At 44.3% G+C, this 60948-nt stretch overlaps 1 protein-coding gene across 7 annotated transcripts; it reads left to right on the forward strand.

The window, feature by feature from the left end:
* The first annotated feature begins 6031 nt into the window (after positions 1 to 6031).
* On the forward strand, positions 6032 to 56248 carry APLP2 (amyloid beta precursor like protein 2). Of its 7 annotated transcripts, XM_075280135.1 has the most exons (18): positions 6032 to 6166; positions 33804 to 33977; positions 34071 to 34200; positions 35314 to 35426; positions 35735 to 35931; positions 36012 to 36226; positions 38696 to 38863; positions 40889 to 41019; positions 41109 to 41183; positions 41527 to 41685; positions 41883 to 42011; positions 45562 to 45661; positions 45739 to 45912; positions 47443 to 47475; positions 50391 to 50467; positions 50704 to 50778; positions 54087 to 54242; positions 54724 to 56248. In XM_075280135.1, the coding sequence occupies exons 1-18, from the start codon at positions 6095 to 6097 to the stop codon at positions 54823 to 54825; spliced, it is 2280 nt and encodes a 759-aa protein (XP_075136236.1). In that variant the 5' UTR covers positions 6032 to 6094; the 3' UTR covers positions 54826 to 56248. The 7 variants fall into 7 exon arrangements, with proteins under 7 accessions (XP_075136236.1, XP_075136238.1, XP_075136237.1 ...); XM_075280137.1 differs by lacking the exon at positions 50704 to 50778; XM_075280136.1 differs by lacking the exon at positions 47443 to 47475.
* Positions 56249 to 60948: the final 4700 nt, after the last annotated feature.

A 60948-nucleotide genomic window follows, 5' to 3' on the forward strand; every position in this document is an offset into this window, starting at 1 on the left:
TGTCTTAAAACAATTTTGAATGTGCTATTTCCTCAGTCTTAAAATACTAGTACCGGTCCTTATCATCTCCCACTTAGACTACTGGAAAGTGCTACAAACCCAACTTTTTCGTTATTTCAGATTAAAAGGAAACCTGAAAAATCCCATTATAATCAATGGGCCCCAGGCACTGTTTTTGTCTGCTGTTTTATCGGTCTGCCTGTCCGTTGTCCGGTCCTTCTATGGACCAGAACAATCAACTACACAACGCTGATGTGAATATAGTGTAACCTGTGATAATACACCACAACCAGTGCCTAAACATGGATGAATATACCATCATCCAGTGCCTAACTTGCAATCACATATCACTATCTATTGCCTTTCATCCATTTAGGCAGTGGATGACGTGATGGTATATACAGGATAGGCACTAGAGGATGATGTATCACCACAGGTTAGACACTGGATGGTTAAATATTATTACAGGTAAAGCACTGGATGGCGTGATGGTATATTACTACAAGATAGGAACTAGAGGTGGATATATCACCACAAGTTAGACACTGCATGATGAAATATTATTACAAGTTGGGTACTGGATGTTGACTTGTATATTCATACAGATTTAGGCTAGAGATGAGAGAACCTCTGAAGATTTGTTTAGTTTCGGGTTTGGCCCAAAGATTGTTTCTGGTTGAATAAGTTCATCACAAACTGAAGGTGAAACTATTTAACACTGGGGTCTCTTCAGACACAGAGTATAATAACTGGAGGCTCAGGGTTGGTGTGGAAACCTAACAAACAGTTAACCTCACCATCTCTCACCTCTCCTGGGCATTTTTTGGCACCTGGCACTCCCTTCGAGTTCTCTTCCAGCCACCTTGGTGATGTCATGTGCCCTGAGGTCACTGCTGAGGCCTGTGATTGGACTTCAGTGGTTATATGGGGCATGCTGACATCATGACAAAGTTGATGAACCCCCAAAGTTTCGGGTCTGGACTGAACCCGAAACTTTCGGAAAATTCAGGACGAATCTGGTTTGTTACAAACCATTTTGCTCATCTCTAGTTTGGGCGTGGGCTGATGATGCATTATTACAGGTTAGGCACCAGATGATAATATTTTATTACATGTTAGTAGTTGATGTGATGATATGTTTTTCACAGGTTTAGGTTCTGCATACCTCCCAACTGTCCCGTATTTAACTGGACAGTCCCAGATTCTGGATTCCATTATAAACTGGGGGGGGGCAGATGAAAATGGACATTAAACTGAGGACAGCTAGAGGATATTAATGTCCCCCTGTAGTTGCTCCCAGTTTAAACAGGGGCACCAGGAGAGTAACTTTATACTGTGAGAGCAATTGGAGGGGAACGTTATAATGTGGGATCATATAGTGTTAGGATCACTGTAGGAGCATTGTACTATGTGGGGGCACAAAGAGACAACGATGGGAATGGGTGGAGTCAACATAAAAGGTGGGAGAAGCTAAATTAGCAGCAGCACGATATGCACGCCACACATTCTGTCCCTATTTCTAGCCTTTGAAAGTTGGGAGGTATGGGTACTGGATGACGAACTATTATGACAGTTTTAGTTTTCATGCATACAACTAGGTCCATTCATTTACTCCAGTGAGTCCAAGTCGCAAAATGGACAGGAATAGAAAGTGTCCTGAGATTTGCCCCAGATTTACGGCACCATGAAAATACATGGTTTAGTGTATGTGACCATAGAAATTAATGGGTCAGTGTACTAGCCAATAAAAATCGTGGCTAGCATACTGACAATACACATGGTTGTGTGCAGGAGGTCTTAGGGTGCAGTCACACAGAGTTTTGTGGCGTTGATTTTGTCACAAAATTCGTGTGAAATATCAGCGCTGAAAAAACAGAATACCATTGAATTCAATGGGTTCCGTCTTACGCGCGATACACATTGAACTCAATGGGAGGCTTTTTTACCCATTGATTTCAATGTGTTACATGCGACATATTGAAATCAATGGGTAAAAAAGCCTCCCTTTGATTTCATTGTGTAGCGCAGGTAAGACGGAACCCATTGAACTCAATGGGATTCTGTTTTTACAGCGCTGATACTTATACACACTGGGTTGGTTGTACCATGAATAAACTGAAATCAAAAAGGGTACCCCTTTGTCAAAGTGATAACGCTAAAACATGACTTTTACTTCTTTCTATTAAAATTTTTTATTCCTTTCGTGTCCCCACCATAAAAACCAAGCAATAGGACTCTATAAATACAACTAGACCTATTATAATGTTTGTAACTGATGTAGTGGGTGGAGAGCCCCTAATACACAGCTGGGTTGACACCCCACATAAATAACTACATAGGCCAATTTCAGCTGGAGAGGGCTACAACCTCCATTCCCCCACCTTTGATATTTCACACACTATAAATAGTATAACTAGGTGAGTCCACGGGTAGATACAATAAAACACCAATGTGAATAGACTGCTGCCTTAGTGAAACTGATTAGGAAGCCGAACCCAATAGTGACACCTGTGACACAGGTCCTTTTATATTCACCAGGGCTGATAGATTCAGTTCGCAGCAACTAAACTGCATATAAACCCGTGATAAACTCATTCCTATGTAAGAGTACCCTATGGATACCCATACCCCTATATTATGGTCTCTCACTGGATGATGTGACGGTATACAGGTTAGGCACTGGCTGATGTGACGGTATACAGGTTAGGCACCGGCTGATGTGACGGTATACAGGTTTAGGCACTGGATGATGTGACGGTATACAGGTTTAAGCATTGGATGATGTGACGGTATACAGGTTTAGGCACTGGATGATGTGACGGTATACAGGTTTAAGCATTGGATGATGTGACGGTATACAGGTTTAGGCACTGGCTGATGTGACGGTATACAGGTTTAGGCACTGGCTGATGTGACGGTATACAGGTTTAGGCACTGGCTGATGTGACGGTATACAGGTTTAGGCACTGGCTGATGTGATGGTATACAGGTTTAGGCACTGGCTGATGTGACGGTATACAGGTTTAGGCACTGGCTGATGTGACGGTATGCAGGTTTAGGCACTGGCTGATGTGACGGTATACAGGTTAGGCACTGCCTGATGTGACGGTATACAGGTTTAGGCACTGGATGATGTGACGGTATACAGGTTTAGGCACTGGATGATGTGACGGTATACAGGTTTAAGCATTGGATGATGTGACGGTATACAGGTTTAGGCACTGGCTGATGTGACGGTATACAGGTTTAGGCACTGGATGATGTGACGGTATACAGGTTTAAGCATTGGATGATGTGACGGTATACAGGTTTAGGCACTGGCTGATGTGACGGTATACAGGTTTAGGCACTGGCTGATGTGACGGTATACAGGTTTAGGCACTGGCTGATGTGACGGTATACAGGTTTATGCATTGGATGATGTGACGGTATACAGGTTTATGCATTGGATGATGTGACGGTATACAGGTTTATGCACTGGATGATGTGACGGTATACAGGTTAGGCACTGGCTGATGTGACGGTATACAGGTTAGGCACCGGCTGATGTGACGGTATACAGGTTTAGGCACTGGATGATGTGACGGTATACAGGTTTAAGCATTGGATGATGTGACGGTATACAGGTTTAGGCACTGGATGATGTGACGGTATACAGGTTTAAGCATTGGATGATGTGACGGTATACAGGTTTAGGCACTGGCTGATGTGACGGTATACAGGTTTAGGCACTGGCTGATGTGACGGTATACAGGTTTAGGCACTGGCTGATGTGACGGTATACAGGTTTAGGCACTGGCTGATGTGACGGTATACAGGTTTAGGCACTGGCTGATGTGACGGTATACAGGTTTAGGCACTGGCTGATGTGACGGTATGCAGGTTTAGGCACTGGCTGATGTGACGGTATACAGGTTAGGCACTGCCTGATGTGACGGTATACAGGTTTAGGCATTGGATGATGTGACGGTATACAGGTTTAGGCATTGGATGATGTGACGTTATACAAGTTTAGGCATTGGATGATGTGACGGTATACAGGTTTAGGCACTGGATGATGTGACGGTATACAGGTTTAAGCATTGGATGATGTGACGGTATACAGGTTTAGGCACTGGCTGATGTGACGGTATACAGGTTTAGGCACTGGCTGATGTGACGGTATACAGGTTTAGGCACTGGCTGATGTGACGGTATACAGGTTTAGGCACTGGCTGATGTGACGGTATACAGGTTTAGGCACTGGCTGATGTGACAGTATACAGGTTTAGGCACTGGCTGATGTGACGGTATACAGGTTTAGGCACTGGCTGATGTGACGGTATGCAGGTTTAGGCACTGGCTGATGTGACGGTATACAGGTTAGGCACTGCCTGATGTGACGGTATACAGGTTTAGGCATTGGATGATGTGACGGTATACAGGTTTAGGCATTGGATGATGTGACGGTATACAGGTTTAAGCATTGGATGATGTGACGGTATATAGGTTAGGCATTGGATGATGTGACGGTATACAGGTTAGGCACTGCCTGATGTGACGGTATACAGGTTTAGGCATTGGATGATGTGACGGTATACAGAGTTAGGCAGTGGATGATGTGACGGTATACAGGTTTAGGCATTGGATGATGTGACGGTATACAGGTTTAGGCATTGGATGATGTGACGGTATACAGGTTTAAGCATTGGATGATGTGACGGTATACAGGTTTAGGCATTGGATGATGTGACGGTATACAGGTTTATGCATTGGATGATGTGACGGTATACAGGTTTATGCATTGGATGATGTGACGGTATACAGGTTTATGCATTGGATGATGTGACGGTATACAGGTTTATGCATTGGATGATGTGACGGTATACAGGTTTAAGCATTGGATGATGTGACGGTATACAGGTTTAGGCATTGGATGATGTGACGGTATACAGGTTTAAGCATTGGATGATGTGACGGTATACAGGTTTAGGCATTGGATGATGTGACGGTATACAGGTTTAAGCATTGGATGATGTGACGGTATATAGGTTAGGCATTGGATGATGTGACGGTATACAGGTTAGGCACTGCCTGATGTGACGGTATACAGGTTAGGCATTGGATGATGTGACGGTATACAGAGTTAGGCAGTGGATGATGTGACGGTATACAGGTTTAGGCATTGGATGATGTGACGGTATACAGGTTTATGCATTGGATGATGTGACGGTATACAGGTTTAAGCATTGGATGATGTAACGGTATACAGGTTTATGCATTGGATGATGTGACGGTATACAGGTTTATGCATTGGATGATGTGACGGTATACAGGTTTATGCATTGGATGATGTGACGGTATACAGGTTTATGCATTGGATGATGTGACGGTATAAAGGTTTAAGCATTGGATGATGTGACGGTATACAGGTTTAGGCATTGGATGATGTGACGGTATACAGGTTTAAGCATTGGATGATGTGACGGTATACAGGTTTAGGCATTGGATGATGTGACGGTATACAGGTTTAAGCATTGGATGATGTGACGGTATATAGGTTAGGCATTGGATGATGTGACGGTATACAGGTTAGGCACTGCCTGATGTGACGGTATACAGGTTAGGCATTGAATGATGTGGCGGTATACAGAGTTAGGCAGTGGATGATGTGACGGTATACAGGTTTAGGCATTGGATGATGTGACGGTATACAGGTTTAGGCATTGGATGATGTGACGGTATACAGGTTTAGGCATTGGATGATGTCAGGTTAGGCACGGCTATTTATCCCTTCATATACACTGGATGCAGCATCTTCTGCAGTGAATCCTTGGTGGGCGTGGTCACTGCTCTTTGAGGGGCGTTGTTTTAGCAGGTCTAATGGAGAGCCGCAGCTGAAGGGGTGGGACTAAGCAGCCCTGTTACCTGTACGGGGCGGGGAGCGACTGGGGCTTACTACTTTTGGAGGGCTCTCATTGGATAGTACAGCCAGTGGGTGGACACCATGAGGGCGGAGTGTTGTGACGTCAGATCCGGTTGGGCTGGCTCCTGAGCTGCAGTTTCACATCTCGCCAGTCAGGAGCTGGAGGTTGCGTGGAGAAGAGCTGCGATCATGGCCCCATTCCCTGCGCTTTGCGCTGTGTTGGCCGCGATCATTGTCCCCAGTCTGGCCGGATACATCGAGGTAAGAGCTCTTTGTCACCATCACCCGGGGCAGGGGACGTTCTCAGGGGACATCGCCACATACAGCACTGCCCTCTCTCCCAGGAGCTGAGGAGACGTTGTGCTGTAGCCATGGATCTGTGATTTCCCCCTCCCCTCCAGCGCTGCTTTGGTATCTTGTAGCCGCTGTTATTGTGCAGTTATATAATGCGGTGTAGTAATGTGAGGTGAGGGGTCTGTGCACCGGTGGGTACTGCGTGGGGGAGGGGGCCTCTGTGCGGCGGATGCTGGGAGTATTAGTTCTGTAAACAAGGGAGATATTTGATCAGTAGGGGGCAGGTGCTCTCCAGCGCTATAGGTAGTGTGTATGGGGAGGGGGCAGGTGCTCTCCAGCACTGTAGGTAGTGTGTATGGGGAGGGGGCAGGTGCCCTCCAGCACTATAGGTAGTGTGTATGGGGAGGGGGCAGGTGCTCTCCAGCACTGTAGGTAGTGTGTATGGGGTGGGGGCAGGTGCTCTCCAGCACTATAGGTAGTGTGTATGGGGAGGGGGCAGGTGCTCTCCATCACTATAGGTAGTGCGTATGGGGAGGGGGCAGGTGCCCTCCAGCACTATAGGTAGTGTGTATGGGGAGGGGGCAGGTGCTCTCTAGCACTATAGGTAGTGTGTATGGGGAGGGGGCAGGTGCTCTCCAGCACTATAGGTAGTGTGTGTGTGGGGAGGGGGAAGGTGCTCTCCAGCACTATAGGTAGTGTGTATGGGGAGGGGGAAGGTGCTCTCCAGCACTATAGGTAGTGTGAATGGGGAGGGGGAAGGTGCTCTCCAGCACTATAGGTAGTGTGAATGGGGAGGGGGAAGGCGCTCTCCAGCACTATAGGTAGTGTGTATGGGGAGGGGGAAGGCGCTCTCCAGCACTATAGGTAGTGTGTATGGGGAGGGGGGCAGGTGCTCTCCAGCACTATAGGTAGTGTGTATGGGGAGGGGGAAGGTGCTCTCCAGCACTATAGGTAGTGTGTATGGGGAGGGGGAAGGTGCTCTCCAGCACTATAGGTAGTGTGTATGGGGAGGGGGAAGGTGCTCTCCAGCACTGTAGGTAGTGCGTATGGGGAGGGGGCAGGTGCTCTCCAGCACTATAGGTAGTGTGTGTGTGGGGAGGGGGAAGGTGCTCTCCAGCACTATAGGTAGTGTGTATGGGGAGGGGGCAGGTGCTCTCCAGCACTATAGGTAGTGTGTATGGGGAGGGGGAAGGTGCTCTCCAGCACTATAGGTAGTGTGTATGGGGAGGGGGAAGGTGCTCTCCAGCACTGTAGGTAGTGTGTATGGGGTGGGGGCAGGTGCTCTCCATCACTATAGGTAGTGCGTATGGGGAGGGGGCAGGTGCTCTCCAGCACTATAGGTAGTGTGTGTGTGGGGAGGGGGAAGGTGCTCTCCAGCACTATAGGTAGTGTGTATGGGGAGGGGGCAGGTGCTCTCCAGCACTATAGGTAGTGTGTATGGGGAGGGGGAAGGTGCTCTCCAGCACTATAGGTAGTGTGTATGGGGAGGGGGAAGGTGCTCTCCAGCACTGTAGGTAGTGTGTATGGGGTGGGGGCAGGTGCTCTCCATCACTATAGGTAGTGCGTATGGGGAGGGGGCAGGTGCTCTCCAGCACTATAGGTAGTGTGTGTGTGGGGAGGGGGAAGGTGCTCTCCAGCACTATAGGTAGTGTGTATGGGGAGGGGGCAGGTGCTCTCCAGCACTATAGGTAGTGTGTATGGGGAGGGGGAAGGTGCTCTCCAGCACTATAGGTAGTGTGTATGGGGAGGGGGAAGGTGCTCTCCAGCACTATAGGTAGTGTGTATGGGGAGGGGGAAGGCGCTCTCCAGCACTATAGGTAGTGTGTATGGGGAGGGGGGCAGGTGCTCTCCAGCACTATAGGTAGTGTGTATGGGGAGGGGGAAGGCGCTCTCCAGCACTATAGGTAGTGTGTATGGGGAGGGGGGCAGGTGCTTTACAGCACTGTAGTGTGTACTGGTATGTATGGGGAGGGGGGCAGGTGCTCTCCAGCACTATAGGTAGTGTGTATGGGGAGGGGGGCAGGTGCTTTACAGCACTGTAGTGTGTACTGGTATGTATGGGGAGGGGGGCAGGTGCTCTCCAGCACTATAGGTAGTGTGTATGGGGAGGGGGAAGGTGCTCTCCAGCACTATAGGTAGTGTGTATGGGGAGGGGGCAGGTGCTTTACAGCACTGTAGTGTGTACTTGTATGTATGGGGAGGGGGGCAGGTGCTCTCCAGCACTATAGGTAGTGTGTATTGGGAGGGGGGCAGGTGCTTTACAGCTCTGTAGTGTGTACTGGTATGTATGGGGAGGGGGGGCAGGTGCTCTCCAGCACTATAGGTTGTGTGTATAGGGAAGGGGCAGGTGCTCTCCAGCACTATAGGTTGTGTGTATAGGGAAGGGGCAGGTGCTCTCCAACACTACAGGTAGTGTGTACTGGTGTATGTAGGCAAGGGGCAGGTAACTTATCCTGGTGTATATGGGTTAGTAGGCACTCTCCAACAATACACGTAGAGTATACTGCATATCAGTGGGGGAGGTGCTCTCTATCAGTGCAGGTAATATATACTGGAGTGTATAAGGCAGGTGCCCCCTAGCACTTAATTTTGTTGGTTCTTCTACAAAGTATTCAACTATATGTATTGCTGGTGATAAGTTTAGTATAGTGAAGGTGCTCTCCAGCATTCGGTGTAATATAATAATGTGTATTATACTGGTATCTCTGGTGCAGGTGCTCTCCAGCATTAGGTGTATTATACTGGTATCTGATGTGCAGGTACTCTCCAGCATTCGGTGTATTATAATAGTGTGTATTATACTGGTATCTCTGGTGCAGGTGCTCTCCAGCATTACAGACAGTATTCTAGTTATAGTGTGTGGCTTCAGACTGCCCCCTTCTGGATACACGTACTGTAATTCTGGAAACTAGCCTTGGTTCTTTATTGTTACCCTGTAGTAGCAGTACCTGGTATGGATGAGAACAGATGGGGTTAATCTAGCAGATCTCCACCCTCCTGTGTCAGAATATCCTTAGGATACTGCTCTGCTCCACCCGGCTGCTGGGAGGGGGATGTGACTAGAAGCCTGTGTGGGATTATACGTGAGCAGCCTGGGTATGGGGTGAAGAAGGTAGTATTGTAGGTTTGCCCCTATATGGTTTAGGGTGATGGAATCCTGGTATTTGCAGTTGTGCCAGGTACAGCCACTCTTATAGCAGCAGCTTTATCTGGATCGGAATGACTCATTTACCTCTGATAGCAGAATCATGGCTCAGTCTGCATGTGGCGGCTGGGGGAAATTGTTTGGTGCTGCTCCCTCACATCTTACTGTGACATCTTTCCTCCGGTTTGCTGCTCTGTCATTCTGCTTCTGCAGACAGAATCTTTCCTCCCTGCCCATCCCATTGAAATTGGTTTTAATAATTAATATTCTCCCATGGAAAAGCGCCCAAGGTCGTCTGTCAAGCAAGTGACACATCAGAGGCCGCACCACATGCTATCCTGTATGCCACAGAGCCCAGGAGCCTGGGCCTAGCAGGGAGTCCCTGTGATGTGTGTGGTCTGGCCCTGTGTTTCCTCCACCTGCGCTGCCCTGGCTGGATGTGGGGAGGGGGACAGGTCCTGGCAGAGCTCTTTACAGTATTTGTTTTTCCTTTTCCTTTTTGAAGCAGTGACCTCTCCATACTTGGTGTGCCTCCAGCCGACTCTCAAACATTTGGCCTCAAGGACCAGTGGGCACCTGGGTACACTATGGGCAGGGGCTGAAGCTGCACACCAAGTACTGTTGGAGGAGGTGCATTGCTGGAATTCCTGCTCATGTTGCTGGATATTCCAAGTGTTAAAGGTAGATTGCCCCGGGGGTACTGTCTGCACCTGGACAGGGCTTCTGCTCTCTCCCTTTGATAGTGTCACAGGCTGGGGAAACCACTGGAGGTGGGGGAAGTAGAAAAGGCCAAGGAATTCCCCAGTAATGCAAATTCTCAGTAGCTTACAAATCCCTATCATCTGTTTCCTATTTCTGTTTAAGGCCATCAGAGCAGATCTACAGCTAGGATGACATCTTACTTTTTCAGAACCCCCAAATCTGGCAAATCATGCTGAACAAAGTGGCCTGTGCTGTTCAGGACTCTGAGAAAGCTTGGTCTTTACATCTATATGAGCTGGTGATTGATCACAAGATCACATACAATTTGTGTGCATAGTTTACACAGACATGTAAGATACAAGCCAGGACATGTGACGGGAGAACATATTGCAGATATGACACAACACTTGGCATGTCATAGTGTGTTCCTGGAGAGATGTCACACATGCCAGAATTTATACTTCAGCTTTAAGACCCCAGTCACATCTGGTGAAGATGGAACAACCCTGTGGGACTTATTTTTGTAGCCATACTGGTTGTCACTCTGCTTTACTAGGCGATGGTGATCAATTCCATTTCTGCTTAGAGCATATTTGCCACTCAGGAGTGTGGAACAGCTGGGTAATGAGCAGTACAGACTCCTAGAGGCTTGATCTGTTACGCTGTGGTCAGATTGTTCACACTAGATAAAACTCATCCTCTAATGTACTGTCAGTGACACTGTATAATCCTCCACCTGCGTCCTGAGATGATACTGTCTTCTGCTGTGCTCTGGTTATGGGAAGTATCCCGTGTCTAGGTGTGACTGGTGATACTGGAGCTGAATGAGAGGTTTGGATACAGGAGTATATGTAACTGAGCTGCCACCACCACTTGGCAGAATTTACTTTCAACCCCTAGATCTAGCGACATAATTCCTGCCACACTTCAGATCCAAATTGTGGGTGACAGCTGCAGTCAGGGAAAAGTTGCCCTGAACATCCGTTGCGGTGACTTCAGCACTTTGTCTCCCTTGTTAGAATCATTGTTTAAAAATAAACGTTTCCTTGTCATTTGGAAATGTCCTCGAAAGTAGACCGGAACCTCGTGCTGTGTCTCCAGCGAGAGAGGAAGCTTTGCAGTCTTTTGGGCTGAGGGTCCAGGAGTGGCGTTAACCCTTTTGGTAATAACTTTGCAGCCTAGGGAATTATTGTGGTTCATTGTGATTCCCTTGGTCTGCCAAAGATGGTGGAAAGGTCTTGTAGATAATTTAATCATAGGTAAGCCACAGTTGCGACTCTGACTCCTGGATTTTATCAGGTTCCGGCTCCGACACCGACTCCTTCATAAATGGCCAATTCGTAACAATAAACTTACTGTTGTAAACTATTAACATCGTGCTTATTCAGTTTCTCACCATCTTATAAGTAATCACTGTTGTTCATAGTTTGATAGAACATATTTATTTGAGTAACATTTATAAAATACATATGAAAATTCAATTATGAAATATTAATTTGTTGTTTTAAAGCTGGAGTCGGTACATTTCTACCGACTCTGACTCCGACTCCAACCAAAACTAACTCCGACTCTGACTCCACAGCCCTGGTTTCAGCAACACAGAGGGTTTTTGCGGTTTTCTGATTGTGTGGTTACAATGGCAGTCATGAAAATGTGTCCGTGTTACTGGTAGTTCCCAAGATTATACTAGGGTGTTGCAAATATGTAATATGCAGTGTAGCGGATCCTCTCAGGTAGATGCTGATCTTGTTGTGGGATTCGTAGATTGGTATGTCTGATGTCTGCGCCTGATCTCCCTGCAGGTGGATGGGCCATCTGTAGCCCACGGTGGGGTGGAGTGATGACCCACAGGATGACTACATTAACACTAGGTGGCCTATTGTCTTATGATAATGAATGTAGACTTGAGGTGAGAAAAGTGGCGAGGGGATGGCTCAGAATTTTAAGAATCTCCTTCTTGTGGGTTCTTTCATAAGAATATTTATGTGTGGACTTTATATGGACCCATTGTAGTCAATGTTGCTTTTCACTCGTTTTGTTTCCTTTTGATGCAAAATGGATGACCCATGGAAGTGCAAAAAAACATACAGATCTTCAGTTGGAAATATCAGTCTATTTTTCTTATGATCCGCAACACAGATGGTTTAATTGAAACCAGAATTAAACAATTACCATACAAAGCCAAAAAATCACCAGTGTTTTCTTTGGCGTCGACACCATCCTTGTTTAGGTGACAGCCAAAATGGCCCCCCTTATAGCTGCCAGCAGACCCTTGATCCTTAGGGTAAGTCCATACAGAGTTTTTTGGTCAGGGTTGAGGCCATATTTGCTCAGGTCTTTTTTTCCCAGGATCCGTTTCTTCCGGCTCCCGGAAAAAAAGAAGCAAGGTGCTCGTTTTTCAGGCTGTCGCCTCGCATTTTGGCCTGAAGACACTCTCCTTCCGACTAGGTCCATTCATTGGGCCTAATCCGGAGCAGAGTGCGCAGCTGGATGCCGATGCAGTGCAGCAGCTCTCAGTCGCGGCTACCCGATTTATTTGATCCAAAAAGCCCAGTGTGAACTTACCCTTAAATTTATGTACTGTGCCTGAGTTGGGTGAGGCTCATATTCTGTGCAGTAATCTTCTCATTGTGTGTCTGAGTGTGAAACGTGTAGGTTTGTGCGTGAGTCTAACATGACCAAGTCTCAGCTCAGCAGTTACACAATTCTGAGACTCTTCTTCTGTTACTGAATCTGTAGGTGTATTTATAAAATAGGAACCAGAGTGACCTATGGAAGCTGTGCATCTGATGACGTAGGGTTCCCTCACATATATGCTGCACTCCAGGATGGGGGGGGGGCTGATTATGATTATGGGGATTCTTTTATTACTGGCCATGTAACTTGCAAATCTAGAACGCTCACTAATGAGGAAAAGCCACTTTCATTTACTTAGGTGGAAGTACTGGCGGGCCCGTCATAAATGACCAGAAAGTTCTAGAACACTTCTACCCAGATGACTAGACCTTCCTTGTAAAGTAGCTGACAGTTGCAGTGTTCTGTAGTGAAACATTCTGCAATCAGTGTCCTCCTCTCAGGAATGTGATCTTTGTCCTTCCCCTTGTCGGCTGATGTCATTGTCTCCTCTGACCCGTATCCTGGTGTTTACCTGGTCGCAGTGATTATGGTGCTTTCCTCAGTTCTCTGGCAGTTTTATTTGCCGATGCCCCAGTCACAATGGGGGGATTCCATCATTGCAGCTACTACAGTTTTGTGCGCTGAGTTATACAGAAATTCTGCTCCAGTTCCTGACTAGTATAGATATCCATCATGGCGCAAGGGCGTACGCCCTATTTATTAAGAAGCCGGAGCCTCTTGATAATTCGGACGTGCCTTGTGTCTGTCATGGCCTTTATTAAAACTGATGTAGGAAGTGTAATTTTAATGTTCCTCAATATCTGTCTAATAAATGCCTATTCCGTCCAATTGGTGGAAACAAATGCGAATAGCCTTACAACATGGCTTTCCGAGGCCCGGAGTTGAGCAAAACATAAATATATAGTTATATATTCCACAGTCATTGGAAGGTGGGTGCTTGGAAAAGACGTTTGACAGCATACATGGCCCCCTGCTGAACTTCCTATTAGCTTACTTGTGTAGCAATATGGGGCAGGGAAAGATCACAGAATATTGAAACAGTTTTACAAAGCTGGGTGACTGTGAAGAATAGATGTTGACATGCATGTCATAGGGCTGGGCGTTTGCAGCTAGTATTTTTGCACTGGCTGCTTATGGCATCTGTTTACTTTTCGGATACTCGCTCTATTTGTCACAAAATGAGCCGGCTCAGCGTTTCTTTTCATGAACAGGAGTTGGAATGTACTGTGGCCTGCCCCCCTTCCTTTCCCAAATGGACCCTACAGACACAGCTACGCTGCTCATTTTGTCCAAGGCTTGAGCCACTTTCACTGGTGGGGTCAACACTGTTGTCCGTGTTTGCTTAGTCTGACCTTCTACTGGGTGATCACACAGTCCGGGTGACTAGCATTGAAGCTTTAAACATCTCTGACTACCATCCCCTGTGTTGGATCACAGGCGTATTAGACACTGGAGTCTGCATTTTAATTCCCTTCTTTGCAGGACTCCTATAGATATATGTTCCTGTGCCTCCAGATTCATAAATGGAGTGCAAGCGCTACGGAGAAGACTGACATGTGTAACTATAGCTATGGCAACTGCTAAGGGCCTCTGAGTTTGAGGGGGCGCACTTAGGTGTGGATGTTCATTTTTATAGGGAATAACAAGTGGCTTGGTTTTGCTGTCTGGCGATACGACGTGAGTTCTTGAATACATATGCCACTATTATCCATATAGCCTATCACTTTGCTCTGAGGCCACTGTAATGACACCCAGTATCTGTTACCTTTGTCTTGTGGAGGATAGTGACCCTTGCTGACTGAGAACAAACTGGTGGTTACTTTTGCAGCCCCTTACCTGGTCACTTTAAGAACACTTCATTCTGGCTGTCACGCTTCTAGGGCTTAGCTGCTAATGAATCTTTGTTATTAATAAGTGTTGTCTGAATGTGTAATGGAGGTGAGCGCACTATGAGTCGCTATCTCGTGCTCGCACTTGTCATAGACAGTCATTCTGATGACATTGGATTGATTGTTATTTCTGGTTTCACTGATTTGTCGCTGGATATCGTGATGGCCAAGAAGTCACCTTGGAGACTCGGTATAATCTGTGGCGGTCACCTGCACGCCCCAAGTGATGATCATAAGCAGATTACATTTTCTACATCGAGCCTTGACTGTCAGGGAGGTGGCAGTGACAGGTAGTGGATGGTCAGCCACATTTTAGTGTAAGCTGAGTTGTGGGGGATGGAGTACATAACCTATAATTTCCTTATTTCTACAATCTACCCTCAAACTGATGAATTGTACAATATGAATAAAACCCGTCTGCCCTCAGTACAGCACCTGGGGTGTTGCTGTTGTACCTGTTCAGCGTTTGTGCAGAATGTGCGTCACTGTAGTGCATTGTGCAGCATGTTGGTGCGAAGTATAGTTAGAAGATGCTTTAATGGCTTATCTTGATGAGTATATAGATTGACATACAGACGCTGAACTTATACGTATATAAGGTCTTGTGAAGCCGCCTTCTACATTTCCCTTCACCTGCGGCTGTGGGGGCGATAGGTACCTTACAGCAATTTTCCTGATCAGCGATTAGTAACGCCCCCTTTGCCAGGTTTCTTTGTGGTATAATTGTAGAGTCGGGTTCACTAAGTATTTTATGCATCACACTTTTTCCTTTGCATGGAATGTGTGGGGAACTAATAAGAATTACCGAGCAATTACAGATATTCCTCTAATGGGACTGTTAAAAGCAACACCTTTCATTTTATATCCTCTACTAAAGATGCAGTGACGGTGAGAAAAAACATGCACGTTTCATGATGCTGTGACAAAAGCCGGGGAGGTGTCTGGTCACCTCTTAACAGTGGGATCATGAGGTTCCCAACTAAAGGGAGTCTGTCACCAGAGTGAAGCATATTAAACCTCAGCACAGTTGGATAAGTCACAGCTCCTCTCTGCTAATGAAAATGTACATCTCCCTTGCTGCGATACCTTTATATCATGATATACAAATGAGCAGTCTGGAGCACCGAGGGCAGCTCCATTGCTCCAAACTGCTACATAACAAATGTGAGAACACAAGGCCACGTGAGATTTCAGCATGGTTCCCTGACCCTGTCACTCCAAGAAGTGAGGGTGTAAGGAGAGCGTGTTAGGGCATTGTAGAATGTAGCAATTTGGAGCAACGGAGTCACCTGTTTTTTTTTTTCCAGATTGCTCATTTGCCTATTGTGAAATGAATGTGTTGGCAACAGAGGCATACATTTTCATGGAGGGGGAGTTGTTACAATGAGGTGAGCCTGACCTATCTGTGTTACTGGTTTAATATGCTTCACATTAGTGATGCAAATCCATAGGCTGGATCCCCACCGATCCAGAGAACGAAGGGTGAGGGGATCCATTCCCTCCTCTGCACATTCAGCCTAACCACAGGCTGAATGTAGGTGTTTCTGATGATGACAGGGCTCCTGTTCACTTCAGTGGGAGGGTCTGAGATAGCAGAGCACTTCAGCTATCTAGCACTCAGGAATGGGAGCACTGTCCACCAACAGATGACTACATTTAGCCTAGCTTTTTTTGGGGATCAGTGGGAGTCCCAGCAGTCAGACCACCATTGATCAGGAATTTATTCTCTGTCCTATGGCTAGATAAATACTTTTTATGGCCTAATCCCCCTTTAAAATGCTAAAAATAAAGCTGCATAGTGATTTCCATCGTTAATGGAGGCTATGGAGCAGTACGGGATCTATCGTGCAATGGATGTCTGCAGCATCATGTGTTATTTTGGAATCCGTTGGGATCCTACTGCAGTGTCTGTTTTTTGGTGGGAACAAATCGTTTTGCATACAGCACTATTACTATCAAAATTTGATGGAATCTGTGACATAAGCGCAGAGCCTTTGGAAGAATACATCTTCTGCGCTCACTAAACTTTCCGGTTCAAGAATAGAATAGAATTGAAGTACTACACTAAAGACTGACACAAGTGCTGAGCACCAGAAAAGAGGAAGGAAGGTAATGCTGCATAGCCAAATTGTAAATATGTCTCAGGGTCTATGGGAAGCTGCATGCCAACGATTATGGGCACTGCAATGGCTGCCATTAGTGGTTGTCGCCCAGCAGGCACAGTGCAGTTGGTGCATTGATCACCCTCCTATGATTGGGGCTTTGGAGCCCAGCCGAGCTGGTTTATATAAGTGTAGGAAAACAAGGAAGCGTCTGTTCCCAGAGCTCTTCCTGAGTCTGACCTCGTAGAAATACTGAACATCTCATCCTGCTCCTGCTGCTTCCTGTGGTGCACTATATTCTGTTGTTACGTTCTGTCTGCTTTAGGCTAGGGCTACCCATGATCAGTCTTTATGACTTCACATGTAATTGATTGTGAATGTCTTTGTGTTATTATGTGTATTGTGATACATCTTGTAGCTAAATAATACCCAAGAATATCCATTCAACTTCAGTGCATAAAACAAGTTGCAGAAAAATTGCACTTGGCTTTTGGTAATGTGACCGGAGTCCACAGGTTGTTGGAGTTTAAAGTGAACCTTTAAGGTGGGGATTGTTACATACCATAGTAAACAGTGGAGAACATGCAAACTACATACAGATGTTGCTCTTGATTTGGATTCGAACCCAGAACTACAAGGTAACAGTGCTAACCACTAAGCCACCAGAAGTGCGGTGAATTCAGTGCGTCTTCAGCTTCGCTACGTTATATAACACTCCCCTTTATTCCCCTTTAAACATCTTAATCACTGTTGGTTGCCCTTGTATCATAGTGCATTGTTATGAGGGTCTTTTAAAGGGCCGGCTCTTTTGTCCCAGTAATACCCCCACCCTCTTCTATTTATTTCAGGTCAATAGGTTAAAGGCTCCTGAAGGAGCCATAAAACTTGGCAGTCTTAGTCATTGAGCAGTAAAGAATGGTAGAGGCTGTAGGTCACGTCTCTTACAGGGAGATTTGGTAAATTGAAAGGGGGTGTTATTCTGCACCTTACAGACGTTGGCATAGCTCATTATTCCGAATAATGCTCATTATCTAATTTTCCTATTAATACACTGTCTATCAATAAGTATTTGTACACCCATGCAAATGAAGATATCTGCATGATGTATGTCACACCTTACGCCGTTAAAGGGGTTGTCCCATCACAAGGATCCTATCTATACTGCTTGTTAATGTGAATGTAAGACTTTTCCTAAATACACTGCTTCAGCAAAACTGCTTTGTTTGTCCACTATCTTACTTTATTTTTTTTTTTTTTTTTTTGACACATCCCTTGACTTATCTGGTCATAAGTCAAGTGATGTATCTGCTGCTCTGAGGGGGGAGGGAGTAGGGGCTAAGTGCACGGGAGCGAGCCTGGAAGGGGGGGGGGGGGTGTAGTTTACCCTTTGGGGGGAAGGGGCCGCCAATACAGACCCGGCATCCGCTGTAATAGAGAGGTGGATGCCAGGGAGGGTTAGATGCCGGCACGGGTTAGATGCCGGCACAGGTGCTTGCAACATCGCTATGCTCCTGCCCTGCATGAAGCCAGCAGTGGCAGGAGCGATGCTACTATTCTGGAGGGCGGGGCGGAGGAGCGGAATAACAGCATCGCTCCTGCCACTGCTGGCTTCATGCAGGGCAGGAGCATAGTGAGGATGCAGGCATCTGTGCCGGAGTCTAACCGTCCCCGGCATCCGCCTCTCTATTACAGCGGATGCCGGGTCTGTATTCACATATGCAAAGCCAGCGGCGAAATGCCGATGGCCCTGCATGCACGCTCATAGATGGTGAGACCAGTCTAGCCTTCACAATGCGAATACAGACCTGGTGAATAATAGAGGCGGATGCCGGGTCTGTATTTGCTTTGTGAAGGCTAGACTGGTCTATGAGCGGGCACGCAGGGCCAGCGGCATCTCGCCGCTGGCTTTGCATATGTAACCCCGCCCACCAATGACGCAACAAAGCAGGAAGACAGAAGATTTTACAGCAACGAAGACTGGTGAGTATGCGACGTGGGAATACCCCTTTAAATAGGAAATAGCATTGGCATTAGTCGCCTGCAAGATGCCACAAAGTGCAGAGACACTGCACCAAATACTCTGCTGTGAGGGTCGCCTACTTCCAAAGACTCTCTGATCACATACCAGACGAGAAGAGGAAATTCTACATCCTACTGGGAGAAGAGGAGTCCACACTGGAGATCGCTGCCCAACACGTGTCCAGCTGTCACCAAATGAGGGGAAGATGAAACCCCATGGACTGTTATACCCAATTACCACTACCTCTAATCGCCCACCCCCATACCAACCACTCCCTTTGGCACAAATAAAGCTCTTCTGACTTGATTTGATGAGAAGAGGAAACTCTACATCCTACTGGGAGAAGAGGAGTCGACTGTGGAGATCGCTGCCCAATATCTGTCCACCTGCAACCAACTGAGGGGAAGATGAGACCCCAAAGACTATTATACCCCAAATCACCCATCCATCCACCCTACGCCCAGCTACAGTCCATGGATCACAGTGCGCTCCTGTCTCTAGCCACTGTTTGGGCAGTGCTGCTTTGGGTGTATAGTGGGCTGCAGCTGGTGCTGTGCAGGGTCCAACACACTGCAGTTGGACTGAATGTGGGTAGATAGTTACTATACAGATTAGTGGGAAATCTGGATAACAGGTACAAGTATGTACAGTGATGTCGTCTCTGCTCTCTCTGTATATGGGTGGTCCTGTACATTTAGCTATTAAGCCACTGTTGGTGATTGAAAATGAAGGGGGAGCAAATAACACCACGGTTCCTTAGCTTATCAATGTTTTATTTTCCATTCAGAGCTGTACTTACAATTTTGCAGCTTAGGGGGCGTTCACACTACCGTCGGTGTCCGACAGGTAGTGTCCGCTCAAAATCTGGCACAGATATTAGGAGCGGACACTAGCTTTGTCCGTGACACCTGTCATTTATTTAAATGGGCATTGGGTGCATTCTTTTGCACTCCGTTCCCTTCCTTCCCTGTCCGCAAGTGAAAATGTCCGACTTCTCAAGCGGACAGAAAAACCAGACATGTAGGTTTCTTCTGTCCGCTTGAGAAGTCGGACATCTTTACATGCGGACAGGGAAGGAAGGGCACGGAGTGCAAAAGAATGCACCCAATGCCCATTTAAATAAATGACAGGTGTCACGGACACAGCTAGTGTCTGCTCCTAATGTCTGTGCCAGATTTTGAGCACTAGGACACTGTCGGACACCGACGGTAGTGTGAACGCCCCCTTAGTCTTGCTCTGTACTATGCTGGCAGATCTCTTCCTTGTAATTTGACTACTGGGTAAGGTGGTGTGTTAAGGTGTCTTGGTTCTTCTGCACTTGGTTTGTTCTACTTTGTATATTCACTACAATTTCCAAGTTGCAGCACACAATGTGCTGATCCAGATGGGTGGAGGCATAGGGACCTGGGGCCCACCAAGTACACCACTTAAGTATCCCTCTGGGCAGAAGTGTAGTGGTATCACAGCCAAGAAATACATTCTACTCACATTGGCTCACTGTCACGAGCTTTTACTAAGGAAGTTGATGACCAGGTTAACGTCATTTGCTTAGTACTAATTAATGGCCAGGTTCATCATCAGCAGGCCATGTGACAGGAATACTGCTCACGTGGCACATGGCATCTGCCTCACAGCAGTCTGAGCTGGTTATCAGGCCCTCTACAGATTCTGCATGATACACTTTGGAACAACAGGGTTAGATCCAGGATTGTCCACACAGTAACATTGATGTATAGCAGCAGAGGTAAAAATGGAAGACCCACAGGCGCAGGAAAGCCTCTCATTGGTATAAGAGGCTTCTATCTTCACATGGATACAAGGCACCAGTTTGTAGCGTTCAAAGCCTGTACATTGAGCAGTGCCTTCACCTGCTGCACAACAAAGGTCCATAACATTCCCATTTCTCCAGAAAACGCCAGACCAAGGTACACTCAGTGACTCAACAGTAAGCGCACAGTGTCATGTAAAATCATAGTCATCAGCCTATTCATCAACATTCTTGTCCTAAAATGACCATGTTCCATGGGAAAAATATTCAAATTATATATTAATATCCCAATGAAACCAGAGGACTATACGAAGGTATCTATTCCACCCAACAGTCCAGTAACCCTAATTTGTACCAATGAGGAGCAAACACTCTAAAACAGTGCTGTCCTAAAGATGGGTAACTGGTTAAGTATATTATCCCAGAAACTGCTTTTAGGTTGCATTTAGTTGCCCTGTTATTTCTTGGTGTTATCTGTTCATTGTAAATGTGGGTAGAGGCCAGTATGGCTACATGGGTGTAGCTATAGAGGGTGCTGTGGTAGCCATCACTACTGGGCCCTTAAGTCTCAGGGGGGCCCCAAAGGCCTCTTTACAACATAAACGAATTCTAGAGTATATTAGCAGGTGGGAAGTGGGGTTCGGATTTTGGATTTGGGCTCGAGTCTCAAGCTGCACGTCTGGAGATCAGTGTTTATAGGACTATAGGTGAGCTCTCTCTATGAAGGATGATCGGGGAATCAGTGATATTCTAGTTCTGCGTATGATTTGTGGGATTTGTCTTTGTATCATGTAAGAAGGGATGTGGTGTTGTGCTGTGCTGCATTGCGGGAGATGTGGTGTTTAGACGAGTAAATCTTGTGTTGGTTTCCTGGAGTGGGTAAGATTGTGGCTTGGTGTTGTCGGAGCCTCCGTAATCCCTCATTGAGTGACCTACATTACAGCCCTGACGTTGCGCAGTGCTCCTCTCTTTCTCTCCTCAGTTTATATAGTCACCTGAGGTTGTGCTGATGATCTGAATGTTAGAATTTACAATAGACATTGTCCTGGATGTAGACCCAGCCGCCATGTCTGTAGCGTCATGTATATGTAATGTAATGGAGCGATGAGTTGTTGCGGTGTCGTCCATCTAGCGTTAGGCGACTGCTAACGGAAATGGGCAGCAATCCCATGTAAAAAAAAAAAAAAAGCTTCACCATTGTGTAATGGGACGTTCTGCAACTTACCAATAGATTTTGGTTGCTATGGGCAGGTCGTATTTCTTCGAAATCTCTCCCTATCACGGCACAGCCTTCATTTCTGAGGTTTCCCTTGTAATTCGGTTACTATTGTGTAAACTGGATACGATTGTAACAAGCCCTCATTTGTAAGAAGTATCTGGTCAGAAAGGGCTTCACTTGACGACAACGACCATTATCTGGGTTCTGATTAATAGATTTGCCTCTGCTCACCGCTGCTCTGGGCCTCGAGGCCTTCACACTGATCAGCCATTATTCCAGCCGTATTTGCATTGTTCACATAACTGGTTTCCATGGCAACAGAGAAATTCTAGGGCGAGGGAATTTGGGCCAAATACTTCAACCTGTTCTTGTGTTTGCGCAGTTTAGAATTAATCATTGTCGGCGTCCTCGTTGCCGCGCTAATGTCGCTGCCAGGATGTCTAATTACCCAGATGTTCAGAGCACAGACCATGCCATGCTATGCCAAGCCGCAGCAAAATCTTTGGGGTTTATTACAGCAGAATCCGAGGCACCCCAAGACTTAAGAGTCTGAAAACCTAATCTCTGTGTACAGTGGGTCATGGGTTGTGTATATGAAACGCTGTCTAAAGGGACCAAAATCCTGCAGTTGGGAGGCTTTAATAGTGTGGCAATGGTATAGGAGAAGTGGCTACTAAAGGTCACACACTGGATATATGACATAGTTAGCATGGTGTGTACACGGAGTCTTCTGCACTTCTTCGTCACTCCTCCTATTGAATAATTGTACAGTTGGCCCTTTTCCAGCCTGAAATGGCTGTAGGACAGGTGAAAACCTATTGCTCCCTATTGTCAGTCTGCTTTTGTCATGAGTAAAATGGCTGATAACGGGCTGCAAAAATACATTGTGGTGATTTGTAAATGATAGTAAATCTGCTTTGCTGTCCTGACACTCCTGTCCTTTTCCAAAAAAACCCCCTTAAACTGGCCTTCGCACACTTTACAGTAATAAATGTGTTCAAATTTGAACTATATAATATAATATCTTATACCAGAAATGGCCTTTGGGGTGCATTCACTTTCCTTGTTATTTCTAGGTATTTGCTCATAGTAAATGTGAATGAGGACCAACACAGCTGCTGCTTATATCTCCCACAGAGGTTGCATTTTTGATGTAATTCATCCTATCAATATGGCTAACCAATATACCCCACATTACAGCTGTCAGATGTGACTGTTTCCTCAGGATTTAGGGGGTGTTCACACCAGCGTCTGAGGTCCGCCCAGGCGTTTACGTCCTAATCCCCGGAGAAACTGAATAGGGGACGGCTTGCTGGTAGTAATTTTTAAAACCTATTCATTTGAATGGGTTTTTAAAGCAAACCGCCGGTGTCCGTATGTAGCCTTTCCGCGGGGGAACAGGTGTGTGTTGTTTTTTTTTGTTTTTTTTTCTTGCACGGATACAAAGTCGGACACGTAGGACTTTATCTGTTCTTACTTTCTAATAGTGATACTGTATGGGGCATTTAATGGCTTGTGCCTCTTTATAGTCAGGGCCTTTGGTATTGGCATTCTGAAATCTTATCTTCACATTTTTATTCCCTCCTTTGGGCTGGAAGTGCTGACACCTCTCTCTCCCTTGTGCTTTCCTCCTTCCTTACGTTGCAGAATTGCCTCAGATTGGCACGCGGTGAATGTGTAACAATGATGGCTTCTCGGTGGCTGAATAATGCAGATTACATGAGATTTAAGGCTCCTGGCGTGCATGACCAGCTTTTATTGAGGACTAATTACTGAACTAATGAAGTTTTCCCACAGACATGGTCTCACTTCATTAAAAATGCTGCTCCAATCTGAAAATCCCCAGATACAGCTTTAAGGTGCTGCGGGGGGCTGGGGTGCCATACAGTGGGGGCGTCCTGTATGACTGCTCCACAACTGGTGGTGACTTGTGGAGTGGCACCGAAGGGCATCTCAGCAGCTTCCATTGTACAATGTGATTGCGTTGGTTGCCATGGGTGATGCTTCCATTTATTTTGCGGAGTTTTTCTGATACACATGGTAACAGTAATAACATATAATGTGTCTATCAGATGCCTTGTTGCCATGGAGATAGGAGGGTTTGTCTCCTGGGAGAAAGTTGTTCCTGTAATGGGGGTGAGAGGGTAAGAGCTCCGGGTTTATTACAGTAGTGGTCAGTTCATGATTGTGTGCGTGGGCCGCTCTGCAGTGTTTGATGGATAGGATGCTCCCCCATAGATCATGGTTTCCTTCACATAGCACCAGCCTTTATGTATTCCAAGTGCTCCTCTTAAAGGGATACTACACCCTCCAATCTCTGTGTTGTACAGGTGACTAGTTTTTCCCTGTTATCAGCCACTAGCAGTTAGGGATGGGGTTTGCTTCAATGGAGTGGTAGTAGGAGCCATCATTGTGGCTGTTCTGATCGTCACCTGCTCCTGAATGGATGTATAAATGGAATACCATTCACAAACCTGGGACATTTGGGTGAAGGCCACCGTTCTGAGCATATTGTTTGGGACTTGCCACACAGCTGTCCTTGAATCAGACAGAAGGCTGACTATAACACTTAGCTGCTTGGATAGTGACTGGAGTTTGATCATCTCCAAATAAGAGCTCACAGATAATGGTCGACCTTCATCATCCAATAACTTGTGTGTAGTTGTCAAGGGCCGCTTCTGGTCATGTCCCAGTGATGGGGTCTGTTGTCAGTATCAGATTGGTTGGGGACCGCTGATGCTGCTGTCAGAAACCATATACTAAGTATACAGCCAGAAGCAACCTTGCACTTATTCAAGTGAATCGCAGCGGGACTACAGTTCCCAGGCGCCACCACAATGTACAGAGCTAAGTTCTGGGTTATGCTCCCGAAAACGCTGCAGTTCCTTGTAATGCAGTAGCTGATTTTTAGGACAGTTGATTTAATTTCCTAAAAAGGCCCAAAGGCTAATCTGTTTTAGAAGCCCTTGCACCAATGTAGCCAAGCATTGTGATACAGGGCAAACCATATTTGTACAAGTAACTCTTCCGCACTGCTCTTCACTTCGTACCTGCAAAGGAAACGTGACAAAATATACGTTAGGGGAATTTCCAATTTCTGATGTAGATGGGGATAGTTGTGGAGCATGTTTGGCTAACAGCCCTATTCTGTGCCAAAGATGTGCCTCTTCCTGCGTCCTGCTCAACCACTTTTTGCAAAAGTGTATGGAGACCAAATTTACTCTAACTTTCTCCAGAAAACTGTTCATTGTTATTTAGGACATCTATGCTGGTTTCTGGTGCACAGGAGTCTACCTGAATTGAGACTCCTTATCCTCGTGATAATTCAGGCGCCATTAATGCCAGTTGGGACTTCATTAAGACTGGCATACAATATGCCAGTCTTATTAAGTTGCTCTCAGTTGTCACAGTACACAGCATATCAGAACATTGTATAACAAATAAGCATTGCATTGCTATATAGTGATACACAGGGGTTGCTAACAAGTCTTGGCCAGGAGCAATACATATGCGGTTTTATGCCTAAAGTTACTAGAATAAGGAGATTATTCTTCACCTCATTACATGTGCATGGAGTGTAATAACTACTGTCTCAAAGGAAACTTGATCATGAGACTTTTGCAGAAAACATTATACCATGTACATCAGTTCTTTTCAAAAAGTGTGCCTGTGTTCTTTGCCATACCTTAAGGACAACAATCCCCATCTGGCAGTCGGCTGTGTATATGAAGCTTTCTACATCAGAGAGTTATGATGCAATGAGCTTGTGAATGGCCAAATCGCTCTGGTAATCAATGTGTTTGCTACAAAAAATTGCTACAGGTCTGAATGCCAAGAAAGGTTTTACACTCTACTGGATGGATGACTTTAATAAGGTGGATGTTTGGTATGTGTATGCACGAGTGTAATGTATCTGCTATATAGCTAACAGCATCATGTATAGTAGCAGATTATAATGGGGTCTGCTAGGTTTCCACCCGGTTGCTGCAAAATGCATAGAGAAAATCGCTGCATGAAGTACTTTTCTCTCTCTGCATTTTTTTTAACCGGGTTTGCGGACGGAAACCCTGGACAGTTTAGGCGCTGGTGTGAACTCAGGCTAAACCAGTTAGACTGAGAGAGCAGAAGATGGTGACCATACAGGATATTTACCAAGCAAAATTCTGCAGTATTCTGGTGTAATTTGCACCAAAAACCCTAACATGTTTTGTACCACATGTCAAATGTTTTACACATCTTCTAGACTCTTTTTAGACACTTTTCCAACTTCTGTTTAATGGGGCCTGTCGTATTGAGGGGTGTAGTCTACCTTGTGAGCCATGTAAGTAGTGTAATGACCTTGATACATTTGGTGCTGATTTTAACATGTTGCTTCTGCCAGGGCCTGGTGGTATGTGACAAGGTTGAGACCTTTACGAAATGTTCCTGGACACCAAATAAACTTATATCCCAAATTTGGGGTTTCTATGCCTACAGAAGACACACAGGCATTTGCTTTTCTAAAATGGATGCTGATCCACTATTGTGTTTATATCTAGTGTCTATGTATACAGTGGTGGTGTGGTTGTGTTGCTTTGTTTCCCTGTACATAATACTGCAATGTTGGTTCAGGTGTGGCTTCTGCTTTCCTGCCACCTCGGGCCCCTGCTTGCACCTGGCGCTCACTTGTGTGTGTCTTTCTATGTAAATAATGTGCACTGCTGTCTGTGCCTTTTACCTGCCCACAGCTTGTAGTAATATTGTACCTGATCTGTTGCTGTCAATGTCACACCCGTGGCCACTCTGTAGAGCCTCTGGAATGTTCTTTATTATCCACACCTGGTTTTTGTCTTAAAAAAAAACAAAAAAAACTGCATCAACAAAACCTGGAAATGTGTCCGTACCCAGAGTCTTGTTATTGCCTGGTGGAGTTAGGCAGTATTCTTATTTAAGACCTTTCTTTGTTTCTTCCCTCTCTGATCGTTGACCTTCAATCCCTTGTGAAGGTCGCCCTGCACATAAGATGTGGTTCTGTCACCTTGATAGATGGCTAGCGCCTCTCGGCACACTTCCTCCTAGGACTGAGCATGTCCTTCTCCATTGTACAAGCTTACTGATAAATACGCATAAATATAACATTTAACCCCCATAATAAGTCCAGTCTAAGAATCACATTGGATCTGGTTTATCAGGGGTTAACCACAAGCTCCTCGTCTCCTGGAAGCTGTCGCATGCTGATCAGGAGGAGCCTCCGGGGTGCTGGAGTGAGAACAAATCTAGCGCTAAATCTCTGTACTCAGAGGCCCAAAGCCTCCAGCAGCCGAGAGCCATTGTGACTGAACACTCCTCAGGTCTCTGACGGACAGCATGGTACCAAAGGAAGCAAAGTACAGACTTGTTTATAAGGGTTTGTCTCTTCCCCGCACATACCTGGAAGGGACAAAAAAACTGTGTTCATCCTGAGTCACCTGGTTCATGTATAGTATCCCAGGACGGCAGTGAAGGCTAACACAGAAGAGGAGGAATATAAGTTATGGAGTCTCTATGCAAGGACGTGTTGTTTGTGTGAATTCTCATTAATGTGTCATCCATTAAGGCAGGTGGTGAGATCACTGGCTCGTGTTGGCTGCTGAACTTGCCCGACTGGTTACGCTGCGATACTGCAGAACATTTATTACATTCTCCATTGTCAGTCCTTTTAACCCTCAACGTTCCATTGAGCTGCTTTATATATGGAGTGTATGTGCTGTAGGAGGCAATAAGCAGCATCAAACATCTGTCAGGGACAGAAACGTAGTCAGTGCAGGGGTGTTATACAAGGAACAGCGAATATTAGGCACGTGGATGTCAGTGGGGGTTATTTATCATCTGCCCCTTTTTTGGCCATACTATTTGCAGGTGTGTCTTTTTTTTCTTTTCTTTTTTTTAAGACTGTTTACTGTTGTGCTTATTTATGATATAGGCACACTCCTCCTTGTTAAATGTTGTACACAAGTTAGTTTAGATGCACCTTTTTTTTTGGGGGGGGGGGCTGTGTGCACTTTGCTCCTTTGTGGTCAAAAAGGTGCAATTGCCCCTTTCCAATGCATTCTAACCTGCCAGGCCCATAGACTGGAGGACATTTGCACCTTTTTTGTGCGTTTTTAAAAAGGAGCAAGTCATAAATGCAGCATAAAAAGGGTTTCCATTGAGGTCATACATTACAGCATGGAAAAAAGCATAAATGCTTCATAAATGAAGCATAGTGCAGAAAAAGACCTCCAAAAAGGCCGCAGTTTACACCAAAAGTAGTTTAATAAATGTGCCCCATTGTCTATCTACATTAGATGGTTCTTGACACTGGAGATATGTAACCTATAGTAGTGGCCAATGTAGTCAGGGACGTTTGGATACGTCACTCAGCCTCTCTACCTGTCCTGAAATGGCCCCCACTTCTCTCCCAGGTAAGGTACACGTTGCTGAGGGCTGATGTGTAGTGACTATGTCCTCTTCCTTTCTGGTTGAGTGCTCATCTTCCATGGGCCATGATTTGTTGAGCCTTCCTATCAGTCCGCTGCACCTGTCAAGGGTTTATTACCCCTCATTACCACTGAGGAGACGCTCAATAATGCAGAATGAAGGGGGACGAGCGAGAAGTAGAAACAGTTCATCTAGGGATGAGCGAACAACCTGTGTGCTCAATAACGCCCTTGTGTATAGGAATTTCTGCCTTGCATCCCTCCCCCTAGATTCACATCTGCACCATAGATTCAATCATAAACATACAGGATTGTGAATGCTATTTTCTTATAAAATGGCGGCATAATGATAGAAGTCGGATTGGTCCTTGTGGCACTTTTTGGTGTCTGACCTATGACGAACCTGGCATTACTATTTATTTTCACATTATTCCTATGATAGAACATAACACGTAATATTGATATGTGCCATTCGGGTTCCTAGTAAGTGATGGCCTCTATAGAAACAATAATTCTGGCCATTAGGAGATGATATTCTGTTACCTTTCCAGCGGAGAAGCTGAAATATAATATTTATCATGTCTTCTGAATGTGGAGCATTATCTGTTCTGGCATAGACTGTGCGCCTGGCCCCCCTTTATCCCCCACCTCGTCTCTGCTGCATAATGATGCCTATTGATCCTCACATCCTGGATCCGTGACAAGGTTATTTTAATGCATTGTGTGAATAGGGATGATAATGATCTGTGGAACAGCTTGCAGTGCCCAGTTCATCTATAGGTGGCACCCCATTATAAAGACACCTCCAGTCATAAACCCCACCAGATTTATATAACATATATAATGCATAGTGTCTACCATGATGCGGCCTCCCCAGTACCTTTGCCTCAAGCTGCAAGCGCCTTCAAAGTAGTGTGTGCATGAAGGGCTCTGAAACCTGGGGCTGCATCAGCTCCTGTGGGTAATATACTCATGTACAGATACTCCCAGGATGCCTAAGCCATGGGCTGTACAATTACCCAAAACTTCACATTGGTGCTGCATTCTCTACATCAGGGATAGGCAACCTTTTTGGTACAACTTGCCGATTTCAATGAAAAAAAATCACAGATGAGGTCCTTGGAGTGCCAAGCAATAATTAGAAGGCTGAAGACTCCTATAATAAGTCATATACCACAAACCATAACGTAGAGGTGCTGCTACGAGAGGCTTCTGGACATGTTCTTTTCTGGGGAGCACCTGTATTTTCCCAATACAAGCAATGAAAGTACATGTACATCCCTCAATTGATGGTAAATGTATGTGTCCAAGAGTAACTTGTGGTGACCCCTTATGATCTGGATACATCTATAGCTACATCCAGTCCTAGACCACTGCTACTTTCCCTTTGACTTAAAGCTGCATTCACATGACACATTTTTTGCAGAAAAGTACCTGCGTTTTTATGTGCTAAAACACACCTTCATAAAGAATAATTTCCTATAGCGCCCCTTTACACACCGTATAGTTATAGTATCCCGTAGTGGCCCTTAAAATTTTTCCAAAAATTTCTGCTTCAGCCAAACCTGAAACTTTTGTGGTTTCACTATATGAGCTCTTTATGCTCTGGGGTCTCTTCACCCATAGTATAATAAGCGGAAGCCCAGGAGCGGTGATGAGACTTAAAATAAAAGTTACTCACCTTCACTGGACTCAGGCATGGCTCAGTGTTCTCTTCTGCCTGACGTGAGCAACCACTGGTTGTGTCCCAGGAGTCACATTGACGTCATTATGCGTCACGGCACCAACGTGGCCCTCTGAGACCTTATCAACGTTCTCTGGACATTGGGCAGAGGTGCCAAAGAGAACACTGAGCCGCGCCAGAGTTTCCTCACCTCTCCTGGGCTTTCTCTTATGCTCTGGAGCTGAAGACACCCCCAGAACATAATAGACTTTTTGTTTCGGCCATGTTTGGTCTGAATGAAACTGTTGGGCTTCCGTGCCAGGGAAATATGTCTCGCGTGCCATTCTTGGCATGTGTGTTGGGGGTTGTTGACCCCTGCTCTACATCATTGTGCCTGGTGCAGACTGGGAGTCAATGGATAAAGCTGGAGGGGGTGACTCTGAATTATTGGAATACTTGTTAGTGAATTGTATCACATGAGGCTCTGGTGACATTCATCTTGGCACTAGCTGGCACTCTTAGTATGTGCAGGATTCTGGGAACCTTTGTGTGTGGCCTCCTTATGGGAAAACAAGTGTGTTAGAATGGTGGCAATTTTTCCTGGCTGCTGTCTTGTTTTCTTGTGTTCCCATCTGAGGCCTGTCTTTAGTTGATTTGGTAGGCTCCTTTTGTTTTCCCACCCCGGTATCTAACTCTTGAATGTTATCTTGCATTCACTCAGGATTTCTTGGATCAATAATCAAATAAAATTGCACATACACTGCCTTCTTTCACCCTCCTGGTTACAGAGCTTGGGCCAACAGTCAGTGGGGTGGTGTTGCCACCAAGCAATTGCATGGGGTCTCAGATCAGGGGGGCACCACACAGACCACATATTGACCATCAATTGCACTAAGGGGGGACAGTGTTAGGGGTCCCAAAAACTGCCAAAGTCACCCCTGGTGGTAAAGAGTAAGTGTTTGCACAAGTATTAGATTTTGAAATGACCGTCATAACAACCTAGTTCTTAGAACTGCTTGTCCCTCTAGGCCAGGGGTCCTCAAAATTTTTAAACAGTGGGCCGGAGGCAGAGCAGGTCGCACAGACATCGGGAGTGGTGCCCTCCAATAGGTAAAGTGAAGTGCGCTCCATGGCCTGGTCCGAGCTCCCCAGGAGCTTCATTATAAATGCACGCCTGCATGCGTTGTCGGCGGGGCCAGACAGAAGTGCTTGGCGGGCCGCATGTGGCCCTCGGGCCGCAGTTTGAGGACCCCTGCTCTAGGCTGAACCTGCTGCATTTACTGTGATGTTGGGTTACAGGACAGACCTAAATTGTGCTTCTATTAGCACCTTGAGTCTCTCACTTGTAAGAGTGAATGATAATGTGACTTCTCTATTCACTGTTTGTGTGTAATTTATATGGGTCTTGGTCTCCACTACTGATATATTTGCAGTCTCTGATCAAGGGAGAGCACTTAGTCCCTGTGAGCTGGGGATTAGGGTGTTAGGCCGTCCCTGTGGCCAAGCCATCCCATGTGATCAGCTTACAAAGCATTTGCCAACATGAAGGGGACGATTACAATTTAGGTCATGATTCGAAAAAGATTTCCCTCCTGGGAGAGAATTAAGGCGACAAATCCGATTCGAACATTACAGAAAAAAAGAAACTGAAAACCTAATAGTTCAACTGTGCTCTGTTCTAGTCCCAGTGGCCCCCAGCGGACCATATCTCACAGACAGCCTTCTGTTCATCACCTTCAGCCTTGCAGGTTTGGTTGTGTGCAGAGCTTCATCAGTAAGCATCGGTCACATAGATTATGCATATCGCTTTCTTTGCGGTTCAGGGGGTCAAGTGTAGTCCTTTACAGGAACTTGGTGTAGTAGTCATGTTGGTAATAAAAGTTTGTGTGGTTTGTGCAAAATTACTTGTCACTGAGGTTGAAAGAGTGGGATAAATTGCCATCCAGTGTTGAGGAGCTCTTACCTTGTATATACACTCACCGGCCACTTTATTAGGTACACCATGCTAGTAACGGGTTGGACCCCCTTTTGCCTTCAGAACTGCCTCAATTCTTCGTGGCATAGATTCAACAAGGTGCTGGAAGCATTCCTCAGAGATTTTGGTCCATATTGACATGATGGCATCACACAGTTGCCGCAGATTTGTCGGCTGCACATCCATGATGCGAATCTCCCGTTCCACCACATCCCAAAGATGCTCTATTGGATTGAGATCTGGTGACTGTGGAGGCCATTGGAGTACAGTGAACTCATTGTCATGTTCAAGAAACCAGTCTGAGATGATTCCAGCTTTATGACATGGCGCATTATCCTGCTGAAAGTAGCCATCAGATGTTGGGTACATTGTGGTCATAAAGGGATGGACATGGTCAGCAACAATACTCAGGTAGGCTTTGGCGTTGCAACGATGCTCAATTGGTACCAAGGGGCCCAAAGAGTGCCAAGAAAATATTCCCCACACCATGACACCACCACCACCAGCCTGAACCGTTGATACAAGGCAGGATGGATCCATGCTTTCATGTTGTTGACGCCAAATTCTGACCCTACCATCCGAATGTCGCAGCAGAAATCGAGACTCATCAGACCAGGCAACGTTTTTCCAATCTTCAATTGTCCAATTTCGATGAGCTTGTGCAAATTGTAGCCTCAGTTTCCTGTTCTTAGCTGAAAGGAGTGGCACCCGGTGTGGTCTTCTGCTGCTGTAGCCCATCTGCCTCAAAGTTCGACGTACTGTGCATTCAGAGATGCTCTTCTGGCTACCTTGGTTGTAATGGGTGGCTATTTGAGTCACTGTTGCCTTTCCATCAGCTCAAACCAGTCTGGCCATTCTCCTCTGACCTCTGGCATCAACAACACATTTCCGCCCACAGAACTGCCGCTCACTGGATGTTTTTTCTTTTTCGGACCATTCTCTGTAAACCCTAAAGATGGTTGTGCGTGAAAATCCCAGTAGATCAGCAGTTTCTGAAATACTCAGACCAGCCCTTCTGGCACCAACAACCATGCCACGTTCAAAGGCACTCAAATCACCTTTCTTCCCCATACTGATGCTCGGTTTGAACTGCAGGAGATTGTCTTGACCATGTCTACATGCCTAAATGCACTGAGTTGCCGCCATGTGATTGGCTGATTAGAAATTAAGTGTTAACGAGCAGTTGGACAGGTGTACCTAATAAAGTGGCCGGTGAGTGTAGTTACTTGCTTTCCAATATCCGAGACCAGTGTATTGTAGGGGTGTTTTAGCTATCCAGTCAAAGCAATATAGATTACCAGAAGAATCGTGAATGGAGCTTTTGAAGTGACTTCAGTACAATATCTTGTAACTCCTAGATCTCCGGCTGATGAAACATGTATAATGTACATAGGGTTATTTAAAATGGCTCTTGTTATCTTCCACAGTTGCACTTACAATTCTGTTGGCTGTAAGCTTAAGGATATATAACCAGTAACACCTTAGGCTAGGTTCACACCTGTGCCCGGGCTCCGCTCCGGGATTCCTTTCCCCAATTCGCTTTAAAAATGCAGAGAGAAGGACTTTTCTTTTCGCTTTTTTCCACCCTTTTCGGGCGGAAACCTGACGGACCCCATTATAGTGACTGAATTAGCTTTCAGTTTGTGGGGTCCCTAAGTGGACCCCACAAACAGGAGACCTAAATGTGTGAACCTAGCATTAGCTGGGTTCCTACTATGCATAAGGTTGGGAGGGTTGATTTTATAACCCCATTAATAGTGCAGACCCTGGTGTAAAGATGGTACATCCCTGAATGAAAATTGCCGCACCAATTAAAGAATACTGAGTACAGCTCTGAAGTCTGCAAAAAATTCAGTGCATCCCTGTAGTTATAACTGCTCCATTCCGCCATCTCCATTTATCTTTTATATCATGGACAGGCAAAGGATGTGAGGTATTGCATGAAGAATCTGGCTTGCATGTATTAATCATCCTTTAATTTCTTTTTTTTTTTTTTTAATCTTTATAGTCCCTTTCCTCATTCTAATATATTATTTCCTTCCTATAGGCCTTGGCTGCTAATGCTGCAGCTGGGTTTGCGGTTTCCGAGCCACAAGTAGCGATGTTTTGTGGAAAATTAAACATGCATGTGAACGTTCAGACTGGAAAATGGGAACCAGATCCTTCAGGAAGCAGAAGCTGCTTTCAAACCAAGGAAGAGATCCTGCAGTACTGCCAGGAGGTGAGCTGATCCCAGGTTCCTCACTCATGCTTTTCTGTTTTGGGGTTGTATGGAGCCTTCACTTCATGGTGATCTCTTCTCTTCCTCATCCAGGTGTACTCAGACTTCCAGATAACAAATGTGGTGGAAGCCAATCAACCAGTGAGTATCGACAACTGGTGCAAAAAAGGCAAGAAGAACTGCAAGGGACACAGCCACATAGTTCTACCTTACAAGTGTCTGGGTAAGTGTCCTCCATATGCCCACATCCAAGTTTCCCATTCTCAGGGACGCTTCCTTTGATCGGGCGTCTTTTAAGTATTATTGGTACCCCCCTGGACATACACAAGCTCACAATTGGCTGAGTCAACGGGTATCATGTACTTGTTTCTACTTGGTTGAACAGGCTCTTTAAGGGTGTTAAGTTAGTTTAGATAACCCATCTTCATTGCAGTGCAGCAGACTAGGAGACCAACGCACCACCACCACCAGACATGGAACATGAGATCAGTTCTTGCAAATTCCAGTTGCCACATAAATCCCAGTGCACCTGTGAACTATGAAACCTGCCTTTCTCGTGGGATTCATCCACTTCATATTGACCACATAAAATGTGGCATGGTTCCTGCCAGAGACTCCGCATTAATGCATCAATGTCAGAGTTAACAGGGCAGTCGGTACATTTATTGTCCGCAGGTTTCTGCTTCTGTCACGTATTTGGTAATTCATGGACAGTATCTCTTGCGAGATTTACATGAACTGCTGCTTCTGTTAGGAAGGAGAATACAAAGTCATTGATTATTCATAAAGCTTCTCTACTGGAGCTGATGTAAAGATTGTAATGTGATATAATCTAACATAATAACAATATAATAATCTAATGCAGTGCATACAGGGAGTAGGCACCATTAATTCATTAAAACCTTCAAATCTCAAATGTCTTTGAGGATAGGAAAAAAAAACTGTGCTCAGCAGTTCTTCAATTTCTTGTCTTGGAAGGAAGGGCAATATCTATGTGACTGGTTAGCATGGTGGCTCTGTGGTTAGCACTGTTGCTGTGCAGTGCTGGGGTCCTGGATTCAAATATGACCAAGGGCAACATCATGTATGTTTGTATGGGTTTCCTACCTGTACCTGTAAAATATGCTGTTGGGTAAACTTGCTTCCCATAAAAATGACCTTTTGTGGGTATTGGGGATGAGTGCCTATATGGCAGAGGCCAACTCCCCTACACCACAACTATCCCTGTGCTTTGAGTCCCTTGTGTGAGAAAAGCGCATTACAGTTTGTCTTTTGTTCGGGGGTGTTTTGATCTTCCCATCACGTCTATTTCACCTTCATTTTCTTCTCCTTTCAGTGGGTGACTTTGTCAGTGATGTTCTTCTAGTTCCTGAGAAATGCAAGTTCTTCCATAAGGAGAGGAATGACGTGTGCGAGAGCCACCAACATTGGCAGAACGTCGCCCGGGAGGTAAGCACACTTCCAAGATGTCTACTTACAGTCTGTGAATGACATTGATAATTACATCTGGTTTCTGAAAGTCCATGGTGATCCTGTCCCACCCACATAGATGCACAATTTTAATGTAGGACGTAGATGTCACTTGGACAGTTAGGACAGGTTTTCATCTTCTGAATGACAGAAAGCAGAGATCTTTAAAGATGGCAAAGAATTGAAAGGCATAGCACAAGAAAGTTGTAGCTATAACAGATGTCTGACACTTCAGTCTGCAAAATCAGCTGCAGTCTGGGTACTCACATCAATCTTGTTCCTTGCAGGCTTGCATGACTGAGGTCATGGTCCTCCATAGTTATGGGATGCTGCTTCCATGTGCCGTTGACCAGTTCCGTGGCACAGAATATGTCTGCTGCCCACAGGCTAAAAAGATAGAGGAACCTCTTTCCAAGGATGATGATGAGGATGACGAAGAGGAGGAAGAAGAGGAGGAGGAAGATGACTATAACTCTTACAAAAGGTGAGTACCACAGCTTTGCACCTGCTGTGTTTCACCTTGATGTGCTTTGTTCTGACGAAACATTTTCCACTGATCTCCAGTGAATTCCCAACTGAAGCTGATGTAGAGGACTTCACCACTGCAGTGGAGGAAGATGATGATGAGGAAGAGGAAGTGGAGGATGAAGACGACGTTGTGGAAGATCGTGATTATTATTATGACAACTACAAGGAAGAGGATTACAATGATGAAACAACCACAGAGCCAAGCAATGGCAAAGCTCTCTCTGACAAGGAGATCATCACTGATGTGAAAGGTGGGGCCTGTAGATTTGGCCACTATTTTTTTGTTTATAAAACTCTTTCTGATCTAGTCTTGCGCACCCAGGGTTTTTACAATGGATCTGTGCTTTTAAAGCCCTGTCTTTAACACAAGATCAATGGCTGTACGTGATGCTTTGTAACACGTCCTCTGCTATGTGATCATGACTAGGTAGAACAGGTATCTACTGTGTAGGAATGGACCCTTCTCGTTTACATTCCGGGCTGACAACTGTGATATTCTAAAGTCAGAGATTCACATTAACACTGGTAATAAGCTGTGTTAGGAAACCTTACCAAATGCCGACAACAAATAATTTTGAAAACTGTTGAGAAATTGAAACTAAGTTAATGGCAAGTTTCAGAACGTCATAGAATTCCTTTAACGTCTTGAAAAGCTGTTAATCTTTTCCACAAAACTATATAAAAATCTGAAGCATAGCTTGTCGTAGTATGGAAATAAATGGACAGTCCAGTGGGTGGTCCTAACAGTGATTGGCAGCTATTTCTGTATGCATAGACATGGAGGAGGCTGTCATTGACCATTAGGACCACCCACCAGAATCTAAGCATAGAAAGGACAAGATATACTGCATATTTTCCCACAAAGCTGTCAGTCTGCTCAGCTCTACCTGCTCTAGAACATGCTGCCTGCAGATTAACCCCTTCCTGATATCTGCCATAATAGTACAGCAGATGTGGGGTATTTTAAATATGGCGGCTGCTCAAGAGCTGAGTGGCTGCCATAGCTGCTGGGTATATGCTGTTTTATACAGCAGAGACTCTGCACTAATGCCCACAACCAGTGCCTGACAGCTTTGACAGAGGAGCCTTTTGTTTTATTTTTTTTCGATGGTTGACCTCAGATAAAAATTTGAATAAAAAGCGATCAAAGCAATACATTCCCCAAAAATGGAGTAACTAAAAAGTACATCTGGCCCTGCAAATAAAGATGTCCTATGCATCTCTGTATATGGAAATATATATAAAAATAATATTGCAACTTTTAGAAAAAAAAATTTTTTTGCAATGGTTTTGGTCTCTAAGGGGTTAAAATCTAAATAAAACTATATATATTTGGTATCTTCAGAATCGTACCAAAACTTAGAATACAGGTGGCATGTCATTTTAGCTGCAGAATGAACATGGTAAAAACGAAACCCGTGAGAAGTTGCACAATGCAATTTTTTTTATCAATTCCTCTCAATTCTGAATTGTTTTCCAGCTTCCCAGTACATTTTACAGAATAATAAATGGTACCTTTTATGTTGTACAATTTGTCCTGCAAACATTAAGCTCTCATATGGCTCTGTGAACGGAAAAGTAAAAAGGTTATGTATGGGGTTTGGAAGGAGGAGAGTCAAAAATGAAAATCGTTACCTGCGGGAAGGGGTTAAACTGTGTTCATGTTGACTCTTCTTTTTATTTCCTGAAGGTGGGACATTTTTAACTATATATATATATATATATATATATATATATATATATATATATATACACATTTATTTTTCTACGTTACAGTGGTCTTTTCTTTGATTATTATTAATGTGGTGTTTGTAGGGAGTCCTTTACCTACTCCAAGCACACTCTGCTGTGGACACCATATTAGAGCACATTGATACACCCCTTTGTTATATATGCCACATTTTGTAGATTTGGAGAAAAACCTCTAAAAGCCTTATGTAAATGAGCTAGTTGCCCACTGAGTGCGCCTTTAGCTGCCGGATCCCCCCCACTGCTATTGCCCATCCTAACTTTCAGCAAAGAACATTGCTCTTCGTACTGAAGGCTGCCCCCAGTGTACCAGTTGCCTCATTTACATCTACTAAAGTGACATACACTACAAAGGTATATTCATATATCACTGTGATGTGCTCTGTAATGCTGTTGTGGCTTTTGAATATGCTTGGTTAAGGTGATAGACTCTTTACTAGTACAGTAGTGGTATGGTATGGCATTTCACTTATGATCACTTAACTATTCCCTTGTATTCGCTATTTTTCCTTCTAGGTTGGACGTCGGCTGTCAGTCATTAATGTAGCCCAAAGTAAAAGTAATGAAGGCCTGGGAGAAAATGGTGGGAAGGGAGTTGCCAAAAAGTAGCGAGAAATGGCACAAAGTATTTTAGAATAATGGCTAAAGCATAATGGAGTTGTTCAGGAGTATAGGCAATCCATGGCAGATCAGTTGAGATCAGTCTCCCAGCAATCCACTGTTCAGCTGTTTGTAGCTAAGAATAGGTCGTGAATAGTATACTCCTGGACAACCCCTTTTAGTATAGAGTGGGATTTATTGGCCCCCTCCCCCATGCATACATTCATACATGATACATGTATGTGACAAGATGGAGGCACCAGTGATGTTTGGATATATAATACATGAACATGGGGGGAGGGGAGACTGTGTGAGATGAGATCTGTCTCCCCTGCCCCCTCTCTGCTTCATTGTCACCCATCTTCTCACAGCTGTCTGCTCTCAAGTGGCCGTTACTGGTCCATGTCGCGCCATGTTTCCTCGCTGGTACTTCGACATCCACCAGAAAAAATGTGTCCGGTTTATATATGGCGGCTGTGGCGGCAACAGGAACAATTTTCAGTCTGAGGAGTATTGTATGGCAGTTTGTAAAGTGACCAGTAAGTGGTGCTGGCGCTCTCTTGTTCCTCTGGCTCACCAGAATGATGTTGGTGCAGTTGCCTCCTGTCTGTCACGTCACGCCCTTTACACACGCTAGAGATGATTTACAATCACTAATTGCTGTACTAATTGCAATATTAGCTTGCATGGCCAATAATGCAACAATCAAAGTGCTTTAGCCTGGAATCAAAAGGTTAACATGTGTAGCATCATGTCTGCAGGGTGAATATTGTTGCAGCCTTCTTGTCATCTGCTTTCTGCGCCTTGTCTGTTTGTGGCTTTAATTCTGCATAGTTCAGGATCTGCTTTCTTCAGAATTACAACAGTTTAGGTGTGTATGAGAACAGTTCAACCTGGGGTCCATACAATAGCATCCTTCCTTGGTCACTGAGGTGGATGGTGAACCTACCCTCTCTGAATTATTACACAATTTACCTGCCACTATATAGTAGCAGTGTACACTGTGTAAATACTGTACCAGCAGAATGGTGAGTGCAGCTCTGAAGTCTAATAAAGGATGGAACGCTGGCTGGTACAGGATTAATAATAAAAATTAAACCGTGTCGGTCTTTGTTTTGGGGACATTATAATGTTACAGTCCTTCTAGATTTGCCATGTAACTTATTACAGATCTGGTCTGTTCCTTTTGGGTTTAGCGCCCCGGTAGTATGAGGTACAAGCGGTAGATTATTATAAATGACGGGTGACACCAATGAACAGAGCTGTAACAATGCCACTCCTATTATAGACTAGTCTTGTGTGGCTGGTATTCCTCTATTCACATCACATGTACTGGCTCTGTTTAATGTACACAGAGAGGCGTACATATTAAATGGAAGTCTGAGGGATATCATATGTTTCATTGGTTATCTATTTGGCCCCACTGATTTAAAAAAAAAAAAAAAAAAAAAAACCCACAAAGCAAGTGTTTTTGTAACACATACTGCATATTGACCAGACTGAGACCAAAATGGCCTATGGACGTGTTTAGCATTTGCGTTTTGAGCTCTTCGGGTGTATACTCTAAACCTACATTACACATGGTATGTGAATATAGCCGAAGGTAGAACGTTGTGCTGTGACATTCCAGAGGGCTTCTTGAACACAGAAGTGATTGTACTACATAGATGGAGGCATTTTTTTGTGTGTCTGATGCTTTTTCACATTTACAGTATTTCACCGGTTTCCTTCCTTTGAAAGCTTCATTTACTGTGCACATTCTGACACTCCCCACTTACAGGAATACTACCCCTGTGTGCAAATGTTCCACTGTAACCTCCATGACCGTGCGGCACTAACCTGTAACCTGTTTGCGACGAGTATACAGTACACTGGCATCTGGTATATCTAATAAACGGTGGCCTAACTTCTGGGCAGTAGATTTTTACATCGGTTTCTCCAAAATGTAATTTATTGGTAACAAGTCCTGTAAAAGCTTAAAGTGCCTCAACCTGACATATTTAGTATAACTCATGCCAGTTTTCTGGTGTGAGATATACATGAAAAATCTACCTGTTCCTAACTGGTGTAGCTCTGCACTCTGGAGCTGGATGCTCTAATCTGCAGTAACACAGGTACTTGTGATATATCCTAACCCGCACTGATTTACATCATGTCTTGTACTCCAGCCACATCCAAAGGCGCAGTTACAATTGTTTTTTCCCTTGTAAGAGTAGCAAATTCTGTAAGCTCAGGGGACCACTGCAAAGTCTAAACTAAGCCTTCAGATACATGATGGAATAGTTGGAGAGGTAGACCTCTGCATTCATTAATGTCACACTGCCTTTGGTTATGGCCAGGATACGGGACATGAGGCATCTTTGGATCAGTGCCTTATAAAGCACCAGCTGAAAAATGGGATGGCAGGGTTACATGGCAGTTTGTCTGGGTCCTGCTGATTTCGGTCGCTGTACTGTATACTCATCCTTTGCTGCATTCAATGTCACACTCCTTTCCTGTTATCCAGATTTGGTAGCTAAATAGATGACTAATAATGGAGGTTTGTGAATCTTGTCTCTTTGCAGTTCCCACTACACCTGCTCCAGTGGATGATGTGGACATTTACCTAGAGACTCCAGCAGATGACAATGAGCATGCACGCTTCCAAAAGGCAAAAGAACAGCTTGAGGTTCGACACCGCAACAGAATGGACCGGGTGAGTGCATGACAACTCCTGTGAGTTCTTTGTACGCTTTTGGCTTTCAACTTTAAACTTCATGTCTACTGTACTTTTGTTTTATCCAGGCCAAAAAGGAATGGGAGGATGCTGAGCGCCAGGCAAAGAACCTGCCAAAGGCTGAGAAGCAAACGTTAATGCAGGTAACTTTCTAGAAGACCTAGTACATGCCGCATCTGGTGACCATTAGAGATGAGCGAACACTGTTCCGAACAGCTGTTCCGAACAGCACGCTCCCATAGAAATGAATGGAAGCTGCCGGCAAAGCGTACATGCCAGGTGCTTCCATTCATCTGCTGATCCGAACAGTGTTCGCTCCTCTCTAGTGGCCATATCTGAATGTATCATTGTACCAATTGGAGGGTAAATCTGAGTTTCTGACTTTAATAGTAGAAATGATTCAAGGGGTAATGGGGAATGCTGGTGGGGAGGGGTTGTACTATGGTAGCATTGTCCTGTTTTGTGAATTTTGTCCCTTGTCTCAAGCATTATCAGGCTACTGTCAAGGCTCTGGAGAAGGAGGCCGCCCATGAAAAGCAGCAGCTGGTGGAGACTCACTTGGAGCGTGTGGAGGCCATGCTGAATGATAAACGTCGTGTTGCTCTGGAGAACTATCTGTCCGCCCTGCAGGCTGAGTCCCCTCGTGTGAGTGACAAGGAATATCCATTCAGTGCAAACCATCCACTATTCATACTGCAGTAAATTTATGGGCACTATTCCTCCCACCTTTTATGCCCCAGTGTTTTTATTCTCCTGTGTAGAGTTGGCTTTTGGTGCTACCTCATTCCATTGTCTGTTCTATATGATTTGTGACCAGGTAACTGACACTTGTTCTCTTTTAGCCTCACCGTATTCTTCAAGCACTAAAGAGATACGTTAGAGCTGAAAACAAGGACAGACTGCATACCATCCGGCACTATCAACATGTCCTAACTGTGGACCCTGAAAAAGCTGCACAGATGAAATCCCAGGTCAGTGCCGCTATTTATCATTCTTTTCCACTGTACATAGAGAATTCCACTATTGTTATAGTTACCCTTATAACCAGTTACAGTTTAGCATTACTGTATACACCAGTATATAGACCACCGGGGTGAAATTCAGATTTTTATCAGGTTCTGTGAGGAGGCTACGGGCTGGGCAGCGTGTGAAGCATGCTATGCAAATTTAGGAGGGGTGGCGTGTGGCATCAAAATTTTCAAGCCATGACCCCTTTTGAAGCTCCACTGCTTTCACCCAGTGTTTTATATCCCCTTAATATTATTTCCCATTGTATATTAAAAGTTAACCACCTTTCTAATACTAATGGCTTATCCTTAGGATAAGCCATCAATATTATATCGGTTAGGGTCTGAAATGACTCCTGCAGATCAGCTGTACCAACAGTGCGGCTCCCAGTAATAACATGCCTGTAGTCTTGCTGCTCACCTGCCATACGATGGGCGCTGCTGCAGGACCTAAACCCACTGCTGCACAATTTATATTAAGTGAATAGCACAACTCCAGGCATGTTGGAATTACGAAAAAGTTGATCTGCAGGGATCCTGGCTATCAGACACTTGCAAATATAATATTTGCAAGTGGTTCTCGATACAGCGGTATTGGCGCATTACTTTTCTATTCCCTGCTCCTGCCCTGTCTCTCTGCTCCTGGCACACTCCTGTGTTTGTCATTTTTGCACTGAGTTGGGAGGACCTGGGAGCAGACAGGTAAGTACCAGCAGTTTCCTCTTATGCTGTACAGACTGTAGGTGTGCAGGACTAAAGTGTCTGGTGACCGGGCTCCACTTCCTAACAACCGGATCAGGAGAACTGGCTTCATCCCACCTCTGCAGACCATTAATAAAAAGCATCCTCATAGCCAGGGCTACACAAATATAACTTAAAGGGGTATTCCCATAACTCTTGTTCTGCAGCCTACAGGCTCTGTGCTCTCTTCACTTCCTGGATTTCTCGGCGCATTGGTGGGCGGGGGTACATACAGAGGTATTGGACTCCTTATCTCAGCCCTTATCAGCCAAATTCAATTAAACTGACTAAGTGGAAAAGCTGAAAATAGATAGCACAGTAATCCCAGAGCTCTCACCTCCCCCATCTGAGGAGCTCCGGTGCTAGTCAGACACACACAGCTCAGAGCTGCTCCCAGCACTCAGCCCCTCCCCCCACCCCCATGAGAGTAGGCAGCTAGTTACTTGGGAACTGAGCAGAGAAGCCCAGTGGGCATAGAAACGCAGTGTCAACAATGAAGTGAATAAATTAAGATAGCGGCCAAACAAAGCAGTTTTGATAAAGCAATGTATGTAGGAAATATCTTAAATCCACACAAACTAGCAGTATAGATGGGATGCTTTTCATGGGACAACCCCTTTAACCTGTTATTTACTTCAGAGTTGCTCTCACGTAATTCCATTACTTATGAAATGCAGAAAGGTAGAAATAGGTGGCACTGCTAATTCTCAAACCAGAGGTTCACCTTTTGTCTGTAATTTATCAAACGACCAACCTTAATATGGAACTTGACAATTGTCTTTGCCACTGGTGTGGTGGTGCTCAATAACCCAAAGTGTACATAAACTTAGCGGGAAAAGAGCAAAAATGGTAGGGCACTCACCACATGGCAGATAATCTTCTTAAAAACATAGTCCTTTATTTAAAGTGAATAAAAAACATCTCCTGGGAAGGAGCGATGGCATTGTAGCCAAAGAGGCAACAATCTTGCACACAAGGCTTGAGAGAGAGCGAAACGGCTGTTGCCTCTTTGCCTATGATGCCATCGCTCCCTCCCAGGAGACTTTTTTTTTTAATTATTTTTTATTCACTTTAAATAAAGGACAGTGTTTTTAAGAAGATTATCTGCCATGTGGTGAGTGCCCTCCCGTTTTGCTCTTTTCCTGCTAATTCCATTACTTATAGTGTACTCGTCCAGAGTAACTTCTGAGTAGATACAAAAAAGTACTGTAATGCTCGCATAAAGCATGGCCATGTATACAAACTTGTTGACTGTTTCAAATAACCTGCTGAATAGGGAGTTAATGTTATGTACACATTGGTGTATATGGAGTGGTATTCTATGTGTGACTAGAATGTGACCAGAGGTGGATATTACCTTGCCACTACTGAGTATTTCTAATCACATGTACCCTGTCGATTTGGGTATGAAGCTGATGATTTCTATAGTTGTACTGTATAGTGGAGACTGGTGGGAAATGTCCGGTAATTGTAGTTCACGTAATTGCTGGTTATCTTATACTGAGGAGCTTTTATTGTTTGGGGGATGGGGCACATTCCTGTGGACTATCATACTGACTGAATGTTACTGTAATACCCAATCTTTATTGCACTGTCCTCAGTATGAGGTTCATATGCCTTATGAAGCCTCTGCTTCTTTATCACAGATTTGCAGAGCTCTGGTTTGACAGCTATGTGTCCACCCCAGGGGTTGCTTCTCATCTGCACCTCTGTCATTCAAGGTCACCTACCAAGGCTTGTTGTCTAATCAGGGGTCTGGTATTGTTTCATTGGGCCCTTCTGCCTATTGTAAGCTGCTGTTGTTCTGGTGCTGCATCTTCTCCACTCTCCCAGAAATGCATATAACCCTTGGCTTCTCCTGTGGAAGGATCTTTGTTTTCGTGAAATGAAAACTGGTTGAGCAGAATGAGGCGCTGGTTAATACTCCATTTTGGATTTGTGCTGGGAATCTACAGAACAGCATTGCCCCCTGGTGGTCAATGTGAAATAACAATTTAGATGCTTTGGTAATGGTTGATCAATATTAATCCTCGTTTATCAAAAATGGAGTCACTTTTGTCCTTTCCTTTGTTAAATCAACAAGCACTGACTACCTTAGTGAAATATCTTGTGACATTTAGGATTGCAAGTTTTCTTTGTTTGATAACTGTCACAACATACTGTATATTTTGGGTGATAAGACACATTTGACTATAAGATGCTCCCCAGGTTTGAACAAGAATATGATCACTATCATAATGTAACTTTCCCTTGCCTTATACTGGGTTTGGGGGGCACTGATGGGCATTGTGTGAGAGATTGTGGGTATTAAGAGGCTGGAGCCTCTTGATAATTCTGGCAAATCTGCCCCCAGGGCTCACTATAATTAAACATGGAACAGTATCCCAGTCTTAATAAATGTCTCCTTTATTTTGGGGTCAAATGTATCACAATGATTTAATATGACCTGTTTTTTGTGTTTTTTTTCATGTTTATCACTGTACACCCTATTTATAGAAACTCATGCTCCACTCCTGACACCCAAAATCACAGTCCGTAATAGTCAATGAGGTACTGCCAGTGTGCATCATAAAATCAGACCTTGCCATCTACCAAGGTGCCACTTAAACTACCCGCACTTGTGAATGTCGTGAACACTGTAGGTCTCATAAAGTGCCACTGACACAATTTCTGACAGCCTTTCTTTATTGTAAGATCTACACATCTGTTTCTGGTACATTAACCCCGAGGGCCCTGTATTTTCCACACTCCTGACAGTTCTTTGTTCCTGTAGGTAATGACCCATCTCCGTGTGATTGAGGAACGCATGAACCAGAGCCTGTCTCTTCTCTACAAAGTCCCATATGTGGCTGATCAGATTCAGGATGAAATAGGTAAGGCAACAGTGGCTAGTCAGTACACTGGTCCATCAGGGTCAGGGCCTCACGCCTGTTCTCTTCCACATGTACAGATGAATTATTCCAGGAACAGCGCTGGGACATGGACCAGTTCACCTCCTCCTTCTCAGAGTCCCAGGGAGATGTACGTGTTAGTTCAGAGGAGAGTGACGAGACACCAGTAAGAGAGGGAAAACCCTTCCGACCTATGCAGGTCAAGACCTTCCCAGCAATCTCAGAATCTGAAGGTAATTGATTCCCTTCCGGTGCACAGACATTGCCCTAGAAAACTAGTGCTCGATGGTCTTCTCTAGTATCCAGTCTGTATAACTGTGACTGCTGCATGCTACAGGTACCCGACTGGGCTTATTCTAATTTTGTGGTCCTTAATCTAAGTCACCATAACTTTAGAACATGTGTATCCTTTCCAATTCCAACTGACCTCAGCCTCAATGACACGGTTCTCATGTGAACCCTGGTATTCAGTATGCCAGCAGCACTGATGTTTTAGGGTGAAACGTCTCTGGTTTCTTGTCAGCAGTTAATTCTCTGCAGCCACATTGTCCCTAGATCTTCCAGCTTAGCCTTTCCATAAATGATTATTGAGCACAACCACAGAACTTTTACTGAGGCACATTTTCTCCATTTCCTTGAGCTTTGTTTCTAAGCTACAGGGAATCGCATGTCTCCCTACATGCAGCCCACGCCTTTGTAATTGTATTCATGTAGACAGCAAAGGTCCTGTGGAGATGAACGCCTCACGGGTAATGCATTCATGTCAATAATGTTGACAGTATCACCCATTGTCCTGTCCTCTGTACTTTGAAGCCCTGCAGGACATACATTACCAGATTCAATCTAAAGATCCCATCTGACAACCTGTTGTCACTAATTCTACGTATAATTAGATAGTTGCCAACCTGCCTCCTGCTAAATGTTCTTTATCTTGTTTGATGTTTTTCTTTTAAGCTTATTTACCTGTTTAACTGCTGACAGTTTCTGATTTTATTACAGGTTACATTACAGGTTCACACTAGTGTTGTGCTGTCCATTGTTCTGGTTCATCCAGAGGACCAGAATAATGGACACACAAACCGCCAAAACTAATACATTCGAAGCCCAACAGACTCCACATCCCCACTTGGATCAGTAGGGTGTCCGTTGTCCTGAGTTACATTCTAGTGTTCACCAGATCAGAACTCCCTATTCTTCTGGTGGATTTAATGTGTATGTACTGCTTTAGTGGAAACGCGCAGTAAATTTGTGCCCGTGGTCCTCCCCATCTGTTGAGTGGACCTCTTGCAGTAAGGAAGGGGCAGACTCTGAAAAAGCAGGGATGCCAGGAGGTTTCTGCCGATGGCAACAGATTAGTGAGTGCAGCTTTGGAAAGTAATACAAGTTATAATTTTATGATCAGTAATATATGTACACAGTATATGGGGAGATTGTCAATATTAGTGGTGGTTGCGCTTGGTAATAGTAGCTCATTGTCTTTGGCTCTGACCTGTGCTTGGTGTTCTGTGCAGAGTTTATGCTCAGCATGTCCACATTCCTAAAATGCACCTCTGTTACAGCTCATGTTAGTGCTTGTTGACACCCACACGCCTGTAGACAGGGCATGAGACCAGCGCTTTAGTAAACACACAGGAACATGTGATGTCACTCATCAGTCCTAAAGCTTCACAAACCTTTCAGTTATTTTTAATCTCTTCTGCTTTTTCTATCTTTTTTGTTTTCCTCCTCCCTTGCCCCGCACCTCCCCTCAATTTCCTGCATAGAATCAGCACGGGACTACCTTCCAGTGAGAAAAGGTTGGTTGTGTTCTCGCACCGCTCCCATCCCATCTCTGTTTCTGTCTCTTCACATTAATTCCAACAAGTCGCCTACTGAAGACAGCAAATCAGATCTGGTGCTAGAATCATAAACTCTTTTCTGCTCTGATCAGTGTATCCTGGGTGACTTGCTGCCTTCTTCCTGGTGAATGGGGATCACTACTACTACTCCTGTTATCTTGGTGTTCATGGACGCTAGTGTAATTGGTGAGGTGTAGGTGTGATAGGTGGCGGCTGTCAGTGTGTGCTTAGTGCTGCCGCCACGTGACTGTGCAATAACAAGTGTTTCCTGTAAGGTAACTGCTCATCTAATGCCCTGCAAGTAGGATCCTGAGGACTTAGAGCATCTAGATGTCTCTGACTGTGGAGCTGGTTGGAAGCTTTACACTCCCAGAAAAATCTTCAAAGGATTCAGTCTTCCGAAACGAAGGCATCATTGTATAATAAGTCCTGTAACTTTCTGAAATACTTTGTTTCTATTTCTTATAGTTTTAAAGATCTCTGCTGGCAGGTAAAATGTTTTAGGGTATGTTCACAGAGTTTTTCGGCAGCGGATTTTGACGCAGAATCTGCCTCAAAATCCGCTGCCAAAAACTGCTCCCCTTGACTTCAATGGGACCCAATCGCTTCTTTTGTCCGCTAGACTCCCTCCTGATTAGGCCCATTCATTCGGGCCTAATCTGTAGCTGAATGCTACGATGGGGTGCCGGTGCACTGCATCGGCATTCTGTCGCGGCTAGCCACGCAGTATATTCACATCTGGAATCCGTTTTCTGCCGCATGAACGTACCCTTAGGGTAAGTTCACACGGAGTAAAATGGAGTGTAATTTTACTCGTGTAAAAAAAATTTACGCGCGTATTTTGGAGCTTTTTTTTTTTTTTAACGTGGCGTTTACGGAGCATTTTTGGAGCGTTTACGCGTGTAGAAAAACACGCTTCCGTAAACACTCCAAAAAAACGCTCCGTAAACGCCACGTGTAAAAAAAAAAAAAAGCTCCAAAATACGCGCGTAAATTTTTTACACGTGTAAAATTACACTCCAAAATGCACTCCATTTTACTCCGTGTGAACTTACCCTTAGATTGCAGAAACTGGAAACTCATCCTCAGTCCTGCTATACATCAGATTTTAACTAATTGCATCCTGTTCAAATTTTTTGCCTGAAAGAGACTTTTAATGTAAGCCTTCAGTTTTATCATTAACTTTAGGCCTCATGCACGTGACAGATTGTGAAGCCCAAGGGGGTCTTGATGCTTTGTTCCGATGATTATAGAGCAGGTCCTACCCTGATCGTCACAATTGAATGGATCAGAACCCCATTGGAATCAGTGGGGGACAAGAAGGCTCTGTCATCGGAATGCATTCCACAATATAACCGCCACCGTAGCCCGCACAGCCGGTCATGTGCATGAGGCCTTAATGGTATGAAGGATTTAAATAGAAGGCTTTAGTCCAAATCAATTTTCAGTCAAATACTGATCAATTCAAGACAGATCAGTCAAGCCCTAAACCTTGCTAGAAATGTAAGCAGACTTATAGCTTATTGAAGCAGCTGAGTTTCTCAGTTGTGTGATGTCCAGGATCTGTTGGGGAAAAAACGCACTTTTTTTTTTTTTTCACAGATCGAACTCTAATTTACCATTATTTTCACTGAGGTTAATGGGTTCTTAGTCATGACTGAGATTTCGGGTGTGTGAATTTAGTGTTAGCTCACAGGATTAAACTGGGCTCAGTTGTGCTCAATCTTTAACCTGTGAACTGTATTTGGTTTATAAAGACTTTCTACTTCACATTTTGTCCCCATTTATTAATGGCAAGCAGAGATCTTTAAACACTAAAATTCAAAGTATGTTAGAAAGTTCTAAAACTTTTCATTGTACAGAGATATAACTGTACCTCCAAATATATAGAAAAATGTTGAAAGTGCAAGAACGTGCCCAATCTTTTTTTCTCCTTACAATGCACAGCAGATTCTGCATGGACCGGCAGCATCCATTTTTGCAGACTTGTCTGAAACAGAGCGTCCTTGTTTAGTCTCTGAGGCTCATTTATCCAGTAGGATGTAAAGCAAGTCTATTTTGCTGATGCTCTTAGATATAGGAGCCTCGGAGACAAAATCGGGCAATCTGTCTCCTAATACATAGATATTAATGGTCGTGGGGACTATGGCTATTCTGCTCAGTTATTTAAAAGCAGAATCTGCTATGCAATGTTCGAAAAACTGTCAGCAACATTAGAGGTGCAATTTTAAAGGGGTTATACTGCTTTTTAAAATGTGCTGTATCCATAGGATAGGACATAGATTTTGGATGGTCTGAGGTAGCATCTTAGCTATTTCTTCATGCCTGCTCAAGCTGTAGTGCTACCTCGCCATACTTTTTAGTGGTCATAGTGAGTATTGCAGCAAATTGTCCAATTCAAGTCTATAGTACAACCACTGCAGTACTCACTATGACCACTATTAAAAGCACAGTGAATGAGATTTGCAGGCGTCTCTGCAGTCGCCTGTCGATATAAAATTTGTCTTATTTTATGGATAGAACAGATTTTAAAAAGCTGGATAACTTTTTGCATAAATTCAATCTTACAATTTGACTACAAAGGAATCATTAAATTATCTCATTATTTAAACTGCACCATTATGTCACCACAAAATGGCATTTGCTGACATCCCACTGCACGCCGTCTTGCTGATGGGACATGTACAGAATTTCCCAACGTATATTTCAAAATTGTTGGATACCTGGTGTATCTAAGCAGCTTTTAACATTTAAAACCACAGTTCATAACAGTAGTTCTTGGCAGTTGCACTCTGTTCTTGACCATCACGTGGCGGCAGAAACTTCATGTCCTTGATTCTAGTCTCTGATTTAATAACACTGTCTTTTTCCAGGCTCTGGCATGGCTGACAACAAGCCACTTATTGGTGCCGAGGAGAAGATCCTGAACAGTAAAGCTGATAAGAAAGTGGTGAGAACAAACTGTCATCCTGTCTTTTTTTTTTTTCTCATGTGTTTTTTAAGCAATGATGTAATGTCTGTGGGGTCCCCCCATACAGTCTCACTGCAGATAGTTCCAGTAACTGCACAGACACTGCCCCCTCCCCTGATTCTTCATTCTTTTGCCGTTTCATTACATTTCCATACCTTTTGTGTTTTTTGTTTTTTTGAATTTATATTTTCTGTTAATCTCACGACTGTTTCCAGGTCATTGATGAGACCCTGGATGTGAAGGAAATGATTTTCAATGCAGAAAGAGTCAGTGGACTTGTGGATGAGCCGGTATGTATGTCTGTGAGATGTTTCTGTGGTTGCCAGAGGCTTCATGTATGTTGTGTGTCTTCCCACGTGATCTCAATTTTCCTGCTGTTCACCAAAAGAAACCGATCTAGAAATTCTTCCCCCTCCTGTCCTATCTAGCCAGAAATGGACATTAAGTTGGTATCGTCACATTGTACATGCAGTCTTATTGGTTAGCATCACGTTATAGAGCAGGTGGAGCCGGACGGATTGCTGTATAGCTTTGTAAGGAAGAATTCAGTTTACCATTTCTTTAGCCATCAAATCCTCTGCTTTTTCTTTGCTTAGGAGTCAGTAGGTGGTTCTTAGATGACCAGTCATATGGGGTAGGCTGTGTGACAGCAGATAGGGCCACTCGATAGACTCCTGAGCTTAGAAAGAACAGAGTTAAATGACCAGTTATACACGCTATCCATTTGCTCACAATACAGACACTTTTCACAATTGCTTTACACATACTTGTTAGCTGTTGTTCTTATGCAACACTACTTTCCATCTATGCTACCTGTGTACTCTATCCACATCAGTTCTTCTCTACTTCCCTCACCATTGTACAGCTCTCATATACGTTTTACTTTAACAAACCTAAACCCTTTAATTCCACTGATAAATAGCCCCCATAAATCAATGATGCACTTTGTCTTTATTCTCCTCCTACTAGCTGCTGGGGACATCAACCCAGTGCAACACACTTGAGTATATTTCACTTATTCCTTATTAAATATCTTAAACTAGTATCCCTCACTGAAACTTGGATTCATCACATTGATACTGCCTCCCCCCTCTCTCTCTTAGTGGGCTTCCTCCTATAACCTGACTTGAACATTCCCAGTAACACCCCTGTCTCCCTTGCTGCTTGCCACTTATTTGTCTTTTACAACTTTCTACTTCTCCCACCAACAAATATTGCAATAACATTGATCTGGTCTTCCTCTGACTCCTTTTTGTTTCTAGATTTACTAATCCCTTTCTCTCACCTTCCTGACCTAAACCTTCTTTTTTGCCTTGAATAATGTCTCTCCTACACAACACCCATTGTACTTATAGGAATCCACTCGCTGTTAACAACCAGCACCTCAGACACTTTACGGTCACCACTGCCCCATCTCTTCACTCTCCTGTCCCAACCTGGCCACCATTCACTATAATGAAACTTAAAAGTGCACTGGATGAGGCAGCTTCCCCGTCCACCCAAACCTTTTGACAGACTGCAGCTACCCTGGTGCATGCCACATATGCGGTTTTTTGACAGTTGTGCTCTAGATGTGCTGAACGTGAAAGTCATACACCTGCAGACGTCCTTCACTTCACGTTTATGCTCCAAACACAAAACTGTACCCTTCACATTCCAAAATAGCCTATTTTACCCTCTCCTCTCTCTCCAATAACGCCCAAGGTTCAGGTGCCTGTCAGACCTCTGTGCTGAGGACCTGGCCACTTCAAAGACCATGAGGAAATCTCCCAAGCCCCAGATACCATTGATTCCCTCACCTACTATACTTCAACCTCTTCACTCTCATCCTTTGAGCCAATTACAAAATTTGTCTCCCAGCCTCTTTCCTCTCCTTCTACTACTTGTTTGAGGTACCCTATTCCCTTATACTGTCTCCATTCTATCACTGACAGTCACTACTTATCTTACTAAAATGGCGTCTTTCTTCTGGAAACTTTCCTTCCTTTTTACACCTGCTGTTATAACTCCACTACTGAAAAATCCTCTCCTGAACCTTCCTGTTTTGTTACAGACCCATCTCTAACATCCTCTTCAACCCCAAAACTTAAAAGGTAGTGGATTATACCAAACATTTCAAAGTCTCGTCTCGATGCCTTGCAATCTCCCTCCTACACATTACTGCATTGCCCCTTACAAAAGTTCCCTATTCCCCCCCCCCTTCCAGCTAAACTCTCCCCATTACAGTCTATCCTGAATGCAGGAGCCAGACTCCGCTATCATTCTAAATTCTACACTGGTGTCTGTGCCAGTCACTGTAGTGGTTGCTTATTCACAAAAAATACAATATAAACTTGTCACCCACATCTACGAAGCTCTCCATGGTGCCGCACCTCACTACATTTTTTTCCCTCATCTGTTTAACGTGCTCTTTGTTTCGCCAAAGACCTAAGACTAACATTCTCTAATCAGAATCTCACTCCTATCTTCGTTTTCTCCCATGCTGCACCAGTCCTCTGGAATGCACTACCTCAGTCATATTCACGTCACTTCTTCTACAGTATCAGGCGTGCTTTTAGGCCAACTTTTCTTCAGTCAGGATTATCACATTTCCTAATTTAACATACACAAGGGATATATGCATACAGCGGAAATGGAAGGGAAATTTGAGGTGAATTTCCGATCCTTCCAGCATCCTGCTGTGAAAAGCTGAAGCAGAGCTTCAGTCTTCAGCTGCCGAATAGGCTTGGATGAATGATCATTGGAGCGGTACATGCCACAGACTCTGGCTGAATCGGCTCAGAATTCATGGCAAGATGGAGCAGGACACTTTCAGCATCTTGCTTTCATCTTTGCTTCTCAGTGAAAACAATGGAAGGGATATGGAAGGTGGAGTTTGTTGCTGATTTTGCTGTGGAATCCTCCTCAGAATCAGCATGGAATTTCTCTGTGTGAACATTCCCTTATAGCTCAGCATCTGCTGGTTGTCTGATGTGTGTTATGCAGATTATTTGTGGTTCTACATTGTATTTTATTAGTGTCTTCTCATCCTGCCTGTGGTGTGTGGGGACTGAGTGATATGGACATACATTGTACAGGTGAAATCTCCATGTGCTGAGACACTGTGAATGCAGCTCTATATGTTAAGTACTATCAGGTGACTGTTTCACAATCTTTCGGCTGCTTATAATTTCATGTTCATAGCCATCTTAAGACAAGAGGTAACAATAGAATTGTTACTGGAGTATGAATACAAGACAAAGGATTTACGTTATGATACACAGTGAAACCTCTCCAAAAAACCAGCACTACATTTCACCATATATTAAGCATACTGGCCATCTTCTTAATGAATTTTTGTATGTTCATGCAAGAGGTTTCATTGTGCTACATTGGGTCCCTGAGATATGATCACTTCATGGTAACTATATAGGTCATGGGGCAGTGTAGACTTGGAGGAGACTGTCACAGCTACTGTGGTAGTGGTGTCAACCCCTTGCAGTTTTCTGGTTAGGGTAAGGGCGGTGGATGCAGCTTTTGTATGTCTTTCTAATCCATGCATTGCTTTTACTTGTTGGGGCAATGCCACGGTCTTCATCTGCTTTCATTTCTCCTCCAGGACTCTGATGGATCTCTCCGCACTGAGTTAAGTTTCAGCAGCAACACTTTAATTGGTCTCCTGGTCATCGCTGTGGCAATTGCTACCATTATTGTCATCAGTCTGGTTCTGCTGAGGAAGAGACAGTATGGAACAATCAGCCATGGAATTGTAGAGGTGAGGACTGAATTACACATAAAGGGATCTTCCACTGCTCACATGCCGTTAGAACTCCCCTTTAAGTTACTGATGGGCTGAAGCTGACTCAGTTTGTGGCTGTTTGCCTCTGATCTGGTTGGTGTAACGTTATTTCTCAGAGCGTTGGTTATTAAAGATCTCCGTGAGGGTTTACGCAAGAAATGGCTAAATCTAGTCATATCAAGGATATTGTATTTTTCTGCTCACCATTGCATTTACATCACTGCTTTGTGGATCTCCTTTTTGTGACCTCGTTCAAATTGCCATTTTGGTACAGTGAACACTCCATACTCAAAGATCTGTATAGGGTTTTACAGTGATCTCTGACCAGTCTGCAGACCTGTGGCAAATCACAAGATAACCACACACTACTTGTTTTCTATGCAGATGGGGACGTTGAAGACGCCTCAACTGTACTTAAACATTGATATATATATATATATATTTTTTATATATATAGGTGGATCCCATGTTAACCCCTGAAGAACGTCACTTGAACAAGATGCAGAATCACGGCTATGAGAACCCCACCTACAAATACCTGGAGCAGATGCAGATCTAAGAGCAAGGGGGAGGGGTTTGGGAAGGGATGGGGGGGATTCTACATAAGCCTGGGTCAGGTATGTAGTTGGAAATGGGGCCAAAGATTCTGGGTGGGCATTGATTTGGGTTTCACTGCTGACCAATGGTGTTGGAGAGAGTTTGTCCATTACCCCGGGCACTGATGGACTCTGATCACTTCCCAGATTTTTTTTCCATTCTTTTAAACGGGTGACAGGATTAGGGTTAATACAGAGTCTTCACTGAATATTTTATCTTTTGTCGTATTTTGTTTTTTATGAATCAGATGCCATCACTGTGTGAGTCTCCTGCATACAATATACATAGATATAAATATATATATATATGGATGGGACCAGTTGTTTCCGCAGGTCTCTGTAGGATGCTTTTTGCCTCTTTCTAATCGCTTATTTAAGAGACATAGAAAAATCGTCAAAATGTAAAAAAAAAATAAAAAGAAAAAAAAAATTCAATCAGAACATGAAAGATGCAAACAATCAGGAAGGGAACAGTATATGTCCCTGTAGATTTTATTTTTGGATGGATGGCACTTTTATGAAGTAATGGCAGGTGGAGGTAATCTGTGCTTACATTACAGAAGTACAACTCCCAGCCTGTGCTGGAAATCCTTGCTGAGTCTTGTAATGCAACCGCTATTGTCATGCCAGAGGTTGCCAACTCCTTTTCTATGGAGGTGAAAATAAAAGGGGAGGGGGTGACAGTACTTTCTTAAAATGGTGCCCTCTCCCCTACCCCATAACGTTCCAAACTGGAGGATGATCTAATCCTGCAGCCTTTGTACTACTGATGTGTATTCTGGGCCGGCTCATTGCCACTGCGGTGACCACCTGGTTTTGTTCTTGCTCTTATTACTAGTAAAGTCGGTCGTTTCATTCCTGGGAGTTCTGTTTGGGATCGCACGCCACACTGGAACTACTGCACTTTACTGACACCACTCCCTTCCTATATGAAAGCTTTATTGGTAATGAGAACAAGATGGTGGTAGAACAGTTGCATAAGGTGAAGATGCTGACTGGTGCCAGATCCCGCATTAAGGTTTTGGGTCCAGAGTCAATAATTCTGTGTGTCAGAACGGGGAGACTGGCAGCTATTCCTCGCCTCTCTCCCTGTTCTCCGCCACAGCTTTCCCCCCACCCTGTGTCTGTTTGGCTTGTAATCAGCAAATCATCTCTGTCTAAGGTTCTGGTAACCTGTGGTTGTGTCTTTTACCCTGCTCTCTTGTTTTACTGTGTTTTTTTTTTTTTTTGGTTTGTTTTATTTTATTTTTTTTTTCCTCTCCCTGAATTTTTAATTTCAATCGCACTATGCACAGATTCAAGTTTTAACCTGCAAGATCCCTTGTGTGTTCTGTGGGGAATGTAAAAATTGAAGAAAACACGTCAATAAACACTAACTTCCATAAATTGGGTGCCTCCAAGTGTTTTTGTTCTTTCTATGAAGTTTTGTCTCTGCCTACACAAAGCATGTGTCCAGTCCAAGGTTTATTCTGAGTTATAGGATGATATTCAGCAGGGACAACGTGGGATATATAGTTTTTATCTTTAAACTGCAATTTCCTATAGTTTTGCTGTGCCATTTTCAGACAGTATCTCGTTCAGGTGAAGCACATGGTTCCAATGTGTTTCACCTGTAGGAGCTTTTAAAGGATTTTTTTGTGACCCAATTGAGATAATATCTAAACCTGTAGCTGACCTGTTCTCACTTTGTCTACTATCAAGCAGAACAGATACAACTAATGACTGAAGACTTAAAATGTACCAAAGCTTTTTTTTTTTTTTTTCATGGACAGGTCAATATAACAAATATAATATGCTCTCCTTAAAAAAAAAAAAAAAAAAAAAGTCTATTTTTCTTTCTCTTGCTTCTGTTCCCATCACACCCTTCATTCAGTAGTTCTGTACGGTCTGTGGAGAGGACGAGATCAAGGGAGACATGAAGCAGTCTATAGCATCCAAGAAGTCGTCTCTCTTACATCAGAGCTGAAGGAGAATTCACCTGATAAGCTAAGGGACCTCCTTATCTTTATCATCATCTTCTTCACCCCATAGCGTAGACTTCTCTTACCTTCAGCTTAAAGCTGAACAGACATGTGTCCCATATGATATGGGACATAAGCATGTGAAGAAATAGCAAGCATTATAATATATTACATTAAAGAAGGTTGTCCTATTGATTTACAAAAATAAGTTTTTAGTCATCTTTTTCCTGTCCCTGTCATGTCAGTCAGAAGCATACTTGCCATTTAAGGGTTGGTTCACATCTGTGTTTGGTAATCAGTTCGGGGAGTCCGCATGGGGACCCCCCCCCCGAACAGAATACCAAATGCAATTGCAAGCGCTGTGCAGTAAAAGCACACGGATCCCCCATAATGAGGTCCGTGTGCTTGCTGCTAGTACTTCACAATCTACTTTCCTCTCTGCATGTTCAGTGTGGAGTTTGCACGGCAAGCACATAGTCTATGGGGTCCGTGTTCTTTTACTGCACAGCGTTTGAAAATGTTTAGTAGTCCGTTCGGGGGTCCCCATGCGAACTCCCCAAATGGATTACCAAATGTAGATGTGAATGAGGGGTAACCCCTCATATGCTGCGGTCAAGTCGTACTCACGACATGCTCTTTCTACGGGCGGTTTCCGCCAGCTGAATCAGCCGCGGACATCTGCCTCACGACATCTCCCTCCTGACTAGGCCCATTCATTTGGGCCTAATCCGAAGCGGAATGCCGTGGCTAGCCGTTATTTTTTGTCTGGAATCTGAGGCGGCCACAGCATCAAAATCCTGATCAGAAAACCCTGCCTAAGGCATCGGATTACTAATAATTACTTCAGCCATAAATTCAACATGTACTGTGACAAGTTCAGGAGGGTTTGTGCAATTTTAATTTGACTGATAGTGGGTTAAAGTATCACTACAGGTAGGTACTAAACTGAAAGCATCACTATAACCTCCATTTTCAATAATGTTCTTGGCATCCTCATTCTACTTCATCGGTGCATAAATATCAGATCTTTGACAACTTATTTAATATACATAGAGAGACGTTAACCCCTTGCAGTTCGCCCGCTCCCATTCATTCCTATAGGAGCGAGGTATTTGAAACTAGAGTTTCGAACAGTATTCGCTCTTTGCTTTCTCTCGCGATATATATATATATATATATATATATATATATATATATATATATATATATATATATAATAATATGCATCTGCCTGCAACTTCCCCTGCGGGTTGGTGGTGGTGTTGCAGTGCACAGTTGCTATATTGTTGGCGGAGAAGATCCACCGTGCGCCTATGTGGACCCCCTTTGCCCCTGCATTGCTCTTCCCCCGTACCCTCCTGTGGGCCGCGCTCCCACGGAAACCCTTCTGCCCAGGCACTCTCCTTGTACCCCCTAAACTCTGTCCAGCGCACCATCCTCCTGCACCCCCCCATGTCCCTAAATGGCTTTCCCGTTGAACCACCGCTCCCAAATTCTACAGTCCTTCGGCGCTGCCCAGGCCCCCTGCACACCTTGACCGCGGCCCAAACTATTATGATTTAGGATGTCAAAAAGTAATTTGAGTCTCTTCAAGACTTTCTGCATAAACTTCTCACATTGCCAGAAAAAGGGTAAAAATGTAAAACCTTCAATTAATCCATCTGGACTTGAGCTTTTAAGTCAGGAAATCCTCTGTTCTTCCTCTTGCACGAGAATCCTATTCAGAACCCAGAATCCTTCTGGGTCCCAATTTTTTGCTTTTGTTTGCGAGAGATGCCCCAACTTTTTAGGTATTTGGCATTATCCCAATAAACACACCTGACTTAGTATGTCTGTCTTAGTATGGGCATGCCTTTTTCTGTAGTGACCAAACTTGTATCTTGTCACAGATGTCTACATGAATGTTGGCCAGTTGTTTTTTTGTTTTTTTTGTTTTTTTTTTTTTCTCTCTCAACATATAACTTGGGATGTGTAGGTATTACTGCATATACAATTCTTGTTTGGCTGCTACTAAAAGTATAAACACTTTGTAAACTGATACAGTATACTGCAATTTATTAAGTATCCATAGAAAGACCACTTTCATTCATACGTCTAGAACTTTTTCACTTTTTGTCACCTTACAACCACCAACATAAATGTGTTTTGAGATTTTAAGTAATAAACACAAAATAGTAGATAATTGTGAAGGGGAAAGAAAATGGTTTTCAAAATTTTAATCAAAAGTCTGAAATGTGTGATGTGCAAAAGTATTCAGCCCTCAGATACCCTAAATAAAAATCCAATGCAATGAATTGTGACTAGAAGTCACTTAACTAGTTTAATAGAGTCCAGCTGTAATTTAGTCTCCATTATAAATACACCTGTTCTGTGAAGGCCTCAGTGATCTGTAAGAGAACACTAGTGAACAAACAGCATCATAAAGACCAAGGAACTCATCAGACAGGTCAGAGATAACGTTGTGGAGAAGTTTAAAGCAGGGTTGGGTTATAAAAACATATCCCAAGCTTTGAGCAGCAAAAGGATTTTAAATCTATCATCCAAAAAAATGAAGAAAGGATTCTACAACTGCAAACCTACAAAAATATGGCTGTCCACCTAACTAACAGATCCAGCAAGGAGAGCACTAGTCAGAGAAGCAGCCAAGAGGCCCATGGTCACTCTGGAGGAGCTGCAGAAACCCATAGTTCAGGTGGGGGCAATCTGTCAACAGGACAACTATAAGTCGTGCACTCCACAAATCTGACAAGGTGGCAAGAAGAAAACCATTGTTGAAAGAAAGACAAAAGTGCTGTTTGCATTTTGCCACAAGCCATATAAGGGACACAGCAAACATGGAAGAAGGTGCTCTAGTCAGATGACTAAAGCTGAACTTTTTGGCCAAAGTGCTGTGTGTGGTAGAAAAGTAACACTGCTCATCACCCTGAACACACCATCCTCACTGTGAAACATGGCGATGGCAGCATCATACTGCGGGGAAGCTTTTCTTCTGCAGGTACAGGTAGGCTGGTCAGAGTGGATGAGAAGATGGATGGAGCTAAATACAGGGAAGTCCTGGAACAAAACCTTTTGGAGGTTGCAAAAGACTTGAGACTGGGAAGGAGATTCACCTTCCAGCAAGACAATGACTCTAAACATACAGCCAGAGCTACAGTGAATGGTTTAGATCACAGAATATTCATGTGTAAGAATGGCCCAGTCACAGTTTAGACCTAAATCCCATAGAGCATCTGTGACAAGACATGACAGCTACTGTTCACAGACGCTCTCCATCCAATCTGCTTGAGCTTAAAGGGGACCTTTCACCATATCTGGGCACAGGCAGTGTTATATACTGCCGGAAAGCTGACAGTGCGCTGAGTTCACTGTGAGAGCAGGGAGGAACGCCCCCTCCCTCTCCTGATAATGCTCGTCTATGGACGAGCAGTGTGAGCAGAGGGAGGGGGCGTTCCTCCCGGCTCCACAGCACAGCGCGATAGGCGCCGTGAGGCAGAAGGACGTCTCTGGCTAATGGGTCAGAAACGCCCTTCTGACCATAGAAGAGCTACGGTACACAGCGTGTGGAAAGACAGCAGCAACATTTGAACAAAAGCTCGGTGAAGAAACTCGTCCTTTATGATGGTAGAGATGTATTCACAAATGACATAAAAAGTCTCTGAGCAAGTGTTTAAGCCCCTGTATATCCTCTTCAGCATATACCTACAGAAAAGGGGGGAAAAAAAACAAACTAGCACCAGTCAGTGTGGAGCGCTGAAGACTACTTACACCTAAGATGTAGTTAATTGATCAATATCTTTGATGCCTCATCTGCACTTCAGAGAAAAGCATGGAGGTTGGCGGTTGTGATACCCCACAGCATTGTCGAAGTATTCCTGCCTACAGGGTATGTAATATCACAAGATCAATTAGACTCCTGTAGATCTAGCCTATCAGTATTACAGTCACATATACATTTATATGGATTGAAACTAAAGTTCATATCTCCAATAGTGGCTGCCTATTAGATGTCTTCAGAAAAAGGTCATTATTAGAGATGAGCGAACAGTATTCTATCGAACACATGTTCGATCGGATATCACGCTGTTCGCCATGTTCGAATCGAACACCGCGTGGTAAAGTGCGCGA

Source organism: Leptodactylus fuscus, chromosome 6 (genome assembly GCF_031893055.1).
Source record: "Leptodactylus fuscus isolate aLepFus1 chromosome 6, aLepFus1.hap2, whole genome shotgun sequence".
Classification (NCBI taxonomy): Eukaryota; Metazoa; Chordata; class Amphibia; order Anura; family Leptodactylidae; genus Leptodactylus; species Leptodactylus fuscus.

Excerpts from the sequence above, each read along its gene's own strand:
- APLP2 (XM_075280135.1), top strand. The coding sequence starts at position 6,095 with ATGGCCCCATTCCCTGCGCTTTGCGCTGTGTTGGCCGCGATCATTGTC. Across the intron at positions 34,201-35,313 it reads TCTACCTTACAAGTGTCTGG|TGGGTGACTTTGTCAGTGAT; the intron begins GTAAGTGTCCTC and ends TTCTCCTTTCAG. Across the intron at positions 41,184-41,526 it reads AGAAGCAAACGTTAATGCAG|CATTATCAGGCTACTGTCAA; the intron begins GTAACTTTCTAG and ends CCTTGTCTCAAG.